The sequence below is a fragment of the Cyanistes caeruleus genome, chromosome 1, assembly GCF_971803275.1.
Source record: "Cyanistes caeruleus chromosome 1, bCyaCae1.hap1.1, whole genome shotgun sequence".
Taxonomy (NCBI): Eukaryota; Metazoa; Chordata; class Aves; order Passeriformes; family Paridae; genus Cyanistes; species Cyanistes caeruleus.
The window spans coordinates 80,051,156-80,123,244 of record NC_141701.1 but is presented as its reverse complement, the minus strand read 5'-3'; the positions used below and the strand labels follow the sequence as shown (position 1 = coordinate 80,123,244).

The 72,089-nt window shown below is 34.7% G+C and overlaps 2 long non-coding RNA genes across 2 annotated transcripts; one reads left to right on the top strand and one right to left on the bottom strand.

The window, feature by feature from the left end:
• The first annotated feature begins 138 nt into the window (after window positions 1-138).
• On the top strand, window positions 139-5,257 carry LOC147655649 (uncharacterized). The gene is made up of 3 exons (XR_015289618.1): window positions 139-256; window positions 2,702-2,832; window positions 4,084-5,257. It is a non-coding gene; the product is annotated as an uncharacterized LOC147655649 (long non-coding RNA).
• Window positions 5,258-18,323: 13,066 nt separating this feature from the next.
• LOC147655648 (uncharacterized) lies at window positions 18,324-31,727 on the bottom strand. The gene is made up of 4 exons (XR_015289614.1): window positions 31,559-31,727; window positions 19,834-23,741; window positions 18,757-18,917; window positions 18,324-18,550 (listed from the first exon to the last, which is right to left on the bottom strand). It is a non-coding gene; the product is annotated as an uncharacterized LOC147655648 (long non-coding RNA).
• Between the last annotated feature and the right edge of the window lie 40,362 nt (window positions 31,728-72,089).

Below are 72,089 nucleotides of genomic sequence, written 5' to 3'. Positions count from 1 at the left end.
TAGGAAGAAGCTTTCAAGTAATTCTAAATATGAAGAAAAGTTTAAGGATGTAGTTGATACTTCATTAGGCTTTAATTGTGCACACATTATTACAATTAATGACAATTCCTCAAGATGAAAGAAGGTGAGAGGCAGTGAGAGTCTGCTTGTGAACAGGGGTTTCAGATGGGAAGTAGAAGATCTATGGTGAATTTCTAAGTGCACATACTCTCCTGGGTCTACCAAAATTCTGTGCCTCGAGAATATTAAGGGAAGAGTAAGTATACGGTTCCTGGTTCCAGGATAATATAATGATAGAGGCAGCGATGTTTGTGAGATTTTATGGAGTGTATTCCACCTTGTAAGAGAATGAAGGCATTAGTTTTAGACTTATGGAATAAAAGTGAAGGGATATATTTTACATGATGATGAAATGAACACATACCTCCTTTTCAGGAGGTATCAAGTGGCAAGTATCCTGACTATGTAAGATTATTTTAATTCGTGCCTTACGTTCCCCCCTTCTTTCCTTCCTCTGTATTACTTTCATAATGCGAAATTATCCTTCAGTCTTTTAAAAAATAATTATGAAAAAACCATCTCTGTAGAAGTTGTAGGAACCAGTCCTCACACTGAAGTGTAGTTCAGAAAATCACGACAAACTGGATAAATGCTGGTTAGGAATATTGTTCTTGTGGTATATGCAATGGAACTTTAGAACATTTTGTAATGGATTTTATGGAATCACCTTTCTTGGAGGATTGGAAAGGTGGGATATCTTTCTTTCAGGAATGGTTGAAGTGTTTTCAATTTTGTCTTTGGACAGATTATTTTTCAAGGTTATCTGATAAGTCTAGAGTTTTGCTTATTTGTTTGTTTAAGATCTACTGCAGAGGGAAAAAATTAATTGAATTGTATGGAGATAGGGAAGTGCTAGCACAGGAATTGCTTTTACACTGTTTTTGTCACTGTGTTTCCAGATACAGTTTTATTGCATGTAGATAAACTTTCAATTACCATTAACCAAAAGGGAAAATTTCTGCAGACTTTTTAAAATAATCTAGAATATCATGAAAGAAAACTATATAGAGAGACAGTGGTAAGCAAAGACAGTTGTGTAATGCTTTCTAATAGTATGAATAAACTTAAAAAATTTCAAAGTAGAGGAAAAAATAGTCCACTTATGCCTGTAGTTATTAAACTCATTAAAAATAAAAAAAAAAAATAAAGAACTGCAAAGTGTTAATCTAACCACAGAGTGGAGAAAAAAAAAAAAAAAAAGTGCTGCTTTGGAGGCTTTGTAACCTCTTTAAGGGTCATAAAGATATGAAATTCAGTAAGTCACATGTACCCAGTAGTGATGTACTGAAGATCCCATAAGGAAAAGAATTAAAAATGAAAACTCTGGTTTGTGTCTTTAAAAGGAGTTAAAAAGATTTTTAAGTGTGATTATTTCCTAGTATTTACATATGATGTTCAATTATTAGCTGTAGAGTCCTCAAAACATAACTAAAATTATCCCTTGAATTTAAGTATTTGTAGATACAAACAGATGTGTTAAATATCTGGATAGGATTTCACTCTCATTTGCAATTACCTTGCTGTAATAAGATTAATGATTTATAAATTCTTATCAAGTAAGCAAAAAAATCAAAATCCCATTGAGACTTTGATAATATCTGTATCAATGAAATGGAATTAAACTATTTTTTTAGTAAAAAAAATATTTTCTGAGTTTGACTTGATCTATCAAAATGGCAAGATAAACTGAATATGGAAATATATTTGATTTTTTAAAAAGTAGTATTAAGCACTATGGATTTAGGTTGCCAGTTTTCTGTTTTAGGAATACCTAAAAATCACTATAGATGAAGTAGTTGTTGGTCAGTTAACTGTTTCCTTTAGACACAAATACATTTATATTGTGTCATTTTTTATATATTATATATTTAAAATTATATATATATTTTTATATATTAAATTGATACACTATTGAGGTTGCTGAGAGTATTTTTTATTAATATTTTTTAAAAAAACACAAATATTTTGAAATATTGCTGAATTTAATTTACTAATTTTTTTTTCTAATAGTTTTCTTTATTTTTTTTCCTTCTATAACACCATTCTGTGCTGAGAAATTGCAGATTTTTCCAGTTTCAATAATTTATTTGGAACTGGTCAGTATTCATCACAAATCCTTTATCTGTGCTCTGTGTTAAGGGTGTTGATGACCACAGCTGGTTCAGAGTGAACTCTGCATCCTCATTTATCATAAAATGCATCAGCAAAAAGGAAACAACTTCCAAAAGAGGCAAAAGTTTATTTTCTTCTATTCGAGGTGATTACTTTCCTCACAGCCTACCAAAGGTCTTCATGGGCTGATATAAACCAGTGTATACCAGGCACTGTGGCTGTCCTGCCTTGTGAGTAAAGATATCTTTGACCTCAAGAAACATCTGTTACAGGGAACTATTGTGGTTAAACCCCAGCCAGCATCTAAGTACCGCACAGCTGTTTGCTTACTGCCCCCTCCCAGTGAAACAGGGAGGAGAAAAAAAGAAGTTTGCATTTTTAATCAAAAGTGAAAGGGAGAAGGACTGTTCTTCATTTACCATTATTTTTAATTTATTCTTTAACAGTTTAATAGTTTAAGCCTGCAGTCTAATTCATGTGTGCCATTACAACAGTTTGATTTTATCTTAGTTCATTTTGGCTTTGATAGGTGAAATGCTGGCTCATTTATTCCTGTAGGAACAGCTGTCCTCTGGAACACTGCAAGTGATGTATGAATTCATGAGAAGGGTGTCATGATTGTCCCTGATGGCCTAAGAGTGGAATTTAGATCTGTTCCAGGTATTCCCAAAAGATCTATGAAATTTATCAAAAACTTCAGGAACAGTATAAAGAAAAAAAGTATTATGTATTCTTTTATCTGGGATATGGAAGTTACTTCTCTGAGTGATGGCAGCTGAACTACAGCACTACAGCAGAAAAACATAACTCTTTTTTAACACCTATATAAGGTCATGTGAACATCATCTCATTAACTGGTTTTTTTTTAGTTTTTTTTTAGTTAGTTTGTGGTTTGATGGGGCTTTGTTTGTCTTTCTTTAGGTCATATTTTGAAATAGAAGGAATAGACAAATTGTTTTCTTACTTTGTCAGTGGTGACATGAGGCCAGGTTGGGTGGGGCTCTCAGCAGCCTGACCTAGTGAGAGATGTCCCTGCCCATGGCAGAGGGGTTGGCACTAAATTTATGGTTCCTTCCAACCAAATCCATTCTATGATTAATATTAATCTTTAGATCAGATAGCATGAGACCAAAAAGAGAAGCTTTTAGATCTAGATGGAGTTACAATACTTCTTACACTACTGTTGTTGATTTTATGAAAGCTGTGAAGACTGTACAGATATTTTTTAAAGTGTACAAGAAGATAAAATTAATTGCAATCTGCTTCCCCATTTTTGGACTTATGTCAGCAGTAGTGTTGTAAATAAAAAATAATCTTGAAATTAAAGCATTTAAGTATGTGCTAGACTTCAGACTCCTGGCTAAAATAATGATTAAATCATGATATAACTGAGTATGTGCTTAAGGAAGTTCCCTGTGCAATGATAAGATGCAACCACAGTGATAGCTATTCAGAGGGAAATACAGACAAGTACAGTAGGTTTGGGTTTGGTTGGGGTTTTTTTCCATTAAAAGTGATGTCTATAAGTTCTCTATTTCAAGTTGTTTATTAACATTGATACATTTAATGAAAATATATCAAAACTACAACTGGATTTTCATAGTCATGTGGTTGAAATTCATAAATCTATATAGGCAAAGTTATGTTCCAAAATGTCTACTTTTTAACGTCTTTTAGCACCTTTGTGAGTCTGACTTCAGATAGGTAATGATCTATAATGAAAATATGCAGTCTTAGCATATTTGATGAAAGTGTTTGTTCATTTGAAAGTCCTGTTTTATGTGTTTTGTGCCTGAAACTGGATATAACCCATTTTCTATTTTATGTCTTTTTTATAAAAATAATTAGCATTACAAAGGAAGAAACCATTCAGTCATCAAGATGTTCCTCATGAATGTTTTAATTTCACAGGGATAACACTTCCCTTTGGAAAAGAATTCTTCAATAATACTTCAATTAAGTTGAAGACTGCAACTAGGAAAAGTTCCATTTTTATACAAGAAGACCGAACTGCAATTTAGACTTTTTCATTATTGATCATGCTGTGTTATCTTGAGAGTTTGTTCTGTGTAGCTTGAAAGTGTACCAGCATTAATTTTTTTTTCCATTTGTTTCCATGGCTGATACAATGTCATTGTGGTTCAAAAAGCTCTGCTCCATCTTCCTTTAATACATCTTTAAAAAATGCTTGACTATTTGAAATAGATGTGATATTATATACTTTTCTTATCTGCCAAAACTTTGTGCACTAGTGAAAATGTACTTTAATGACAGTACAGAACAGATTGAGTTTGATTTTTAATATTTGGGCAGGAAAAAAGAAGAATAATATTTTCCCTCCTTTGAGTCAATGAACTGGGCACTGAAAAAACTGCAGAATACCCTTAACACCCACTGAAGGAACTGTGAGATAAGACTGCTTAATCCCACAGGAAAAACTAATAGTCACCAACTAGATTGTTCTCACCCCTTTCTTAAGATTTCTTCCCATATAAATTAGTGCTCATTGAACACAAATCATCTTCTGGCATTTCTGAGCCCACATCTTCAAAAATTTTTAAAATAAATTCTCCTTTACTTCCCTAGAATAATGTAGAATAAAACAACTACATTCTGATTTAAAAAAAAAAAATAAAAATCTAGTATTTTTAAATTCAGAAAAGCATTATTCCTTGCATTTATAGGACTTTCAACATTCAGGTAGGCTTTGAATGGATTGTTTAAAATACTTTGTTCTACTGTATTTCTTTTTATTACTGTTTTATCCAATCAAGTATTATCAATATAGTTCATGGGCTTTCTCGTGTAGTGAGCTGCAATAATACTTATAAGGAGCTGTATAGGTGTCAGACACTTTCTCATTGCTGATTGCATGACATTTTCCTATGTTTGTTCTGTTTGCAGGGACAGGAATACTGACAGGTAACTGCAGTTATTCCCAGCTTTATAAAGAAGTATGGGTTGGTTTGGGGTTGTTTTTTTTTTTGTTTTGTTTTTGGCTTTGTTTTCTTTTGTAAGTGAAGAGCGTGAGTTACTCTAATCTTCACTGGGATTTGATAAATTAAAATAATTTGGAACACCGTAATTTGTTTTCCTTTACTGCTTCAATCAATTTCCTTTTTATATTGCAGATGTACATATTTGTTTCTAAGATGATGATAGTGTGCTGTGTAAGGAGAGAAAACAGGTTCAGAGGAGCGCTCATGAGGGAAAAAAAAACATGAAAGAGGGAATGGATATTGGGTTTGCATGGGCAGGTTTTGGTAGTGGGGAGGACTACAGGGATCACTTCTCTCAGAAGCTGCCAGAAACATCCCCCGTGTCCAGTACAGTCAATGCCAGCCAGCTCCAGGACAGATCTGTAAGTGACCCAGACAAGACAATCAGAAATGGTGGTAATGCTCTGTGATAACATATTTAAGGAAAAAAAAATAAATATTGTGCAGATGTAATTGTATCCAGAGAAAAGGGGGGTGAGAATGTGAGGAACGTCCATGTAGACATGAAGGTGAGTGCAGACAGGAGAGGAGGTGTCCTGATGCTGGAGCTGAGATTCTCCTGCAGCCTGTGGTGCAGACCATGGTGAGGCAGCTGTGCCCCTCAGCCCATGGAGGAACATGGGGGTGCAGAGACCCATCTACTGTCCATGAAGACCCACACAGGAGCAGATGGATGCTTGAGAGGAGGCTGTGAATACATGGGGAACCCAGGCTGGAGCAAGCTCCTGGAAGGGACCTGCAAATCCATGGAGCAGATTTCCTGGTAGGAATTGTGTCCCCATGGGAGACCCACACTGGAGCAGCCTGGAGAAGTTCATGGAGAACTGTCTCGTGTGGGAGGGACATCACACTGGAGCAGGAGAAGGACTGTCCATGAGCAGTGGTGTTCTTAAGATATTACCTCTCAGTATCCTGCTCTGATTTTGTTTGTAATAAATTTGATTAATGTCTGTAATTTGTGTCTGTTTTGCCTGTGATGGTATTTGGTGAGTGGTCATTATTTCTCCTGGTCATTGTTTCAACTCATGAACACTTTGTTGCATTTTCTCTCTCCTGTCCAGCTGAGGAGGGCAGTGAGAAAGAGGCTTTGGTGGCATCCAGCCAGGGTCAAAACACTGCAATTTTTTGGTGTCAAAACCTGGGAAATCATGAGGATTTTGAGATAAGGATAGTTATCATGGGGGATAACGAGCAAAAAAAGTACTGAACAATGTTAGAGTGGAATGATTATGTGGCATTTTGGTTTTATTTTTGGTGAAGGGACAACAGGTAGATTTTGTGAAAATTATACACTTCCATTTGGTGGTGTGACAATGTTATTTTGGTTTTTATGGAGGGAGTTTTTATGTTGTTTTGGTTGGTTGATTTTGTTGATGCGAGTGAAGGTTGTGTGATGACTGTGGATTTTAATATTAATTCTTAAATATGGGATTTACAGAGGGGAGGGGTGGAAGCCCTCTCTCCTACTCCTCACCTCCCAGCAGTGCAGGCTGTTATGGGAAAATGAGCTCCATCTCAGCCAGACCCAATACAGAGGATATTCTGTGATGGACAAGAAGTATCATAGTTTCAAAGCCTAGCACAATTGGATTAAAGTGAATACATTTGAAAGATACCATTGTTCCTGGCAGAAAGAAACAGTGAGCAGTAACAGTACTTTTTTCAAAAAAAATCAATGAAAAACCTAACCATTAATTATTTTACCATGTATTTACAAATCAATTAATAGTTAAATTGACCAAAAAATATTTTATGAGAAAAAGAACCTAATTCAGTTTAAGAGAAGTGAACACAAAATCAGACATCAAATGATATTAAAAAGGATAATGACTCCACATCGTAGACGGTTCTTCTGTAGAGCTATTTTAAGTTAGTACATAGCATACCCTTTGGATGCTTTGTGGGAGCTATTTCTCTCATTTTATTTTTAAAACTGCACTAATTATCTGAGAAAATCTAATGTAGCAAAGCCTGACTTAATAAACATAATTATTATCTTTCCTCACTTTGCATCATTTCAGGAGTCTTGAGAGTAACAAACACATCAGAAAATCGATTTGTTCTCCTATAGTCTGTCTCAAAACATATTAATACATGTATAGATACTGTTCCTTTACATCAGAGGAAAATATTACCTTTGTAATTTTCCTTGTCATTGAGAATATTGTTTTACAGAAAGAACACAAAGGGAAACAAATCCTCCTGATTCCAAAGACTGAAATCCAGACACTGAAAAATGAAACATTTGGTTTAGTAGCCTTATTTTAAGAGTTGGTCAGGCTATTAAAAAATCAATTAATCTTAAGCCCTTCAAATACTAGATACTGAAAAAAATCTAGGGAAAAATCCTAAAATACCTGCACACATTCACACATTCCTCCCACTCAAGTCAACACTGGTCTTCAAACATAGTCTGCTTACTAAGAAATGTCTATGACATTGCAAAATCCTTCTTCAAAAAGTTGTCATGAACCATACTGATAATTCCAGATCTATATGTAAACACAGAGAAAAAAATAGATGTATTATCCCCTAAGAATCCCCCTAAGTTATTGATATTATACAACTAATGCCTAAAGAAAAAATAACTATTATTAATTTCTTTCTTTTTGCAAGGATAGTACAAATATTACTTACTTGATCCAGAGGGCAACATGCAATTACTAAGCACTGAAGGTATACAAATAAAACAGATTATTTTTGGAATCAATTATTTAACTAGAGGATTTATATAATTTTACACTACTTTTATTCTTTCTATCTAATCTAGCTATTTTCAGCTTACTCAAACATATAGTCTAGTATAGGCAGAAATAAGAGACATTCATATAGAAAGAATTGCACCATATAGAAAGGATTACATAACAAATATTTTTGTCTAACATCAGTTGAAATATTTGGAATTTAGGAAGATCACTGAAGACTTTTTTTCTCTTCATCTGGATTTAAGAAATTATGTATTTACAATATGAAGTTTAAAAAAAGAATTGAAACTGATATTTTGAAAATTATTTCAGTTTTACATAGATATTATTTTTAACCTCATAAATGGTTGGGGTTTTTTTGCCTGTATTTTGATATTCACCCTGATATAGTGAACAAAGTGTAGACCTGAGCTGATACAAATTTTACATGGATTTTCTTAGTTTTGCCCTTTTCCTCATAATGAAACTACATAAAAAGGTGGAAAAAAAAGCAAAGAATCTAATGCAGACTTGTTAAAGCATTCTTCTGCATAGGCAAAAGAAAGAAAAAAGCAAAATACATTAAAAATAAAACATGAAGATTTACATTTATGATATTAATTTTGCTTTGTTGTTTTTTTTTCTTTTTTTTTATAATATTATTAGGCATTAAAACTACAATGAACAATTTGATGTTATTGTAGAGGGCAGCTCATTTTTACTCAAATATCGAGTCTAGTTCTGAAGATCTCTTATTACTGGTTAGAATTTATTTAACTAATCATTCTAAGTACTATGTATTGAAAGGAACAGAAGGTCTGCAGACATGAGTATAATGCAAACTCAGAATCTTATGTTGCACCTATTTTGTTTTGATTTTTTCTTTCTAATTACAGAGCTCAGGTCCACTCTATTTTCTGTAGCCTTTCTTCTGTTGTCATATCTTTCTTTCTTCTTGTCATATTTCCCCTGGAACTTCATGTAGTCTTTCCCATCCAGCAGAAATTATTCCAGACACATCATATGGAACTATACTCTTTCAAATCACCATCTCTTCTTTTCCTTGTAAGTTCTGGGCAAAGAACCTACATCCTTTAGCATCTGGACTTGTCTCTTCATTTGTGACTATGGACCCTTTCAGTGTCAGTAGTGTCTTGATTTACCATCACTCACAAACCACATCTCCTACTGGTGGTCTCTCTAAAAGTTAGCACCACTTCTTGTTCTGTTTCCAATGGCAATTTTGCAGTCATAGTGCTCCCAGGTTAGACACTTCCATTGTCTTAGTGAGAGTCCATATTAGAAAAACTTTCCATAAGCATTTCTCTTGAATTATGAGATTGAAATCATGAGATACTAAAGCATTCTGGAAGAACCTACTATTCTGTACAGTTTGGGGTGTATTGCTCCATCCTCCAAACTGGCCAAAGGGATGTTCCATATCATATAATGCCTGCTCAGAGTTAAAAGCTAAGAGAAAGAAGGACTGGGAGGAACATTTGTTATAACTTTTATGTTCTGAAGCAATTTTAAGGTGTATTGAAATCTTACTTCCCAGGAAGTGGCTGGACATTGTTGGTGGGATGTAGAGATTAATCTTTTGTTTTCCTTTGCACACAGCCTTTGCTTCTGCTTTATTAAAGTACCTTAATTTTGAATGCTGTTCTTTTCCATCTTATTTTGAGGAAGGGGTGAAGGGGTGAAGCAACAGCTTGCTGGGCACCTGACTTTCAGCCATGGTCAACCCACCACATTATCACACTTGGTTTTCCTCTGGTCGATTGACTATTCCCATAACAATTTGCCACTAATATTGCTGTAAAATTTCGAAATTTTGTTGGGCTTTGGTTCTTGATACTGGCTCCAAATGAAGTAACTTAAGCCTATGGTAGAATTTTGCTAAAAAAAGGAAGTGTGGTAAACATGCATTTCCTCCTTCTGAATAACAGCATGGTAAAACTAAGTTTTTTGACATTACGTGAGCTTCTCGGTTATTAGTGTCTGAATCAATATTTGTTTTCTCTTCAGCACCAGTAGGTTATTAATTACACTCGTCAATTGGTGTGGGAATCAGGGAAATAACATTATCCCCATGAGCCCTTGTCACTCACTGTGAATGGAAGGTCATGTCAAGGCACACTGTAAGACAGCGCAGAATTTCCCGCTGTGAGCCAAGATTATTCCACCAGAGCTCAAAGTATCTTACTGGGTGTGGGAATTTTGTTTGCTTCCTTGTTCTTCATAGCTGAAAAACCCTGAAACTTCTCTCAAAGGTATGTGGAACTTATGTTTTGTCAATAAATAACTTGTGTTCATTCAGAAGAGTGTAAGATACATTGTAGGGCTGATTCATCTGGGATACTGTTCAAAAGAACACACATTGTAAAGCTATTCACACAAATATTATTTGGGTTAAAAATACCAGCTTACCTGAGGGAATACACCTTCAGAATGAAAGGTAGACTTAGATTAGTGGTGGGTTGATCCTGGATAGATTACAGGTGCCCACCAAAGCCACTTTCTCACTTCCCTCCGCAACTGGAGCACAATTACATCTGCACTGTAATTCTTTTTTCATTCTTAAATATGTTACCACTGAGGCACTACCACATTTTCTGATTGGCTCATCCTGGGCCAGCAGGGGGTCTGTCCTGGAGCTGGTCGGCATTGGCTCTGCCGAACATGGGGAAAGCTTCTGGCAACTTCTCACAGACACTCACCCCTAGAGCTCTCCCCACTGCCAAAACCTGTCCATGCAAACCCAATGCCATAAGATAATGTAAAGCTATCTCAGCGCTGGCCAATTAGTTGTTTCCTGAACCATATTTTTTAGGTTATCGTCTAAATTACCTTTCATCTATCATTTAATCTCACCTTAGTGAGGGGAATCTTATGCCCAAATACAATTTATCATCATTTACAAGATTTTCAGACAGTTTTCTATATATGCATGAATATATATATATAGCCATATATACATCTACATATACATTAAAAATGTTAATTTCACCCAGTGAAAAAGCCCCTATAGACATCTTCAGATCTTCATTGCAATTCCTCAAAACCCCAATTAAAATTCTGTTTTCTCATGCTATCTTCAAAGCATCTGACAATCGTTAAACTTACAGAGTTTTAAAACTACTGCCTAGTATCATCTCTGGGCTTTATTTTACCACTCATAGTCTGCAACCATCTGTCTCAGACCATCTGTTGTCTCGTCTTCTACTTAGTTTGAAAATTCTTTGGATGGGGATTGTCTTCTTGGTTCACATTTGGCAAGGAGCTCCTGTACTCTAATAGACTTTTAAAAGTATTTTGGTAATATAAATAAGAGTAAGAATCAACTTAGCTGTCAGTCAAGAAAGTATATTGCCATATAGTTCAACCAAATATAAGGAAAGAAAACATTTACAACATCTGAAAGATTTCATTCTTGTGGCAACTTTTAATGTCTTTCATTCAACACAGTTCTGTAACAGTAATTTTCAAATGTCTGTGTATAAGCAGTAAGCGATATTACAACTGACTGAGCTGAAGTTGTAATTTAGATGGCAACTTAAATCCCTTAGTTTCCTAAGATTTTATGGGCTTGTTTTCTTCTTTAAGTTTGGAGCTTCTGATTTTTCTGGAAGATCTCTTTGTATGAGTATTGATAATGTAGTTCGTGGGAATATGTTGCATTACACTCAGAGCTGTTACAGGGAAAAAAGTCTGGACTGAATTTTGGCTTATATTCACCTTGCTCAACTTATGCTGGTTGTTTAAGGGTTCCTTAATTTTGGTCAGAAAATAAACCTACTAGCCATTAGGAAAGTAGAGTAGTGCACCCATACACAATTAAAGTCTGGTCAGATGTATATCCATTACCATTTCCTCCAGAAACAAATTGTCAGATATCACTTTAATTCCAAGACAGCTATGAAAAATCACCTTAATTATAGAATTCTTGGCATAGCATTTATGTTGTCAGTCAACATGATTAATTCTTATTGCTGAGTTATCAGTCTAAAAATGTATTAAATTTGTTTTTAAAATGCATTTTCATTAACTATTTTCCTGTTATGCAACTATAATATAAGATGTGCCTTTCAAAAAACTTCTTTAAAATCACCAAACATTTTTGATTACAGATTCGTGAGCGTGACTCTCATTGAGAACCTCTCCATTGCAAAACACTGAATCTAAGGAAACTGCTGCAGATTTAGTCTTTGGTTTGGCCTCACAATCTGTAAAGCTAAATAAAAATTATAAGAAAATATATGTATTATGTATGTATGTATTATCTTACTGACATACATTAAAATGTTCTAGTTTATTAGAAAATGTAAAATTTTCTTTGTTAAGTTACCCTTGAGCATATAATACCACTATTCTAGAAGTTTTACAGAGATCTGCATATGAAAGCAGCAGCAGTCAAGATCTATAATAATTGATGAATTATGATATTGCAATGATCTTTGGCATACAATCCAAAAATGCTTATGTATATTTTAGTTTTCTCTCTTGCCAGAAATATTCATATATAAAACCAGGAAAAAAAAAAAAAAAATCCCTTTAGACCATTACTGTTGGAGAAAAAAAAAGAAATAATAAAGGTATAATACTAATTTGATATATACTTCTATAAATATATATTTTCAGTGGTTTATGTGTTCAAATAATACCTCCAAGATAAAATTTGTAGTGGTTAAATAACAAAAGTAGTCCAGACCATTCTTTCTGAAAATTTCCATCCCCTCCAAGAGTTGTGCTAAATGTGCAACCTGTGATAATGTGTTGATTATAAAGTACTTTCTTTGTAATGGGCTAAACATTTGACTCATATGTCTGTGTCCTGCTCTGTCAGAAACTGGTGTATGGATGAAGAAGGCTGTGAATACCAGTAAATAGAATTTACCTGCCCACTATTTCAGGTAAAACAATGATTGTTTGTTTACCTCACCACTAATTCTCTGTGGTAATGGAGGGAAGGTCAAAGACAAAAGGAATAAATTTTATTTGGCAATATGATGAAATTCTAGCAATACTTGAGTGTAGAAGTATTCCAACATTATGAATTAGTGCTACTGTATTAGCTTTGTGATCTTTTAATTAACAGCTGTGCATCTTATTTTTGCTTTGTCTTTTCCTTGGTTTGATAAATGCCACATCAAAACACTTAAGTAAACTGTAAAAAATATTTATAGACTTCTGAATGCCAACAATATTACTATAATTATCATATAAGTGATGAACAGCATTAAAAATCTATTCTTATTATGATTTTTTTATTTAAGTAGTGAAGTTGAAAATCACCATCAAGTAACTACATACCAGAGCCACAGGAAGCAGAGAATCCAATTCACTGTGTAGGACAGTCAATTTATCTTCTTTACTCTGTAATCCTGCTTGTCATATAAAACTGTGAGGGCAATGCTATAGCTCAGTAACATAAGGCTTATTAAAAATAAAATACATTTCAACCTCACTTCTAAAGTGGTAAAATACAAATTAATTAGGATGCTGACAAATAAATTATGCTGCTTATGCTGTATGTCTTCAACAAGTTTATATAGTCTGAGTTTTAGGTGCCTAGCTGAAGTAAACATGGACTTTATTTGCATAGAAACAGTCCAACCAGCACAAGACAGGCAAAGTAAAGAAGCCCCCTGTTTCTTTCCTAAATCCATTTTTTAAGATAATTTCCTTTGTCATATTAATATATATTATGGAATAAAAACTTTCTTAAATAACATCTCACATTTATTCTTCTACTTATATATTCCCAAAGTATTTAAAGGTATAAACAAGCATATACACAGGACTTTAATTTTTCTTCCTTTAGATAATAAAATGTTGTCACTTGTAATTGAGAGATATATGTCAGTCTTCAGCCTATCATCTAAATACTCTTTTGTTGAATTTATTTTCAATTCTTTTTGGTGATTAACTACATTATTTCATTTTACCTATGATTTAAGAGTATATATCTTTTATCTTAATGAATGAGAATTGAAAATAAGAAATAAATTAAAAAATCTTTCTAGGATCGCTGCCATATGTTCTGGAAAATAAGAGTGATTACACTGCAAAATCTAATAAAAATGGTCTTTTGTTTTAAACAAAATTTCGAAGAGTTAATTGTTTATCAGTGTTACTGAGTGACACATAAAGAACAGAAACCTTTTCTGTAAGAACATACAGAGGAATGATGAAAGGAGGAGATAAAGACCTGGTAGCTTAAAACATTAATTTCCACACCCAAAGTTTCTGAGAGGTTTGAAGATTCTCTTCTTCTCCATTTCAGAAGAACCAGGGGACACAGAGGCATGATAATTACTTATTTTGAACTTGCCACTTCTATAAGAGTGAAAAGACACCTAAAAATTGATTTTCACATTATAGGTAAATATTTTCTGTCTTAATTTATCTAATACATGCTTAGTTTATGACATTTTTTTGGAATGAAGAGTCTGTAAAGTTGTAGATAGTATTTAGCTTATCTCTTTTTTCCCCCCCAAAAAAATGTTTGGAGTTTTATTTGGGTATTCATTCCTTCACAGATCATATGAGCTGGTACCCTGTTGTAAGTCATGGCAAAGAAGAAACATCCCAGAAGAGATTTTACAAGTATAGTCTACTGGTTTGGTGTTAATGAGTGACTGCAGAACCCTAGAGCTTAATAGAGGCACGATGTTTCTCAAGACATTCCTCACATTGCATCCACTGTGAATTCAGTGGTTTATCTTGGTACGATGTCAGGGCCCCATGTGTTCAGGTGACTGGAAAATTTAATGAGTAGGGTTACAATCTGAGGCACACCAATGTGTCTATGATATATTTGTAATTCAGGTTTTCCATGAAATTGTGAAATTGTTCCTGATGCTCATATGAAAGTATAACGTGACTTTTAAATAAGAAGGATCTAATTATTTCTTCTGGGCATAGTTTCTACACAATTTTTCATTCATTTCCTTGGCTGCTAAGAGCCCAGTTGTGGATCAAAGAACATTTTTTGGGAAATCAGACATGTTATCTCTTTTTCCAGTCATTTGTAATTAAGAGGTAAAATTGATAACTTTATTTCTAAGTCTCACAGTGTCCCCAGCTAACAACGTGGTTTCAGAACTAAATGTTGTAGTTGGTAGATCTTAATTTTTCCAGAGCACTTGATTTTCCTTTAAGATACCATCATATGATGACAATCTCTTTTTGCATCAAACTATTTTTCTCCAGTCTGAAAATCATAAAATAATTTATGTTCTAATCTCTGTTTTTTCTGTTTGGGTCAACTGCTAATTTATTCTACTAGCTACAGCACTTCTATTTAATCTCGAAGATTCCATGACTGTTTAGAATGCAGGGTGAGCTAAGCTTCATTTGAAAAAGAAATGTAACTATTTTCTCAAAGTACAAAACCTGAATTTGCAAGTAAAATATTATATTGCACGGAGAACTGAAATGGAAGTTCATGCTAAAATATGAACACTGGTTATGATGTGCCGTGGCTACCCTAACATAAAGAAGATTTTCAAAAATAGAATGTTTAAAGTTATCAAATAAGGGTCTTAGGTGATCTAGAAATGCACTGAGGAAGACACAGAAGTTCTGGGTGGGCAACAATGTAGAAGATTTGGCCTTAAATTTATATAAGGAAAATACAACCCCTATTTATTATTAAAAATGGAGATCCAAAAAAAACAGACCCGAGAAAGGGTTGTGTTGAAGGAGGGTTTTTTCCATTCTGTTAGATACATGTTTCTGAGTGTGAATTCTTTCTCTTGCAGTTTAAGTACTCACCATAATGTTTCATTTCAGTTAGAGATCACTTTCTTCATGAATTATATTTTGCTTTTCTAAGGAACAAAGTCTATTTGTTTAAGCCAGCATATAAGTAATATTTAATTTTATTCTGATAAAGAAATAAAAAATCTATAACAATTTAAAAATATTGAAAAATTAATTGCCCTAATTTGGATATTAGGAAAATACTCTGTCAAGTGTCTTTCAAGGAGAAATTAATTCTCTATGATTTTTTTTTTTTTCCTAGGTAGCAAACAATTTTACAAGTTACAGTTCAAATGCAATCAATTTTCTGTTTTGAATTACTTCCAGTTAAAAAAAAAAAAAAGAGCTACAAAAAACCCTGGATATTTTTAAAATTTTGAAGAGGAATTAGTTGCTATAATATCATGAAGTGCCTAGGAGTCTTTTACAGGTAGAACAAAGCTCCATCTCACACTGCTGTCTAAGAAACTATATAAATTTTATTCTATATTTAATTTAAACTTCTTCATTAGTTATTAGGCTTGGCAGTACACTCAGTGAAGTCATAGGTGAAGTCATTACCTTAAAAAGGCCTTTCTTTCGTTAATATCTTTTGGCTATACTTTTTGAGCTCCTGCCAAGGTACTGACATGGATCCTGACTGAACAGGAGTTTAAGTCTTTGCTTAAGTCTAAGCACATAATTTTATCTAGTTAAAATTCTAGATGGATGTGGCAGACTTCCAGCCCTCAGTCTTAATACAGTTGGAACTCACAATTGGATCAGAAGGAATTATGCTTTCAGTAAAAAAACATCAGTCCTGAGGGATGGAGGTTTGATGTTATCTTACAAAGGAAAGGAAAGCTTTGTCCACACCATAAAAATACTTTTACACCTGCAGAAAAGCCTTTATTTGCTATGATAAAGTCCAGTAATGCATTCTGAAATCCCATCCATATTGAACGTAGTAATCATTTGATGACTAGAGTAAAAAAAGAATATCAATCCTTTTGTAATAAGAATTTGTTGCAGAAGAATTCTGACATGGGGCTGTTACATACTACAGAATAAATAACCCTCAAAGTTTCATGAGGGTATGATAAATGTATGGCTATCATTCTCTCACATAAATACTTTCAAAAATGAAAGAGAAATTTCTCAGAAGTTTCTTTGTTTCCTACTGATTTCCTTACATAGTTTTAACTGTTCTTTTATAGAATATAGATGTTATTTTTCATGCTGAATTCTGCTGAATTTATGGTTGACTGAGAAATAATGCATATTCTTATCTTTCATAATCACCAATTAAAGTGGAAATAATATTTTTAGGTGACATTATTTAGGTTACCCCTACATGCTGGATCATCTGTCCTTAACACACCATCTGAAATAAGATTCTGTCATGAAAAAGTGCTGAATAGCAAAGCAGATTTCAAGACTTTTCTCAGTTCTCTTCTGCTCTGATACCAGGCATCCATGTAAGCCTGGATAATACATCTGCATATTGTTCCCTTAATGTAAAAGGTAATAGGCAACATAATTAAAAAGGGTTGGCATATGACATTTTTCTACAAAATACTACAGAGGGAGAATTGTCTTTTTCATGTTTAAACACTCCAAAATATTGTATATGTAAAACTGTAAATAAGAATTGAGATGATGATGTATAGATTTGTCCTAAATTCCTCTGAGTATGCCACAACTGGGTACATGTGTATTATTTCTATTATAAGAATTATTAAAAGAGGCTTTTAATCAATACACAGTAAAGCAGCAGTGCCATCCAGCATGTACCTTTAATGAAATTTTGCTTAGTGCTAGGCAGAAAATAAAATTCTTTATAATAAATATCTTGCAACTTTCTCTGTCTTTTTAATGACACTCACCTAATAAAGATAATATCAAGTATTGGTAGTTATTTGGTAAAAGAAAGTATTTACAGGAGAAAATAAAAGCCTGATATAAATGTCAGTGAACTAATGGGACCTGTTTAGAAGTCTGGATCAGCATTACAGTTCTAAGAAAATATTGTCTAATCTGGAATACTAGCATTTTGGATCTTTAATGTTGGACAACCAGCATCTCCTAAATTTAATGTATTTTTTAAAGGTTTTACTAAGATTCAGTGTGATTTTAGGATGAATAATTTTGAGCCTGCATGGCCATAAATAAAGTAATGTTTTTAATGTTTGATTGAGGAGATTTTTTTCTTGTCAGCAGAAAAAGTACCATGATGCAAAGTAAATAAAATGACTGATACGTTCAAACTAGTCTTCATACAAATAATACCATTTTATTTCAAGTCAGAGTATTTATGCTATTTCTGTATCCTTTTTTTCTTTTATATGAGATTTTCTAACACTGACAAAGCTGTTTAATTTATAAATTGTGATTTGAATCTGGCATTTAGAGGTGGGCTTTCTTAAATGGTTGCAATTTTAACGTTTTACATTTCAGGTTCATATTTTTCTTTTAAACGTTCTTATTTGAATTATTTAAAAAGTGTTATTGACGCCTAGCACCAAATCTAAGTCTACCTAACCAAGTATAGACATAAAGACATATAATCTTAACTAGAAGATAAAATAAGAACACTTACCATCTAAAATAAAAAATAAATAAATTAATAAATAAAAAAAAGGGAGCTGAAATGAAATAATGGCCAAAGATTTAAAGTCACTGTCTGGAACTGGAAAGAAGCAGAGAATCCCATACAGTGTTGCCAATCTATAAATAAGCAATTAAATTTATTGGCTATAGCAGAAGAACTTACATGTTCACTCATGTGAATACAGGCTACACAGTCTGGCCTTGAATGAGTACTTCTGAATAAAGAGTCCAGGAACATAAAGCAGTATTGATGTGCAAGCTAAAAGGAGGCACACCTTGAATGAAATTCAGGGACTCTTTTTTTTCCCCAACAGTGCCTGTTTCATACCAGTTATGCATCTAGGAAAAAAAATGCAAATGTTTTTCGTGATGAAGATCATTATGGAGAGAAAACTTTTCTTTTATAAAGTATTATTTTTAACAGTTATTTTGAAATCTACCTCCTTCTTGTCCCATGCAATCTTTAACCTTGTCAGTTTTAATAGGTTTTAACTTTTATTCAGCTGTCATATTCTTGCTCTCATTTTTCTTACTAAAAAACTTACCATCTGTCTGAACCAGCAATATTTTCATTGTTAAGGCATCTTCTCCCACAACATATGTCTTCAATTTCTAATGTGAATCAGAATACTTGAAGAATGTTGTCACTGATCATGCCATCAATCTGATTGAGTCAGCCTTGACATTTTGCCAATTAAACTGTGCACTTTAAAGAGAAGTATAAATAGCAGTTGCTTTATTGAAAGTTTCAGTATGGCTTCCTAGGATAATGAAACATAGTTTCCTATATTTCTTGGGGAGATTCATGGAATAACATGAATTTCAGTTTTCTGGTCCACTTAATAAATTACATTTGTAGTAATTTGCTAACTAGAAGGATTTTTAAATATTAGAATTTTTAATCTTTTTTTAGCATCTAAATTGTCAAGTGAATTAACGTAATAAAACATGAATTTGCATCATTCTGGAAGCACAGTATAAAAAAATGTTCAGGCCATGGAATCTATGACATATTAGAGTGTTGTCTCTTTCTTGCTCTCCTATGCCTGATTCAAAAATATTTGTAGTCTTTTATATTATCTATTCACAGATGCATTAATTTCACATTTTTCTCAGTAGCAGAATTTTCAAAATATATTTTTCCATTATAAAACAAAAACTTCTAAGGATGTGAAAGGAAGTGCAAGAGAATAGAAAATCCAAATGTTGATGGAAAAAGTCTTTAATGTAGTTTCCCTTTGAAAGTATATGATCAGGAAAACTGGTTTCATCTGGTAGAAATTAGGAGCACTTGGAGATTTCAGTATTACTTCCTATAAACAAAATATTCTGCACTGGCTTTTTTTCATAGACCTTTGAACAGTTGAGTCCTGCAAGATACTGAATGTCTTGTCTTCTTCCTGTTCAAAGGTTTCCAATAAGGCTAGCCAAACTTTTTCCAGCATAGCTATTCTGCAGAATAAAATTATGCTTTGACCACACAGATTTCTTCCTAAGTCTTCTTTGCAGAATGTTCATTTGGGAATTTTGTTCTTAAAATCTAGATGATTTGACTTTGCTAAATCCCAAAGGTGAAAGAAAAGGTAAAAGATATTTGCTGAATAACTTCTTGTTTAACTTGCCATGTGTCGTGTTTCGGCTTCGTGACCTCGGACCTGGCCCAGCCGGGCATGGTGTGGCAAATAAACAGGATGGGCATGGTTGACCAAGAATGGTGACCCAAAACCTGCTTTAATGGCAAAAAAACAAACAGCATAAGGCAAACACACAGCACAGGGTCAATGACAAAAGGCGAAAAAGAGTGGATATAACAGTATATATACAGAAGATCTGAGGGTGGATCTGAAGGCAGGGTTCCAATCACAGACTGAGATTACAAATAATAAAAATAATGCAACAAATGACAACCAGTCAAGGGACAGAACTAAGAACATTCTGGAAGCATAACCTTATATGAACAGGCTTGTTAATGTCCTGCCTACAGGCTCGATTCATTATCAGCCCCAGTCAGTTCTATCTCCACAATCATGTATAGATATGTCTTATGCAACTATACACATATGATGTATATGCGACATTACATAAAAATGCAACATATGTAGATATCCCATTGTCTGCATCTGCATATAAAGCAATGCCAGATTCAATGGAGTCACCTCAGTATGCAGAAAGAAATATTAAAAGACCTTACCCGCACTAAAACCTCGAATTTCTGCATGTGAAATGTTAATTGGTGACAAAGACTAATGCAATTTTCTCAGTTCAGAGTGGGAAAGAACTATTGCTCTAGGCAGCTGGTAACTTCTCTGCAAGGTCTTCCACCAGCCAAACAGAAAAACTGGGACAACTGACTTGACAGAGTTTTGTTTTTTTTTCTTCTTTAAAACATAACTCTATTCTCCTTCTAGTTTTTAAGCTGCTTTGTACAGTTTTGTTACCTATCCTCCGTATTTAAAGATGGAATATGTGGAGCCTCTGTTTGAAGAACAGAACTATTTACCTTCAAAAAGAGCAAATATCTTTGACCATATAGAAAAGTTCCTATGTACCCTACCTGGGAATACCTATCCCTTGCAAAATGTGTGCATATATATATTTGCAGGAGTGAAACCTTGAGTAAGGCCATGGGAAAACAATGCAATCTTATATTGTTTGCATAAAAAAATGCAGTTGTATTACTGAGTCATAGCTCTTTTCATGAGATAGAGCAATAGGCCTGACTTAGCTATCACACAAAGCCTCAGTTTGTCCCTGAGCTTTAATTGTATTACATGACTAAAAGGCCTGTACAAAGCCCTGGTCATAGATGTGCCATGCTATTTACCAATAACAGAAGGATGACTGCAATCCTTCTGCAATGTACCAAAGTGATTTTCAATAAATGTAAAAAGGTAAAACTAAATAGAAAAAGCAAAGAAAATACAGATATGCAGAAAAAAAGAAGATATCACTTTCATCACACTAAATGTAGGGCAGAAAATGACAGAGAGTATAATTTATTTCTGTCTGACAGGGAGAGTTTGGCCTTTGATTTCTGTATCTGAGACACAGAGTATTGGTATTTCAGGAGAAAACAAAAGCTGGCGTCCAGGATGAGTGTAATGAGTATTTGTTAAAGCCTTTCATTTTCAAAATATGAATCTCACCTATTTTAAGATTGGACTGATTTTAGAACTGTCAAGCGAGGACACATGAATTCACAGAACATTTTTAAAACTGAACAGCAGTTTATATGAGGAAACATTTATTTCTTGTGCCAATATTTACCTAAATTGAGATTATCACAAATCTTTACTATGTTCCTCCTTGCCATTTAAGACAGATACTAAAAAAGAAAAAAAGTACAGCAGATAAGATACTTTATCTCATGGTGAGAATAGCAAACAAGATGAGACTTATGTAGAAGGAAATTTGCATTCCAGTCAGTGTTCCTGTGTATAATCAAGTACTGTGTGCTGTTAAATGAGTCTGTTGTCTTGCTATAATGAGTATCTACATCCATCCTAACAGTTAATGAGGAATAAATGACTTATTATCAATGAATGGCAGTATCTAAATAGCCTTGCAACAAAAACAGAATATTAATATGTGTAGCTAAAATAGATCTTAAATGATAATGAACTTACTCAGACTATTAATTATTTTAAAAGCCTCTAGTAAGGTTTAATGCTTCTGCATGGAATTGGAACTCCAATGGTTCAAGTGCCTTATATGTTTGCAGACAGTTAACAAATGACCCTTTAAAACTATCTTATAGAGCTGAATGGAAAAGGGTTTTTATGAAATACCAGGGCCACCATAAAAAATCAGACCAAATATCTCTCTAGTTCAGCATTTTATTCCCACCAGAATTAGGCCTACTCACTTCAGTGGAAACAGCAAGAACACTCCCTATAGCTGATGGTGCATTAACTGACTCACTTCCTAATCATCAGCTGAGGGTGAGCCTGTGCCCAGGGGCCCTTTTGCTATCTTTTATTCTTCTTTAAAAAAAAAAAAAGATTTTCCAGTACAGCAGAAAGATCTCCTTGCCACATGAATGTCAAATTCATTTCTCTAATTTCTAAAATCTTGGTCTCAGTGATACCATTTTCAGACCATGAAACTGCAATTACAGCAGAAATTTGGCTTAAGTTTTCCTGGCAGTGAGTAGATAAAGTGACCTTTTATCTAAATAGAGCAACAAATTCTAGATGAAGAATTAATTGTGCACTTTCTTTTAATTCTTCTTAACTTTAGCCAAGTTCTCAGCTATTATTTCCATCTAGGATGTTATTCCCAGAGCTTGATTTAATTCAGAAAAATTAAGTATCTCGGGTAGCCTTAAGTTAAATAGTAGAATACTAAACAAGTTTTGATCACACCACCAGATGCCACAAAGTTCATGTAAAACTGCTTGAATTTCATAATATCCAGGACACAGATCTAGGCATTTCTATTTTCAGGTTCTTCCACTAATCTTATGAATATGATATGGGTTAAAGAGAAAAAAAAAATTGTGGCAAGAATCATTACTACAGTTATTTTTAAAGGAATTTCCCTTTTCTCTTAGATATTTCACAAGCAATATGCATTTAAACTGTGTTTTTTGAAAGAAAAGAAACTCCACCCTAATTCTCTAAGTGAAACTATTTAGAACACAATACCAAAAAAAAGTTTAACCTCGCTGTAAATTCTTATGAGTACATAGGTCTAATGGAAAATATTATATAACAAATATTACTCTTTGCAATCTGATCTAAACACACAATAATATATATTTATGCAGGTAATTAATGAGTGCTACACTGGACTTGAAAGAATCTATAACTGAATATCAGATAATGAGTGTTTCCTATCTAGCTAGTTGACATGAGAGACTTTCATGGACATCTCAATTGCTTGAGACAATTTCCAGAATAAATTTTTGCTATACTTCCTTTCCTGATTCAGAGAAATTCTCAAAAAGAAGTGAGCATGGTAAAAGTATGCCTAGAAAATAATTATAAATATATTATTTCCCTCTATTTATTCTTTCATGCTTTTATTTCAACAGAAATTCAATCTTCTTAGTACTGTGTTGTTGTTAGATGGGTCACAAAGATTGACCTGAAGTCTAAAACAGGGTCATGTGAATCTGTGGATATTAACTAGAGTTTTAACTCAACTCTGTGTTCAGTTTGGTGTCTGCTATGGCACAAAAGTATCTCCGTTTCTGATTTTCTCTAATTCCTTTGAAGTTATACACAGCAGCATTCCTGTACCTAAAGAGGGCCTGCAAGGAAAGCTGGAGAGGCACATTTTACAATTGTGAGTAGTGACAGGAAAAGGGTTTATGGCTTTAAACTGAAAGAGGATAGATTTAGAGTAGTTATTAGAAAAATATTCTTCACTGTGAGGTGCTGAGGCACTGGAACAGGTTGTCCAGAGAAGTTATGGATGCCCCATTCCTGGAAGTGTTCAAGGCCAGGTTGGATGGTGCTTTGAGCAATCTGATTTAGTAGATTTAGTAGGTGTTCCTGTCATGGCTGGAATTAGATGATCTTTATGGCTGTTAAAACAAAAACAAAAAAACTTTTGTGATTCTATGATTCTGAAGTTCTGTTACCTATTTTGGTATCTAGTTTCCCCCTTAACTGAGCTAAAACAAACTGGTATTCCTACTTCAAAGTACTTCATTACCTAAATACAAATAACAAACCAGTAAGGTGTATTAAGAAACATCTAGACATCTGATGTCAAGATATTTGAGTAGTTTTTGTTACAACCAAAATCCCTTTATCAGTTTAAAAGAAATACCAGATGTAAAGCCTGTAGTTTATTAGTGTAATTGAAATATTAATTAATTGAAGACTTATTAATACAAATAAGAAAGATTAAATAAAAATTGATGGCCCCAGGATACACAGACATCATCATATTTTCTAGGAAACTTCACCAATTTATGCTTCATTCTTCCTTGCTCACCTGTTTTTAAAGTTAGAAATTAAACCTGAATTACAGACACAACTGACAAATAATTCGAGTTTATGCAATAACTCAGTCAAATACTAAAAAAAAAATTCTGATTCAAAAGATACAGCCAGTTCAGTAAGAAAGCCATTTCCTTGGATATGTCACTGTTGTGCTGGTACTCATTCAAGGTTTTCTTTTAAATACCAAGGATTAAAGCATTTATTGTAATAGAAAATGAGAATCCATTTTCACAAGGAGATCATGCAACCTCAAGGTCTAAAAGATTTTCTGAGAGGAAGGCTTAAGCTACTAAGGAAGTATTCTGCAACCAAGAAAATTTCACCTTAAATAAAAAAACTCTATATAAATGAGAGCACTTAATCAAAGTAAAAGCATTATTCTCTTCAACAAAGTATTTGAATTGATCTCTGGAGAGCGTGTGGGAACAAAGAGAACAGGTGAACTGAAATAGCTGAAATCCCAAATCTTATCCTAAATAAAAGTTTTATAAGATACCATCAAAAATATGCAGTAAAACATTTAAAATCAGAAATGCAAAAGTTTGTTCCATTGCATGCACCCGACACTGAATGCTTTCTGAAAATGATGTGCTCCTTTTTCAAAAATAACATGACAAAAGTGCTTCAAATGTACCAAAAAGGCTTCTCTTTTGGCCTGTGCAAACAAAAATAGAAGAATTTTCGAGATTCAAAGAACAGTGGAAGTGTTACTGATTATGACTTATACTAAGAAACAAATAAAGGGTAAATATATATGTATATATCTAAATTTTAGGTATATATACTAAGAAATATATTATAATTTTTATCTACTAAGAAACAAACAAAAAGACAGGGTTGATACTAGAATAGTGAAAGTAGCCCCTAATATAAGAAGCATTGGTTATGCTGTAGTGAATCAGATTCCTATTTTAGGATATATTGGTTTAATGTTAGAAATAAACAAACCAAAAATGTTTGCTATCAAAGTTTTCCAAAAGTCCCACATCATAAATTGTCTTTATACCTGCTGTTTATGAGACTGTAAAGGTGTCTTATCACGCTAGCCAGAAAATATCATGGTCAAAAAACCAACAGTGTTGTGACTGCAACCTGAAAGCAATTTTCAAGGGGAGTGTTAGAGTATTACACTAAAAAGTGGTTTATGAGTAAAGATGTGTTTTTATGTTCATTTAAGTCAGAAAAATAATATGCAGTTGGTTTTGGTACATAAAGTGTTCAAGATTCTGTGTCCATTTTTTAGTTGTAGGTAAAATATTATGCTAGATTTTCCTGGATAAAGTCACCTTGATACTGATGAAATATTAGGTAGAAAATGCTTGGTACAATAATAGCTTTGCTCATTCATGTCTTTGCTATGTAAGATTAATAAACTTATTCTTTTTATGACTTATAATAGCACTAAGGAATGTAACTATTTTTCTTAAGACATAGATCTCTTTTTTTTTTAATGGTGAAATCAGTTTTCAAGTTTCATTTTAGTATCTGGTTGTCACTATCCATCAGCAATTATTTTATACTTTATTATAAAAAGGTTTTCCCTGGTATACTCTATTTCATAGCTTTTTCAAAGAAATCACATGAAAAGTGTGAAAGCATTCAATGAGCCATACATGCCCACATAAAGTTAAATATACTTCTTATCTCCGTTGCATATTTATTTTATGCAGTATGTCACTTGATTCACAGTAAGTTGGAAACTTAAGTGTTGCTTTTCACATCAAGTCACCCATTAAAATGATTATCTGGTAGCTAGAGCTATTCTTCTGTGATTGAGGCTGTCCCCAAACCCTTTAATTTTGTTTGTTTCTACTGTGGCAAGCAGTCTTCAGGTGTACTGTGTAAATACAGACCAGTGGGTTTGGTATCAATACAGTTATTCACACTTTCTGTAGCAAACCAGAACCCATAATTAATTAATTTCTGTTTCATTGATAGAGCACATTCATTTCTTAAGTTGTTGCAGGGCTGTGTACTACCATTGTGAATATCAACTGACACCTTAATTGTACAAAACTCCAAAGTCATGAAGATAGTTTATGAGCAGGGTTCTTGGTGATCTGGTATATTTTTGTTCACAGAAATGCAGTGAGTTCTGTATTTCATGGGCAGGTGGATAGCAAACTGTTGGTCAAATCCTCTCTACCACCACTGAGGATAAAAATAGCTTGCAACACATGGCTTAAGCTTTACTGGATGTAAAATAATTACTATGTAATTTTGAGTCTCTTGTAGTAGCCGTAGAGAGGAAACTGACTTTCCTTGAAGAGAAGGAAGTATGAGGGACACATTACCAGTGAGAACGGAGAAAACATTAAAAAACCTTTAACTTTAAAAAAAAATCTTTAAAAGGCTTCACATTTTACAAGAGGACAATGGGAGCTATAATAAGGGTAAATTTTTAAGATGACTTCATTGGAGTAGAATATTAAACTAATGATTGCCAGTGAAGAAAACTTTGGGGAAATTCAAATGCTTTCAAACTATGGATTTACATGCATACACATGTAAATATATTTACACGTTCCCATGTTAAAATATTTGGACTCTGACCAATGACAAAAACCCATCTGGAATAAAATAAATAGTCTGCTTCTGAAATCTTTAAGAACAAAAAAATATTAGCAGTGTGCATGGAATCAGAATTCTTGCAAAATCTTTGCCTGTTTTCCTTGTGACTAGGGCACAAAAAGTGAGAGCAAAAATGCTCATTTCAGAAATCCTTTAATTCTGGCAATCTGGAAAACTATGAAAATCTGATGTGTAACTAGGCATTTCAGAATCTGTTGTTTCTTATGATTTTTCAAGAGAAACCCAACTTTCCACAAAATTAAACAAAAGATATTTCCAAGTAGCCACATCCTTATAAAAGTATGTAAATATTCATAAAAGTATGAATATTTACCTCTTACAACTGAGACACTGATTTGCAAGTTCAGTAACCAAAAATTAAAAATTCAGCATTTGGCATCAAACAGCTGATCAAGCTCAGACAAAAGATTGGTTTTGCTTCATTTTTTGATATGTGTAAATGTAGTCTTGAACACTTTCTTTGAAGTGAATAAAGAAGTAGTTCATTTGGAGTTAAATATTTTGATTTTCAAATTTTCTTTTCAGCAACACTTGACACAATGTCAGAGGATCTGTTGTATTTTTTCACAAATAACTATTCCAAACACTTCCAACAGCACTATAATTTTTTATTTAAACTAAGGCAGGTAATCACAACTTGGTCACAGAAGTCCATGTCTATAAAACCATAGCATATAAGTCAGGAAAGCATGTCCAAGTGGATTTTTTTCATCAATTTCTGAACTGGAAAAAAATGTGTTAAATGTATCTCTAATAAGACCTTGAGTCAGCCAGAGCTTCTAGGTAAGTCTAACATTACTTAAAGCAAATATAACAGAAGCCACATGAAAAGCTTACACACTCTAAAGATAAGCTTTAATAAAAGACAGAAACATAACTGAAGCTTTTTTTCAGCTGAACAGACTTGCTAAGGTGGGTGATAAAAATGTATGTGAAAAGCAACCTCCCAGACCTTTCTGTCATTAAAGGACTGTCTCTCCTCCAGTCTGGCTCTTGGTTTAGAACTTAAGGGCCTATGACAAATATCTTTCTCACTAACACCCTTGAGTCCTGCCTGTGTGTCTGCTTGCTTATCACCAGAGGGATCATAGGAATTTTTGTCACTTGTTTGGGTTTCTTACTTTCTCAGTGTCTCCCATGCTGCTTATCCAGCAGGAGATACTCAAAACAGATACTACGAATCATATTTGGGCACTATATATACAAATAGATATTGCAATGGATTTTTTTTTAGAACTGATTACTTTAAAAATTAAATCTAATGTTGTCTATACTACAAAAGCAAAAAAAGAAAAACCAAACGGTTAAAATAACCATAGATGTCCAACTTGATCAGCCTCACAGATCTTCCAAGACAGTTGTTAAGTTATATCTGAGTATATAGTAAAGCTTGATTTGATAACTGCCTATTTACAGTGTTACTCTTTACCCATGAGACTATTAGATCTATCTCCTACATAAAATGACTTGGTATCACCTGGTTCACTGTATTGGCAAACATTTCCACGTGTTCTGCTTAATTACTAGATAGTAATATGGTAAATACTGACACCTACCTAATTTCACCTGTTGTTGGAGCCATTATAAATGCACAAAATATCCTTTAGTCATCTTCAAGCGCTACCTCTACAATTCTGTTAATATTTTCATTAAAAAACAAAACACAAAAAAACCCCACAATTCCTAAATAAGTCAAAATTAACATCAAGTTTGTGTTAAGAGTTTTTTATATGTGCATCAAAGTTAAATAACCTAATGTGCAAGACAGATGTAAACATTACTATTAGAAGACCTGTAATAGTGGCTGCTTGTATTATTTGCCAAGAAATTATAGTTCTTTCTTATAAAAAAATACAAGAGAAATTACTTAAATGATTGTAGTCTATGCTATACATATTTAAAAACTGGCCAGTTATGGACATATATAACCATTTTGGACTGAAAATCATGTCTTAATAAAGAATTAGAGTGAAGCTAGGGAAATGTATCTAATTAATCTGAAGGATAATTTAGAGGACGTTCCTCTTATGACCACATGATGCAGAGTGAATGTTCCTTTTTCTGCTTTCACAGAAATATTTAATTCTCAAAACTTCAAGGAAGATTCAAAAATATTTTGCAACCTAATTTTTGTCTATATAACTCAAAAACTATTAGAAATTAAGTTTAGGAGAAAAATATGTAATGAAGATGCACAATATTTTTTGTGTCTCAGTCAAACCTCCTAAATATACAGGATGTCAGTATTGCTTATCTGCCTTGTTTAACTTTTAAAATGGAGCATAAATTGTAAAGAAGTACCAGATATTACATTTGCACATAGAAGCTCAGTCAATGTACATCTGGTCATCAAGTCACATGACTACTTTCTATGCTCTGCTGGATCAGATTTACATATGACAAAAGATATTTGTCCTCTCACATGTGGTAGCCAATCTCCTCTTATAATAAAAATAAGATTTGAAGGAAAAAGACATTTTTTGGTTTCCTCCAAACTGTTTAGAGAAATAGTATTTGGTAGATATGTCATTACTAATAATTCATATTGTTTTTTAGATATGGTAAAACATTATTAACAGTTGTATCTTATGATTTTCTATTTTATCTCTTAGATATAGTCGAATGACCCTGGGCATGTTTCTATAACCAAAACAGATGAAAAGGATAAGTGATAATGGTGGGGTATACCTATAAAGGAAAAAAACAAAACAAAACAAAACCAAAAAAAACACCACCAACAAAAAAAAAGCATCAGGTAAATTTAAAGACATTAAAAACTCTTCTTTTTATTCAGTCAGGGCTAAAGGAAAAGTATTTGCAGTGTAAATCTGAACCTACCTTCTGGGTTATTGGGAAATTCATGTACATGTTGTGAGCAGGTTGGTACAGTAGCATTTATTTTGGCCTGTTGTCTTTATATATTCCACTGAATCTGTTCCTGTGAATGCCATCTCCTTATTTTATATTTCAGCATGGATAATTTTGAGGTACTTTATCTGAAAGATGCTTGTGGAAATCAATTGGCTTGACTTTGTCATGTAAGAGTAGCAGAATGCTTACCTTTCACCTGACTTGGGTTTTTCCCAATTGAAGCATTATCAAAGAGAGTTTTCTAAGTTCTCATGTTCCCATGAATATGATGCAAAGACAAAAAAAAAAGGGGAATCACAAATTGTAAGCAAAATTTATGTTTCTTCCATTCTTCCATTGCGTTTCTTTTATAGCAGCTGTTTTTTACTTTATTTCTACCCACTATTTTCCAGATGGTGTTTATGAAGTGTATATTTAATGTACACCTGTTACAAAAGAATTAATAACTAACATTAGAGAGACCTTTTAAGATGGATGGAATGTTAATCAAACTTGTATACAGTGCACGAGTTCCTTATTATTTTTCAAATTTAAGAGTTGTATATCAAACAATATTTTAAGCTTACTAGCTTTGTTTCTCAGTATTCTGTTGTGTTTCTGAGGCTTTGAATATTTTTTTGGAGGAAAAGAAATTGCTTTGTTTTGCAAAAGAACCTGGAGCTAATAGTTTTCAGCTATGCATTTTACTTTGGTACCTTCCAGCTAATCATTAATGCTTAAGCAGTGACCTGGTATTCATTGCTAAAAAGTCACAAAGAATGTTAATGAAATCTAAGGAATATCTAGGTTATTCACAGAGATCATAGCTTTTGGAATAAATACACATTTGCCTACAGTAACTCATATTTAAGAATGAAAAACAGTGAAGGAGTCTGCCTGCATGATTTCTGACAGGCAATGCCATCAGAAGCCTGTGAAAAAACATTTATTTCTGTGCTACCCACTGATGTAAATATTATAAGGGAGGAAAAAGGCCACTTTTAAGCAGTATCTAGGTGTGAAAAACTTATTAGGGAAAGGTGCAGATGTGCAAAGGAGAGACAGTCAAATTTGTAAATTGATGTCAGAAATAAAGGACTGAATATCCTTTAGATATTTAAATATGTCACCGACACCACAGCATTGAAAAATATCCTTAGGCCAGTGTTGGCTCCCTGCTGCATGACATCTGCCCCTACTACTAATGGCAGTACACAGAAATGGAACTTTCTAGCTCTCACAATAGTCAAAATAAATTGCTTCAGATCTGGAACCCAGTATTTCACAAAAAATTACTTAGACACTATTGTTCCTTTTGCAAGTGCTATACAACAGAATTAAGAACAGATTGTTACTAAACCAATAACTTTATATGTGTGACACATGTTGTATATTTTCATCTATTACATGACACAATTGAGAGAGCAGGTATTTTGCCTGTTTCAGTTACATGTCCAGGCTGTGACTCACAGGGAGAAATGCTTGCCTTGGATAATAATGAATGTTTCCATTGAGAAATAACTTCCAGAACAGCAGTATAGTGTACACATTACTTCAGATACCACAGAATAATCACTGCATATAGCTTTTCTCCTTGGTGAGAAGGTATCCACTGATTCCTGATCTTGGTACCAAAGCAATTCTCTGCAGCCTATTTTAGTGTTAACATTATTGGCTGCTGCAAATTGAGGTCAGGAAAGAATATACATACTTGCATAACTTTTTACACCTCTGACTCAGTGACACATGAAGATAGAAACAGACAGGAAGGAAAAATTTGCAAGTGACTACAAACCATTTTGGAAGAATGGGAGCATCCATGGCTTGCCATGTTCATGCCAGCTTTTTTCTTGCTGGAAAGTTGAAACTAGTCCTGAGATAGGCTGGGTAGTGTTTAATTGCCTAAGCACAAGACAGTACTATATCCATTTACTTAACTCTAGACACTTACCTGAACTCTCCAAGAGATGAGTCTCACTGCTCCAGGAGCCATCACCTCTTGTTGGGAAAAGAACCATATCCAGGTCATGACTTGGGACAGCTCAGCATGCAGGTGCTGCTATTTATTTCCATTATGATGCATTCAGTTACCTGACTATAGTAAAGTTACTTGCTTCAGCAAGGTGGAATTAATCAGGGCACATCTTTAAACATCTGAAAATAATTGAAAAGCCAATCTTCCTAACATGGTCTACAGTCACCTTCCGTAAGTCATTGGTACATACCTATACCTGCAATAAAATTAATGGGCTTTGAATGCCACAGATGGTCATTGCTATCAAACTCTACATTTTAAAAATGACTGGAAGTATAAAACAAAGGCAAGGTTTAGCCACTCTAATATAATCATCTTTAGGAAGCCTTCTGCAGCATACAGAGTGGTTTTTGATAAATGGCAATGTAATGTCCTATATTTTCCCTTGTTCTTCTTCTGTCCAGACTCTTTTCTTCAGGGTGACTTGGTTGTTCCTTGAAGATATTTCCAGATAACACCACCACATTTGTATTTACCTTTGAAAAAAGAAGAGGAGTGTTATAGAAGGAAGGGGATGATGAACTTTCAATTAATTTGATTTTCATTCCAAAAGTTCATACTTCTGACTGTAAGTGAATAGTGTGGTTTAAGATGAAGCTGCATTTCTGTCACTTTGTGTTATGTTGTTCTGGTCTGAGGTAACATGATGTGATCAAAATAAGCATGAATTAATCAGACATATACATTTGCCTTTTTTAATCTGACAGAGCTACTTTAATGTTATATTAAGAGAAAAGCTACAGAGGCACGAAAATTTTAAGCTACTTGATAGATTTTCTTAAAATTCTGAATCATGATTTTAAAGTGTTATAAACTGAGTTTGAAATATTATTTTATCAAGTCAAGGCTGTTTCTTGTTCATGCCTGTGCATATTTTCTCAGGAAAAGTAATGGGAAAATGGATTAATTGCATTCAATGTCACATAAATTTTGAAATCAGAAGGGTATTAACAGCAACATTTTCTTCTCTTAATATTCTGCACTTGAAAGAAATAAAAGCAGGAGTCATTGACTGAAAGAAAGGCATTTGATTCTTCTGCAATTAATACTTTAAAATAGTAACTAAATATTCATTCTTCCAAGAAATGTTCACTTTAAATCACATAGTAAAGCAAGGATATATAATGGTAGGTTTTAATACTGTAAAAATTATGTGATTTCTGGGAGAGCCCAAGAATTATGTTTGTCCTCTCAAATGCAGATTTATCAACACTAATCACATTTGTGCCTTCTTTTACATTCATTCATCAGTAAGAAGATATCCACTGGAAATATTCTTGTCTTATGCTTTACACGAAGAAGAAAGTACAAAACTCTCTGACAGAGTGAAAGGGAGACAAATCATGGTCCGGGGCCATTGCTTTCACTCAACAGAGTATGTTGTGCTTTAACTAACAGAGCATGAGCACGTATTGCTTTCCCATGCACTGCACTTCTCAAGATCAAGGAGTCTTGCCTATTGCGATTCAAATTAACATATTTGTTTGAAGGTTAAGATGTGATACTGATCTTGTGCCTTTTCTTTTCTTGAAACACTCTGTGAAATATATATGTATGTATATGCATATACAACCACAAATAAACATGCATATATGTATATGTGTGTTTCTTCTCCGTGCTTTTAAATAAGTGTAAGAACAGCAGCACATTTCAATATGTGCTGACTGAAAACAAATTGAAGGATGGAATTGGCACATTATTTAAATAAAACACAACACTCCCTTCTTAGTGAGCAAGACATCTAAGTACAACACGGATCTTGAAACAGCCAATTTCCTTGAACAGAAAATGGGGACCCAATGACAGTACAGAGAGGCTGCTGCTTTTATAAGTGAACCAGAATAAATGTGGTTGGCTTAGTTATAGGCTACATCTGTGGAATAAACATCTTGCCATTCATATATCTGTGGTTTCAGTACTTCTGTGGGAGTGAATAACTCCAAAACTCCAAGTACTGAACCTAAGTATTTTTTCTTTTCTCTCTGGAGTATTCATCCATAATTCTGCCAACTTGAACTGCACGGAGAAAGAAGTAATTACAAATTACACTACAATTTAGCTTATATATGGGAAATATAGATCTGAAAGTAAACTTTCTAATCAAACCATTACATTCTGAGCCAGCAACAAATTAGTTTGATTAGTTATTGTGCAAACTGTTGGCCTAAGAAGCCATCTGTAAATAAAGACAATTGGAAAAATATTGGAGATTATAAACAGCCATAATGTTAACTTGCTTTTGCAATTTTCTCACCATGTAGTGCCAATATGACATTGTAGAATCTGCACAGTAACAGCGTATTATGAATATGTAAATATGCCAAATATGCTGTAAGCTCCAGTCTGGCATGTTGATAAAACACAAAGTTACTGCATGCTCTGAAACTGAGCATTAGCTCTCCACATTTGCTAACATTAATCTAAACTACTCCATGTACTGCAGCTTGAAAGATGTTCAATTAAAACTCATTCTGCCTGGTATAAATTACTATTATTATGTTGTGAAAGAAAACCTGGAAATATCTGCTAACTTGTTATATGTGCACTGCCCTTACTCTCACCTCACCTCCCAGACATCCATTTCAGAAAATTGCCTTTAGTTATTTAAAATTCTGTCATGAGCTGGTTTAAGAAAAACAATGAAAAGCTGAATACATGCATAATTTTTTGAGAATTTCATACTTTAGGCAACTGGATAAAAACTGGTGGCAATAGCTGTATTTTGAACATTTATTTTTATTTCCAGGGTATTTACTTACACAGTAAGTAAACTTACAGGCGTGCACACACACACATACCCTATTAGACTGATGTTCATTGCTAAAGTCCATAGATTTGTCTCAAACTACTTTAAGAATAATCAAATATGAAGTCACTTTCAGCTCTCAAGTCTCAGAAAAATAATTCATTCATCTATTTCTTTGACAAGAAAAAAAAAGGGTGCAACGTTGCAGTTATTCTCTCTCAAGTTTTAACACTCAATAAGGTGAACTGTGGAGATGAGCTATCCAAACAAAATTCTGTTATTCTCAGACAAAAAAGTATCTAATAGATATCTGTAAATATCTAAATGATAGTCTCATCACAGACTGGTTATTTGATTGCTAAAAATATCACAATAATCATGTGGAAAGTTTAACTTTTATATTAGCAGAGTTAAGGTATGTTTGAAAGCACTAATTCATAAAAGCTCTTCTAAATACTTATAAAACCAGACAAGTGTCACTATATTTTATTTCCATAAAAATTATTCTAAGCCCCTTGAATTTCCAAATTAGAAAGGTCCTTAAACACATGTCTAACAGATATATAGGTAATTTTACTAGCATCCACTTGTACCTAATAGCAAGCATATGCCAGCCAACATTTTCTAAATTATGGCTGACTCCTGGGAGTTTTGCATAGCTGAAGACCAAACAGTGGAATGAACACAATTAAAAACTTGGCAGAATTTTCAATGCCTTCACTCTCCAAATTCCCAATGATAGCTATAAAATCAAGCAGATATTGCAAAACCATGCAAGGACAGCAGTCTTGTATGCTAGATAAGATCTTTCATATATTCGAGTAGTATCTGACAGGGTCTCTGAGGTTGTCAGGGACATCCAGCATCTTTGTTCCCTGAGTGTACTGGTAGGTTTTCTAGTACATCTTGAGAAATATCTGATAGTGAAAGAATGAGAAAAGGTTCTCTAGGCCATAGAAACCTGTGCAGCTGGCTAAAATATTGTAGTCATGGAGTTATTAGGTCCTCAAGAGTGTCACTGCCAGAGAGTTCTAGCTCAGATCTCATTGTGATTTTGCCCTGAATCTGGTGATCACTTCCTTGTCAGAAGAGGCACCCTAGGGTCATGGTTCCTGCACTCAGCTTGCTGGCTGGAGGAGTCCCATTGAATCATACTTTATCTAGTCCTCCCAAAACCTAAAATGCCAACTACTGCATGCTACACATCCATTCCTTTTGTGCAACAATACTCTCTCATTCAGGCATAGCCTAAAATTGTCTAATTATTTTAGGGTATTTAGAGTTTTAAGCAGGCATCCTGATTAGTTAAGATTTAGTTAAGATTAGTTAAGATTAGAAAAGTTTTTTTCTTTTTTTTTTATTAATTTGTATGTGCCCTTTTCATTTTTAAAGGGTTAAGCAATTAACTATAGTCATTCTGTAATCATTTTTCAATTTGGCACAAATTTTTTTACAGTTTGGTAGACTGTAGTCTAATTCAAATGTGAACCACATAAACCATGAAATTACCGACCTGAAAATTATGCATATTATGATTTTAATGCGGAAGTTTGTAGATATAGACTATGATTGAATGAACTCATGGAGTTTATTTCCCTAAGTTACTTTTACTTGATGTGTTTAGTGCCATTCGTGCTGATTGCAAAAGTTATTCTGTCCAGAAGAACTGACTGATAAAAGTTCTTAAAAATCACATCTCTAAAGACAATAAACCTCCCACTTACCCTGTAGTCATCTGGTTTTCCCCATAAGAGATTGTACTTCTCTCAATTTACATTTTAATTACTTTTAAGTCATTTAGCAATTTGCAAATATCATACTAGATGACTAAGAGAGTAAAGTAGAAAACATTATATCACATTTTGCAAAATGCCAAGCTAGCAGACAGAAGATCTAACCTTACAAATGTGGGCCTTGCTGTCAATTGGCATTGCTCAAATCACAAGATGTTTGGAACATTAAAGAAAATCTTCACTGCAATAATTTTCTTTTCTTCGAGAAATGTACTCATACATCATCTAAGAGTCAGACAGAGGAGATAGGCTGTGAAACATATTAATGACTAGTTCTTTTTCCAGTATGATTCAATCACAAAAGAGGAAAAGAAAACCACATAACCAAAATTGATGCAAATACAAAAAAGAAAAAGAAAAAAAAAGTCATTAGGCCATTCATCACCAGGTGAATTCTCCCCCTTTTTAATACAGAATTGTGTCTATTAATCTTTACCAATTAAGAGTGTCAGACATGTCAGACAAAGGTCCTTTACAACTCAGAATATTCTGCGATTTTGTATGACAGATCCCTTCTAATTTAATTTCTGTGTGTAGCATTTTGAAATATTACTGAGTTGCTTATGAATCATTTTTATCATGGTCTGTACTTTTAAGGCTTTGGCAAATTTCATCCTTTTATATAAACTTCTTTCTGAAATGAAGGACAAAACATCTGCATTCTCTCACACACACAAAAAAAATCACTAGCATCACAAAGGACTGCGTTATGATCATCTTTTACTAGCAAAGGAGAAAAGAATTGGAAATCAATGGACCAAAAGAAATCCATAGAGAAGGAAGCCTAAGTGATGAATAAAATAATGACAAGAGGCAAAATCCTTAATCTATTTTCGTTCCTTCAAAGACCGATGCAAAGAAAAAATAAAATATTTGGGGTAACTGAAGTGGAAAGGAAAACTGTACCACTCTGACTACCACTCTCACCATCTTCTGCAATATCAGCATCTCATCTGGCCACACTGAAACATGAACATGAAGTGAGCAGACCCAATCATAGATGGGAATACAGCTTGTATTGTCAGCATCAGTAGTGGATTCTACCTGGATGTAATACTTATGCTTTGCTGCATTCTTCTTGGGTTTCTTTTTTATTCTTAGTTATTAAAACCTAATTTGATAAGTAGTTCTCAAAGCCTGCACAAAGCTCTACCATGCATATATCCATTAACTGAGTGAGAATTTTTTCAGTAACTGTTACACTAACTGTTCAACCCACCCCTCCTCCTTATCCTTAGTTATCTCACCACAGTGCTTTATATAACAAAGATAGCAATTGTAACATCTTGACTATGGCAGAATTAAACAGACTGCTCAACAGGAAAACTATGTCTTATCTGGGGCACTGTAGGCTTTAGGCATCATTAGTTATTATCATGTGCACAGTGGAAGAAGGAGAAGTACTCTCCATTGTTATTAAGCACCAGCATCAGTAAAACAATAAAACTCTCTAAGTTTAGTAGATGGTGGCTGACAGGAAATCTCCTACCTTCTTGAAAAAGGAGAACAAATACATGAGGGTTTTGTCGTTGTATATTTGCTCACATAATATATAAATTTTATAAATTTTATACTATTCAATGCCTGATTGGATCCTTTGGTTCAAGATATTAGAGCATGCAATACAGAAGAGGAAGAAATGCTAAAGAGAAGAACTAACTAAAATCTAATATGCAAAAAGCAGAGCAAAAAAAGAAATTCATGAAAACTTTTTACACCTATCTGTGAGCTTTCTGTAGTGAATTGTCATAGAGAGAGACTATGGTTTAAATGAAATCACAAGGTGATTAATTGATTTATTAATGATATTATTAAACAGCAGTGAGTGAATTGCACATCAGGATCAATAATGCAAGAGATAAACCATCATGTTAGCAACTTAGAAAGTTCAAGAAACATCTAGCAGACTAATCCCTGTCCTCACACACAGAGAGAGAGTTATGGGAACAGGTCCCCAGGTGACCAGATGCGTTACCAGTTGAACCCCTCATCCACAAGTGCAGGTACCCTGACTGTCTATTTCTGTGGGAGATGTACATGCTTAGGCCTCATGTGCAAGCCTGCCACTTCCTACAATGCACTAACCCTGATACTGGTGAGAAAGCACCTTCCAAGTGTTTGAATCTCTCTCCACCATGAAGTCATTTGTTGTCATGTCTGTCTTACTGAGATACAGTTCTTTAGTTCATTTCTTGCACCAGAGATAAAAAATAGAGATGAAAAACATTTTTTTAGTCTCTTATAAAAAGTCTTGGAAATATCTCTCCATTTTTAAACCTATTTCTAAGCAAGTAGGTTAGGATGAATAATTGTGGTAGGTTCTTCTTGGCTGGCAACCAAAACCTACCCTGAGTCATGCTCTCTTCCCTCTTCTGTCAAATGGGGAGAAACAAGAAGGAGGAGGAGAAGGTTTGTGGATTGTAAGAAAGATCAGGTAAAGCAAAAACTGTTCAGGCAAGCCAGGCAGAAAGCATCCAGTATAGATGTCCAGGCACTTCCTGGGAAGCAGGGCCTCAACAAACATAATCAAACGTTGCTTGGGAAGACAAATGCCATAACCACAAATGTCCCTCCTTACTCCTCCTTTCCTTGATTTTTTATTGTTCATCATACGGTATGGAATAGGCCTTTGGTCAGTTTGGGCCAGCTGTCCTGTCTCCTCACATCTATCCTGTCCCCTCACAAACACTTGCTTATCCCCCTCCTATTATCCAGTGGCAGGGAGAGCAGGGAGGAGGTCATATACTGTATAGCAATAGCCAAAGTTTAAACTGGTGTGTGAAAAACACTGTTTTAGCCACAAATGCAAATCAAGCACCACATGGACTGTTATGAAGAAAGTTACTCCCATTCCCCCCAGTACAGCCACTGAGCATGGAATTTTTTTCTGATATATTGATAAATATAATTTTCACAGTAAATTGCAAGTATTTTTAGTACCGAAACTGCGAAAAAGAATCACACTCAGTTATACTCTACTGGAGATTATTTACTTCCATTCATTTGTTGGAAATTATATGTACCAAAAAAACACAAGGCTCAAAAATAACCCTACCATCCAGCCATCAAACCCACCAAAATGACCAGGTTTAGCATTGATCTATAGTATGATTGCACTGCATAAAACCAGTGATGATCATGTGGGAATTATCAAACCAGGCCTGATGGGAGGAATTCTACTAAAAGCAGAGAAAGCCTTGTGTCCGTGAAAATGAAGTGAAAACCAATGTACTTCAGGGATGCTTAGAAAGCAGGAAAACTTTCAAACTGCTTACCATCTAATCAAAATTAGTATCAGAGGAACAGTATCAGATTAGTATCAGTGGAACAACAGCATTACATAAAGTAATCATGCCATGAGAAGAACGGTAGGGTAGGGTGGAGGAGATGGAGTATCTTTCACATTTTCCTGGATGTAAGCTTGTTGGGATCAATTTGTAGATTTGACCCTGGATAATGTTAGAAAAAAAGATGACCTGTCTTTTTAATTCTTTCTATCACTGATATTGGTCAAATTAAAAGAATGTAATAACTTATTATGTCATTTTGTATTGAGACACCAGCAGTAAAGCAAGAGAAGAAAGCTGAAGATTCAACAGATACTTCTAGAAGCAATGGCAGTGAAAAGAGCTCAAGAAAATAACTGTCTTACATAGTCACATAGGTGAGAAATTGAAAGAGGCTGGAAAGTGTAGTAAAATATTTTCTGTTCTGTAGTCTCTAAAAGCAGAGGCAAAAAAAAAATGGTGACTTCTGCAAATCAGCAGCATCACTGCCTCCTTCTGTATTTGTTTTCAGTGGTTTTCAGGTGGTACAGGTGCTAAAATATCTATTCTTTTTTACACCAATTAAAAGTAGACCAAAAAAGGAACCCCATATTATAAAAATACAGTTCCACAGAATAATAATGCCATAATAAAAAGGTAAATAACATCATAACATAATAAGGTAAAATAACATTTTTGGATGCAAACATTAATCTGAGAACAAAACTAAGAAATAGAGAACAGAAGGAAGTCATATCCAGATAACTAAATTCCATTACTATAAGGCATAAAATTCTTTTAGTAGGAGCAGAATACATAATCAGAAAACTAATGAGGCTTTTGTGTATCTGCCAGAAAGAGGACTAAGTATGTTGCACTCAACTGGACAAAGTTTAATAAAAATGGAATGTGAGCCAAGGAATCAGGAGTCAATATCAGATGATCAGAAAAAAGAGAATGAGACAGGGAACAATAAAAACACAATTGACAGTAAACAAGTATGTTGATAAACACGTGTGGCAAAGGACAAAGAAGGACAATGTGTCTCAGTTATGGCATTATAAATTACAATCTTCTGTGAAACCACTTCTGTGATTGTAGGAGTATAATCAAAATCAGACTCCAACCTAGGACAAGCATGCTCAGATTTGAAAATGTAAAAACATTTCATCAAATCATAAAATTTACTTGGATTCCCTCATCACAGAAGCAAGTGGCTATGAAGAAATAAATTGTAAATTTCCAAAAATTTATAAAATTAGATTAATTACATTATTTTTCTTTAAGTAATATATGGGTCAAGGCACAGTGAAGACAAATGAAGAACTACTGTTCTAAATCTGCACAGATGAATAATCTTCTTTCTGTAAATAAAGGTCAAAGCCAAAGGTTAATTTCTGTATTGTCTGTAACCTGTTTTCTTTAGGTGAATGATCATGGATCCTACAAAGTCTTTCTCCTGATTAAATCCAGGTTTAACAGGCTCACTTTCCAGTCCAAAGGACAACGAAAATTAATAAATAATTCCTAAAAGGTAATTTACTGTTGGTTGTTGTCATAAAACAGCCTACTACTAAACTATTGCAACCACATAATTCATGTCTTTTTTTCATTTTTTAAATTCCTGATTTTTTACTTAAAAATGTATCTAAAAATAGACACCACCTTTTATTTTGGTGATATAAAGGGGGTTTCCCACTTTAAAGTCTCTAGTCAAAAGCAAAATTAAAGATTTCTGTCCAGCATAACACTAGGGACAGACAAAATAACTGCTAGAAGAACTTGTCTTCCTTACAGCTAAAAGTGTTTGTTCTCCCAAAACAAAATTTTAAAGGCCTTGTAGAAAAACCTCTTATTATCAAGGTAGATAAAAAACTGTATTGCAAAAGCTTATGTTCTCAAATGATTTTAAACCATCTGAGAGTCCAGAAGCAAGATCAAGCAAACAGAAAACCATTCTGGTATGAATTTATTTTATATGTCTATTCATGTTTTGTAGAATCTAGAACATGTTCTGAAATCTGATTTTTCTTCATTTGCATGTTAACTGCAGTTTCTTGACAATTAAAATCATGGGTCTAGATGATGTCCAGATGGCAGGATTTTTTATAATACAGTGCAGTTCTTCCTTGCTACACCAGCATGATTAAAGCAAAATTTAAATGACAATATAAATGAAAATTAATAGAATGTTTATATCTGACACTTTGTACATTTTTAATGTTTACCTATGAAATGCATTGATACTGTCCATTATAATGCTTATATTTTTCACTCTTCTAGAATTTATTTTATTTTTTCTTTCTCCTTAAAAGACCAGCAACATTTTTTACACTTGCACAGGTGTATCAGAGAAACTAATAGCTTTCCTGAAGAAAGGGAATGAAAGAAAAAAAAAAAGTATCTACCAAAAAAATACCAAATAAAAAACCCCAAAATTTCATCTTCTTTCTTCTTGATGAACCCCAAAGACCACCTTTCTTCACTGTTATCAGTACCCTTTTATGTCCATGTTTATATTTCTTTCTGCTTCTCCTTTCTCCATAGCAGACTAGTATTATATTAATGTACTAATACAGTACAAATTATACTGTGGTGGGATGCAAAAAACAAGCTGAGTGATGCGACTTTTATTTTGTTTCTTATGTCAGGCTTTTTGCCTCAAAATTCATTTGTCGCTTAAGATTTTGCCTATCTCATACTCAAAATAGCCAAATTTTGAGCTGAACATTGGTCCTACATGAGACCATTTAGCAGACACAAGTTAGATGTCATTGCTCAGAAAATCCCTGAACCAGCCCCAGGGATAATGCACACCTATTGTCTGTGGTTGCCTGATTTTTCATGTACCAATTCTGCCTTTACTTCGTCTTGTAATCTGGGCCTAAATATTTACGTTCTCTACCTACACTAACCACTTTACGTTATTTGCTATGGGGAAGGCATATCCCATCTTGATTTTTATATGATAAATACTTTGGGAGTACATGACTCCAGCTCTTTTATAAGGATCTAGCAAGTGGAGTGTTTCAAGGTGAGGAAGTAGTTGTTTCCATTCAAAGTGTGATGGAAGGAATTCTAAAACAACAGTACTGAGCGAAGTGAACTTACATTGGGTGTCCTTGGCAGGAATACAGGCAAGATTTTAAATTTAATGATACCAAAATAAAAATAAGCAGAAGGAATATTTCTTTGTGAATCATGAAGGGCAGAGAACTCACTGCAAAACTAAGACACCTTGGTTTCTGATTTCCATTCCCTTGGCATTATTCAGAATTCTGTAAGGAAGTAATGGACTGAAAATAGAAGGAACGGATAGAAAACTTTCCCTTTACATTTAATTTTGTTGAGTGGCAGAAAAGAGCAGTCTCTCCATCATGATGCCTGCTGGAAATAAAATGTTTTCACACTCTGCCTCCAGGTCTCTCCAGGTGATAATATAGTATTTTCCAATGAAAGCCTTTCTGAAGGAATGATTTTTCTTTACTGTCTAACTTCAAGTTTGTAAAAGTGTGTTCAAAATTTTGGAGATACTAAATCTTAAGCTTGCTAGGAAATCTATTCATAACTAAGGTGTCCAGAAAAGAAAATAGTGGACAATTGTGAAACCATAACCAAGCTTCTGTGAAAAACAAACTACTCATAAGCTTGGCATCTATTTACAATGCACTGTATTTAATTAATCTAAATGTCTCTGTATAAATTTAATTACAATAAGATGATTACTTTGTTGGCACAATATGTTATAAGAACTCTAGAGACATTTTCTAGAGGAGAAAGTGACTTGCAAATGAGTACAATCCACTTGCAACACTTTCACATACAGAATTTAAAACCACACAAATGTCTGTACTTTCATTTGTACTGGTAATATTGCTGTGTTTTCAGAGAAAAGTGCATCCTTTAATCAAGAGGAGTTGTGCACATAAACGATGACATATAGAACTCAATGTTTTTTAAAGCTTCCCAATATTATAACTAATAGTTGTAACAAATTTTATTAGCATATGTGTTTTCATTCTCAGTGAGTCCTAATTATTAGTAAAAATAAGAGGAGAGGTAAGGAGGTGGTAATTTTCATATAATTTATGATTCCAAAAATAAATTTAATGAATAATCAAGTTAAATATGCAGTAAAGAACAGATACTGATGCCAATACATGCCTAATCTTTCTTTTGCATTTTTTTCCTTCAATATTTCATTTATTTTTGTCCCATGACTTCTTATGCTAACATTTGACTTTAAAAGGTAACACTCAACTGACACTAAATTAAAGCTGAATGCTGTCAACAAACTGTCTTTGTCAAGTAGCTGTCTGAATAACTATGTAAAAATCTCAACTACCTCTTTGATGAGTACTGCATGTAAATAATTCAACATAGCCCTAATCCTTGAAACTATAAAGAGACACGAGAAAGAGAAAACATAGTCTGGTTCAAAAAGAAGCTAAGGGCAATACTATTGCATTCCTAAAGGGATAATATGATGTTGATGAACTTTAAACATACTAGCAAGTGATGAAAGCATTAATATAATTTAGAGAGATCTTACAGGACAGTGTTATTTTATTTGAACTGAATAAATATGTTTCTGCTATTCTGGTACTATGTAGGTATGTCAAGGACATTGAGGAATCATCAAGTATTGTAAATGAAAAAATTTCAATTCAGAAATGCATTCTGAAATCCATCAACACAGGAAAAGTGTGGAAAGATTACTCTTTTGTCCAACATATACAAAATCATATTAAGAAGATGCCCAGGAATTGCCTAATTGAATAAAGACTAAATACACAGGAGGAAGAGAAATCAAATGTTAGTTCTATTTATTTTCATGTAATTCATAGAGGTCATTCAGATCACTCCCATAGGACACACCAAATTATATGAACTCCTAGAATTCACCTGAAGGAGGAGAGGGAAGTAACTTCTGCTAGTGTCTCTAGTGATAATCATTTAATTCTTTAGAAAAAATACTATTGTATTATCCAAGAAAAAGTTCCTATTGAATTATATTTTTTTAAAAAAACCATAGAAACCATTGATAAAATAAAATAGAAGGGAGAAGGGCCCTTTTCATGTCTTAAAAAATAATGATTTCTGAAAACAAACACTTTTGTTGTTGTGCAATTCTATCCCTGGTCCTTATTTATCAGCTTTAACATGCAAAATACCTTAATTTATTGTCTTTCTCCTGATCTTCATCATGTTGGCAGTGGTCCCCTGTCATCTCACAACCGGGAAAGCTATACTTTACATGATCTTAATATCATTCTACCTTGACATTACTGACTGCCAAATAAATTTTCACAGTATGGAATTCAATAGCCCTGCAGTGCCATTTGAAGACATTTTGCAAGTTTAATGTAACTGGAACAGAGCTGAAAAATACAAGTGTTCAATAAAACTACCTCAATGTCCCTTCTTTGTCTAGGGTTAATAGTACTTATTTAAGAGCATAAGAAAAGAGCCACCCTTTTCCTTTTAAATATGCAATCACAGAATCATAGAAATAATCAGGTGGGAAAGAACCCCAGGGGTCATCTTGATGCCTTAAGTTTTGGCTTTCATATTTTTCATATTCTGTGCTGCCTAGGTGTGTAGTTTTGAGCTTCATATTAAATCTTAGTGAGCTCTCTTCACAGAGTAGGCAGACAAAACAATTCCTTTTCTAGCTTGATACTAAGGACAAGTGTTACAAGTTTCAGCCCCAAAAGCATAAACAACAGTGGACTGCAGAGAGAAAACAAAAAGGATGTGACTTCATATCTTGAAGCTGTGATTGGACAATTAACTGTGATATGCAGATGGACCAAGACGTATAAAAATGTGAGATCTCATGACCAGTCATCCATTTGGTGACCATTTTTAGGTCCATCTTGGGTGTAGCCCTGGCCAGGCTCTTGTACTGCCCAAGCTTTAAGGCCTTTCAATAAATACCCACTTTATTCTTAACTCTATCTAGCCTCTGTTCTAGGTCAGCCTTCTCAAGGCATCAATCCGGTACAAGCTTTCTTCTCAAGAAGGGCCATCCCAGACTGTGTGGAACAAGATTGCATCCAGATGGTTCCTGAGTATCTCCAGTGAGGGATGCTGCACAACCTCTCTGGGTAATCTGCTCCAGTGCTCGGTCACCTCCAGAGTAAGGAAATTCGTCCTCATATTCTGGTGGAACTTCCTGTGGATCAGTTTCTGTCCATTGCCTCGTGTCCTATTGCTTGTCATCACTGAGAAGAGCCTGGCTCCATGCTTTTGGCACTGTTCCTTCAGATACTTTTAGATATTAATGAAGTCCCCTGTCATCTCTTCTACAGGCTGAACAGGTCCAACTTCAAAAGGATTGCTGCATATCAACATTCAGCTAACCTGCAATCTTTCCCAAATGGAACAATAATAAACAAACATGATGAGCAAACCTGGATTTACCTGTAAATATCTCTTCATAAGATTAATTTTTGTTATGAAGTAAGATGAAGTAAAAAATAAACCCAAAGAGTAAATCCACTTTACCCGTTTAAAAAGTACAACATCTAGCATATCTCACAGACTCATAGAGTAGTCAAGGTTGGAAGAGACCTTCAAGATCATCAAGTTCAACTGTCAACCCGGCACTGATACTGTAACCCCTAAATCACTATAACATATCACCCAGCACCAGATCAAGACACCTCTTAAACACCTCCAGGGATGGCGAGACGGTTACTCCACCACTTCGCTGGGCACCCTATTCCTATGCCTGTTCACTCTAATTGCTATTTATTTTTTTTTACTAATCTTTCATCTGAATCTCCCCTGTCTCAGCTTAAGGCCATTTCCTCTAGTCTTCTCCATGCAGACATGATAGAAGATACCAACACCCGCCTCATTACAACCTTCTTCCAGGTACTTGTAGAGAATGATGAGATTCCCCCTGAGCCTCCTCTTGAGACTAAAAAAACCCATCTCTCAGCTGCTTCTCTAAGACAAGTTTTCCAGACCTTTCTAGACCTTGCCGCCCTTTGTTGAACACACTCCAACATCTCAGTGTCCTTTGTAAAGTGAAGGAGCCAGAATCAAACACAATACATGAGATACAGCCTCGCCAATGCCAGGTACAGGGGGATGATCACTTCCCTAGTCCTGCTGACTACACTGTTCTTGATACGGGCCAAGATGTCACTGACCTTTTTGGCCACCTGGCCACGGTGCTGGCTTACATTGAGCTGTCAGCCAGCATCCCCAAGTCCCTTTCTACTGAGCAAATCTCACTCCTCTCCTAGCCTGTAGCATTTCATGGAGTTGCTGTGACCCCAATGCAGGACCCAGCACTTTGTCTTATCAAACCTCCTGCATTTGTCAGTTGTCCTTACCTCTTTTATTGAGTTTGACCAGGTCTCTCTGCAGAGCCATCCTACCCTCCAGCAGACCAACACTCCAACCCAACTTAGTGTCTGAAAATCAACTAAGAGAGCACTTGATCCCCATGTCCAGATCATCAATAACGACAAAAAAGCATAACCAGCCCCAAAACAGCCCTGGGAAGCACTGTTAGTGGCCAGTGGTCAACTAGATTTAGCTCCATTCTCCACAACTCTCTGTGCCCAGCCATCCAGCCAGTAGACTACATCCACAACCTTCCCCTCATCTACCAAGCAGGTCACCTTGTCATGGAAGGAGGTCAGGCTGGTCAAGCAGGACCTGTCTTTCCTAAATCCATGTTGGCTGGGCTTGATACCCTGGTGTCTTGTGTGTGCCATGTCACACATGGCACTCTGGATAATCTCTTCTATAACCTTGCCTGGGACCAAGGTTAGGATGACAGGCTGTAGTTCCTTGGATGATGCTTCTTGTAGATGGACATTACTTGTGCCAATTTCCAGTCAGCTGGAACTTCTCCAGTTAACCAGGGGTGCCGGTAGATGATCTTTTTATCTTTTTCTTTTAATCAAATGTCTTTTTATTTACACTGAAGATAGCTCTTTATAGGAAGAGATTTCTAAGTATGTTATTTCAAATATCACTAATAACTTATTTCAGAGTCTAAGCCCCAGTATGCTTATTTCTGTGACCCTGTTAAGAGAGAAAAATGGTAAATACAGGTATAAAATAAATACCTAAATACAAAAGTTGTCGTGATTTTACTCAGATGTGTCGCTGAAAATTTTTTATTTGCTTTTTTGAAATGAAACAAGCTGATACTGTCTTGTAATGACCCTGCATTTTGACTTTTAATTAATATTTATTATTTTATATGATAAACGACTTATTAAAAAGAAAAAAATAACTACTCTTCAGTTCAATTTCATTTTCTGAAAATTCTGAAATTTTTTAGGTGTATTCCAAAACAAATTAAATGAAAATATCAAATGTCAAACTTGCTAAATGGCTCTTTCACTCTAACTTTATATGATAAATTAAAAGGAACACAACCAGCAAAGACAGAGCATCTACTAATAGAAGTGTAGTGTTCAGTACAATCAAAGAATGCTTTCATCAGGATGTCTCTGAATAGATGGTTTTAAATAGCATAGATATAAAATTTTAATTGCACCTGAAAGTCATGAACAACATATTTATTTTAGTGAAGAAAAATGTATGTTTAAATGCATAATTCACTCATTTAATTGCCTATATTTCTGTTTAGACATATATTTATTTAAAATATTTCCACTGTCCCAGTGAATATATCACTGAACCTATGCTTATTGCCTTCCAGTATGATACACAGTTTTTGGTATAGTCTCCTGAGGGGACAAGAAAGATGACTTTGATGTCAGCTTCAGTGATTCCTCAGTATCAAAGGCAAGGAAAATTAATGATAACAGTGAAAGAAACTGCAAAAAACAGTCTAAAGACCTGAATTTCACATTCTCTAAGCGTATGCCTTACAGGATTGCCTCTGAATATCACTGCTAGTTAAAAAGTAGCTTGATAGTTTACTTCTTTTATGTAGCAAGAAGTATACCCTTTTATGCTGACTCTGTTGCTAATGGGTAGCCTTTGAGCAACTGAGAAGATATTCACAGTTTGTGATTTACAATTTAGCATGATGATATGCTTAGAAGAAGAGTGCTAGGAATTAAAGATTTAGGAAAAAAAAAAAAAATACCTAGTAAGTTATCATCTTTTTGGAGCTGCAAACTGTTTCAGCTTTTGCCCCAAAGTATTTATGCAACTGGATAGAGTGAATGGGTTTCAAAGTGAAAAAAAAAAATTATGGAATTCCTTTCTGGTATATGCATAAATTGTTTTTACAGGAGACATTATGGAAAAAAAAACCAAAACCCAAAAAACCAAAAAATAACAAATAGACCAAAACCACAAAAAAAAAATAAAAAAAGAAACCTAACAAAAAACCCCCACACTAAATTATGTGAATTATTTGGTAAAAAAAACCAACAACAACAACAAAAAAAACCAAAAAAACAAAAAACAAACTAAAACCCCAAAACAAACCAAAATAAAACCAAACAAAATCCCCAAAAAACCACAAACAAACAAACAAAAAATGTCCCCCCAAACACCCCTAATTTTTTCATAGAAAATGATTTGTGAGGACAATTTCAAACATATCAAAAGTTCTGGAAAATTTCAATCAATATCTGATTGCTGGGGGAAAAATAACAATTGTGTTAGATGTTGTTAAAATTATAGTAATTAATACAAGAACAGATAAGTGCTGTGTGTTTCTGTATCTTTTGGAGTTCTCTAATATGAAGGAGAGATTTTGTCTTGTGGGAAATAGCCTAGCATGTGATAGACTGTTTGGAAGAAAGTTGCCACACCTGAAAGATGAGATATCATCCAGAAGAACTTGGAAAACCCCAATAAACCAAGAAAACCAACTAAGTCCTGGGCTGCACCAAAAGCAGTGTAGCCAGCACAGGTTCTGTGCTGGAATTAGGAAAGTGATTCTTGCCCCTCTGATCTGCTCTGCTCTGGTGAGAGCCACCTTCAGTGCTGCATCCAGCACAGGAAGGACATGGACCTTTTGGAACAAGTCCAGAGAAGGCCACCAAGATGGTCAGAGTGATGGAGCTACTACAAAACAAAGGCTGAGTTTGTTCATCCTGGAAAGGAGGAAGTGTTGGGGTGACCAAATTACTGCCTTCCAGTGCCTGAAGGGAGCTTATAAGAAAGATGGAGAGGGACTTTTTAAGAGAGCAGGTAATAACAGGACAAGGGGAACTGGCTTCAAAAGTCGAAGAGAGTAGGTTGATTAGATGTTAGGAAGAAATTCTTTACAGTGAGATTGGTGATGCACTAGAACAGGTTGCCCAGAGAAGCTGTGAACACCCCATCCCTGAAGGTGTTCAAGGCAGGATGGAGCTCTGAGTAACTTGGTCTAGTGAAAAGTGTCCCTGGCCAAGGCAAGGGGATTAGAATTAGATGATCTTTATGGTACCTTCCAACCCAGGTCATTCTATGGTTCTGCATGATGCTGTCATTCTGTGAAGTTAGACTGTAGTTTAGAATACATAGCACATATAATCACAACTCCAGCCAAAGGGACAGTTTAAAACAGCATGGACATTTGAAAATTAATCATAGTGCTTTGCTGCTTGGCTAGATTCCTGACTTTCACAGTCAAACACAATCTGGGTACAGTTTTCAGCCCATAGTGACATCTTATACACCTGTGATGGAGCTCTTCTTGGTCTGTGTTTGCTTCCAGCAGAAACTATTAACAAGAGTTCATTTCAGCTGCTAGTTATCAACAGTTGGCAGTACTTTAATTGTTTGACATACAGACACATACAATAATGGCATTTCTAATTTAATGGCTTTTTGCCTGCTCTCTGTAAGAACTCTTCAAGTCTTACTGAACACATTAGTATTAAGGCAGCATGTTTGGCATTTATCTTGCTTGATGATGAACAACAGGGAAGAGCACTCTGTTTTTTTTTTGATAAAATCCTACAAAGCAAAATTTGAAAAGAAAATAATTCAGTTGAAGAGTTTTCAAAAAGAAGTAAATAAAATATGAAGAAAGACTTGGAAACTGCCTTTGGAAGTCTTTGAAGATAAGTACTATTATTGTCCTGAACAGCCTAAGGAAGAAGACAGAAGCTTTTATAATCTCATTCAATTATAAATTCATCAAGACAGTAATGTAGAATGGTGTCTGTAATCTCTTAATTCATTTAACTCAGAGTCCCACCCACTAAAAATATGTAAAAGTAATCAAATAAATAGATATGTTAACAGTACTGTGACAGCAAATCATAGATTATTAATACTAACTATAGAACTGTAGAAACAAGGCTGTTCTTGCATAGCAAAAATGTGTTGTCAGATAGTACACAGAATGTCAGGAACACAGAATAACTCATACTGGAAAAGCCCTTCAGAGGCCAAACAGTCCAATAACTCCCTTGCAAAGTCATAACAAAAATAATCTGATCAGAGGTCTCAGATCCAGATTTCTTGAGCACTTACAAGGACAAAAACCACATTGTTTCTCTCAGTACCGTTACAGTGTTTATCTAGCATCATGACAGAGGGAAACAATACTTTTATCCTGTCTGGATTTCCCGTGTTCAAGTTTCTTGCACTTGTTGTGTTCTGTCCATTCACTCTGCTGTTTCAAACTGACTCTGTGTATCCTCTGATCCAGGTATTTACAGACAACAGTAAGATTTCCTGTTCACCTTCTCTTCCTCTGTTGAGAAGAAAATTTGCCTCATCCATTCCACTTCCATCCTGTGCTCAGACCCCCAGACATTCCAGTGGGCTTCTGCTGTATTCGCTCCATTATATCTATCTTTTATTTTTTTATTTTTATTTTTGTGCTGGGAAGCCACAAAACCTCATATTTAACAGCATGAATACCAAATAGAGGAGAAGCATAATTTCTCTGGACTTTTCTGAACATAACTCCTTGCTAAAAATCTCAGGATGTGACTGGTCACCTATTTTACAAGGGCACATTTCTGATGGCAGGTGTTGGAAGAAGAGTCAATCTTCTCACGAAAATGAAAAATTTACGGGGCTAATTTTTTATGTATGTTGTATACAAAAATTTCACTTAAAGTTAACATCCCTTCTCATGAAAACCTGTGTAATATGACCTTAAGTAAGTAGCCATCAAACACCATTAACTGATCAATATCAAATTCCTCAGAAGGTGTGATGGTCATTCTTCCTGTTATTGATATCAAGCTGATCCTCCAAATACTAGAAGCATAAATGGGATCCAAGAATTCAATAGGGAATTACTACAGAATTATAAAAAGAGTACAGTTAGACGTAAAGGAATGATTTTTACAGCTTGTCCACAGTTGAGGAACACAGTCACGTTAAGCCAAGAACACTAACTAGTATTAACAAAATAATAGTACTTGTACCCAGGAGATAAAGAGTGCTCTAAACTTTAAAGTTGTGAATTGTCCTGTATAATTCAATGACAAGAGTTCTGTTCACCCAACTGGAGCTGAGTTCCCCCCCAAAGATGAATCCTATGGACACAGATAAACTATCCATTTTATAGTTTCCAAACTAACAGATTTAATGCACAAAAACGTCAATATTTTAATATTTTTTTCTCTTTGCACACCATCTCTTTTACAGTAACACAAAAGACATCAGCATTTTTAGGAGTTCTTTTGCCAGCCATAGTTATCCTCTTTTGAAAACAAGCGAATACTTTTCTTAAACTGATTCGTAGTCAGTACTGTTAGAAGCCTTTTGTGTTAAATAAGGAATATTGAAGAAAGATTAGGACTTTTCTCTGAAGCTAAGCTGACCCAGAGAGACTAGTCTTAATGTAGAAAATAATGATTTTTTGTAAGGGTAGCTGGGCTTCACCACGTGAATGTTTACTTTCTTAAAAAAACCCTGCTGCTCTCTGTATTTCAGGGGAATAACCATATGGAATTAACTTACTGAATAAAGAACTAGTTGGTAGGTTCTCTTTCCTAAATGATTTTTTATTCTAAATACAGGAAAATAACACAAACAGGAACAAAAGTTTTTCACTTCCAAATGTGTGGATCATCCATATCTTATCAGAGTGGTTTAACCATGTGTTCCTTCTACCTTAAAATAAAATTGTTTACTGCTGTATTATAGACGTTTCACCAAAAAAATAGTAAATGGAAACATTTTCCTGTAGTCTTAGGTCTTTCTGGTATTTTATCTCATTTATTTTATGTCCTGACTCAAGGTGTAAAGTCTTTATGAGGTTTTGAAAGCATCAGCAGTTCCAGCCCATATATTAAGACATGTCTTGCGGTAAGCTTGATAACAGAACAAAATTCAGGTTTATAATTACATACAAGGCCTTTCAACTTAAATGCAGATAAAGATTGAAAATGAACAACAAATACATAAATTGTAATCAGTATACATCAATCTGATAGATTGTAGAAGTAAAGACAGTTTGAGGTACAAGGAATGCAGAGCTATTGTAGTAAGTGAATAGAAGTCACTTGTTGAAAGAGATAGGATTGGATTGCTGCAGGACCCAAATAGGAAAAACTGCATTTGGCATGGTCAAAGTAAAAGATGTTAGAATGTGAGACAACATTTTTTGAGAAACATGTGAAGGGTTAGAAAGGGCTTTGTCTTTGTTACCTTATGAAAAAACACCTCTGAGCCTTTGGTCAAAACTAATGTCTCACACAGAGAGCAAGCTTGGTTTTCAGGCTTTCTTAATAGACTGTACTGATCTGTTAGAAAAGTGGTTGGGAAAATGTAGGTAACATGTAAACCATGGAGAAGTAACAGAAGTTTTCATTCATATTGAGTATGATTTCTTGGGTAGATGCTCTGGAGATGTCACAGAGGAAGATGGAGATGTCCTTCAGTGAGAGGATAGGTTAGGGACTGGCGAAATCACATATGATCCTTTAGTCTGACTTGTATCTTCTATTTTGCTGTTCACTGATGCTACTCACTTGAGGCTTGTCACTTGAGGCAAATTTTAATGATACAGAAAGTTCTTTCAAGGTCTGAAAATGTCCTTTGTCTTCCATTTCCCTACTGCAACAAGATGCTGTATTTTGAAAAGATGATACTCCATGTCCTTAACATTTTGTAGTTGCGAGTAATGTTGTTGGAAAATAAATTAGCTACAGTACAGGGCATGACTCCCAGTATAACTTTTGTGGGGTGCTTCAAGATTTTTCCCCATCCCTAATGTAATATTCATTTAAATCCACAGGTAAAAATGTGTTCTGTTATACTGAATTTAAGAAAAAAGCATTTAGGTAAGACTGTTTATAGCGGTGTGCTAAGATTTTAAAAAGTCATGTATATATGACAGAAGGGATAATAACAATGTCAATGCTGAGGACTTTTCATAACAACTTCTGGCAGCCATCTCTGTTATCAAAGGTAAAAGAATCCCGTTCAAGGACTAATAAGTAATTTATGACAGCAATTCAACTCTATTCTAAGAAAAAAGAAAGCCCTTGACATGAACTTCTCATTTGTATGTTATAAAAAAATAATTTAATATTTCATGTAAAATGTAAAGTTAAGTCAACTCAATATTAAATCTTCCGCAATATTTGCTATATAATTATAACAATATATATTTTTTTTCATTATTTCATGCCTTTATTTATGTATTTGGAATTTTACAATGAAATACAAAGTCTTCACCTGAATACTACAATATTTACTCATGTGAGAATGCTACAGGTAACATATTAACACAAAAAGAAGGTACTGTCTTTGATAGTAGGCTACATTCTTGTCCAATATTCTTTCTTTGTTCAGTTGGAGAATTTTTAAAATATTTTTTGGAGAAGATATACTGAAAAACACCTGGAAAAGAAGGTATTTTGCACAAATTTCTCAGCAAGAAATCTTAAGCACAACAAGATGACTATGAACAAAGAGGTAAAAGAGTATACATAAATTAATGTTTCAATTCTGTCTTATTAATAAGAGGTGAAAGGAGCATATTATGCTACTAGATGAAGTTTCAGATTTTTGCTGTACAATTTGATTTCTTAGAGATCCATATAAGAAAATTGAAATTATAAGTGACAGAATCTTTTTTTTTTACTGTTTCCTCTGCATACACAGATCAAAGAAAGCTGGATAGATATTTGTAGTATTTGGCATCTTAATAAAAACTCGGAATATTTGTATTATTTAATCAAATTCTGAGTTCCGCTAGTATTTTAACCACCAAAATTAGCAATTTATATCTCCAAGTAAATGAAAATTTTAACTGAAAATTAAATAGAAAAATATAGACATGTCACAAATAAATAGATGAATATATTAGAGAGCAATGTCAGTAAAATTGCTCCAGTTTATGTTTTGTCAGCATGCCCCTTTTCAGAGGCATATGACATAGCAAAAAAATTTAATGAGAGAGCTTTCAAACCAGTCAGATAAGGAACACCTGGATTTTGTTTTTCTGGCAATTAAAAGTATTGAACTGTAAAAAGTTTTCATTTATCAAAATAAAGTTATACAAAGAAATATTTCACGTACAACAGTAAAATTTTAATATTATTCTTTTTAAGAAACCAACTGAAGGCAAACAGGGATACATTTTGGAGTTTACTTTCAGTGTTTTTGTTTTGCTAATGTGAAACAATAACATGTTGAGGAAATGAGAATAAACAAGAATGCAAAAATCACTGTTAAGTTCTTCCTATTTTCTAGAAGCCGTAACATTTTGAAGTGCTTTACAGACAGAAAAAAGTTGAGATTCCTGTCCTGGAGAATTTTGAATAATTTTTTCATCTTTATATAAGAATCACTGATCAGGGGAAAGACTGGAAGAAAAAGTTTTATAAAAGTCAAATGTTGAGTTAGCATAGTGATGGCATGGGCACAACTATTCATTATTTTGTGTTTGTTTGTTTTTATTATAGCTTATATTCCAGAGTGAGCTTTAGGGCAATTGTCATTTTTATTAAGAAAATACCCTTGAGGAAGTTTATTTGAAATTGCTATCATCAAATATGAGCTTATGCTTTGAAGTTTTTATCACAGTTTTCAGTCTTGTAAAGTTCAGGTCTCCAAGGATGTCAAAAAGATTCTTACATGTAGTGTAGGCAGAAACTAGATTCTGTAAGTGTTTATGCAGATCTCTGCTGTCTTTCAAGTAGGCAACTAAAGTAATATGTCATTGGATTACTTTGCAAATTTAGTTTTGTGGGATGGAAAGTAACAGAAAACAAACTTTTACTTGAAAATTATTTGGTGAGTTTTTAGGATAAGAGATGATATTTTTTACCAATTATAAAATTAATTAATTTAAACTGCATGCATGAATAGAATCTTTGCTCCATTATAATCATCTCAAAGTATATTTATATATAATTTTCTGGCCTGTTACATTATTTCCTCATGTGAGGTCAATGCAATTTGCAATGATATCAACTGCAAAACTTCTTCCTGAGTTTGAATCTGGTGGGCTGGGATCACTAACATTGGCAGGGGACTTAGCCACAACTCCTTCAGTGGTGGACACTATTGTCACCCTTTGTTCCGTCAGCAAAAGGCACCATGTGACATACCTTCAACTTCTCTTTTAGCTTGCAGTATCAAATAAACTATATTACTCAGGTCAGTAGAAGAAGAAATGTTAGTCTTGCTAAGGGTATCACTTTTTTCAGTTTAAGTAAGAGGTGACTGAAGTTTAACTTCATTTAAATTCAGATCACATGCCATTCCTTCTCTTCTGAACAAATGGTGTTATCGTTAGTTGGAAAGGTATAATTAGAGGAGTGGGGAAATTTTTAACAGATTTCACCCAATTCCTCTTGACTGTTTAAACAATGCTTATTAATTCTTTGTCAGTCTGGAACTATATTAGAGAGCATAAATGCCTTAGAACAGCAGTCTGGCAAAATCTCCTTAAGATTTCTGACTCTATTGCTCCAATGCAGTTATTGCTAAAATTTCATAATTCAGATGCAGGATTATAACAACTGACTATAGAAGGAGGAAAAGAAAAAAAAATACCAAGGAACAAAACTTTGCGCAGTGAGAAATTATCCTTTGTGGTCAGCACCTTACCTATTCATTTAAGTATCAACTTTTATGTTTTTTGAAACAAGAAACATTCATAGTGGTCTGTGATGGCTTCTTTGATAAATAAAGAATAATGAACATTAAAGAACAATGCACTTAAGTAGATGGACATTAGGAAGCAAAACTTAAAAATTGCAGGAAATTATACATGTAAACTTGAAGAGGAATGAAAAGTTTTATTACAGCAAAAAATTCATTAATTAACAAACCAAACATAACAATAATAGAATGAGCAAAATAAAACTGTCAAGGGAAAAAAGTAATTTTTCTTTTTTTCACTAGGCACAAATGAATTTCTGGCTAGCAAGAAAATATAGTCTCACATGTGCTTTTAATTTACAGATTATTATATTTAGGGTTAAATCTACTTCTTCATTTTGGTAAAATTCATATTTTCTCTGTATGCATTTAACATGTGAGGAAGAAAATAGCAATAGTTTCTGCCTCCTCTTAGTATCAGTGAAGATTCTCTTCAAGGTTTCCTTTGAAATACATTCTTTTTGGAATATAATGCTGAAATACATTGCTTTTTTTTTTCTAAGAAGCCCAAGTCTCTGACTGAAGTACTAAATGTTTTACCTTGGGAGGAATATAGATTGTCTTGACATTAGACTATATTATTTTCTTCTACAGATGAATGAACTATTATAACATCTTCTACCTAGTAAATGACAAGTTGACATTTTCTTTTCGATAAGTACAAACGCATATTTTCTAATAACTATTTAGGTATAGAACTGTTGGTTTTCGAAATCTTATTGTTTCTTGTAGTTACCATCTTAGACATTTCACTTAGAAGGAATTAACTTCTGAGAATTACTCCCCCTAGAACTAGTAAGAATAAAACAAAGTAATCCAGGAAAGTTTTTTTGCTCAATCAAGTCCTGATGAAGAAGTAGGCAAGACAGTAAGTAGAAAGAAATTATTTGTTTACTTAGCATATTGAGACATAGAGATGTACCCCTGCACATTCTTTAGACGCTTTAAGAAGCTTAAAAGTTTTGAGTGTTTTTTTCCTTCCTGTTTAAATATTGTTTGTCTTTTTAATTTCCAAGGTTTCTTTTAAAGCTCCATCTACATAAAATCAGTTGTCAGCAAGAAACTCACTTAAACTTTTGAGTCTGTCCTTAAATTCCACACATGTTTCCAAATGTTGCAGTATGGCAGAAACATACTATTATCAGTCACTCTTCATAGCTTCTGCAGTATCTGGGCATAGCGAACTCAAACAAAGATGAAGATACAATATTAATTCTGACTGGGCTGACTCAGGGTGTAAAGGTCAAACCCTAGGTCTTTTCAAAAGTAGCTGTATTTCAGTAGCTTCTGTTACTGGGTTTCTGGAGCAGAACATCAAAAATCAATTACCACTAAAAAGTCACATACGTAGCATCATATTATTGAACTTCTTTATATTTTTTGACATACCCAGTTACAGGAACAAGCCAAATGTAACCAAGCTGCATCTGGACACTTGAGAGCATCCAAGAATACACTGATATTGATTGTCTATTCTGGTCTGTCCTCCCATGCTCCATGCTTTCTCTGTGTTCCTCTCATGCTTCCTTTCCCTCAGCCATTGCTGTTATCTTTTTCAGTCATGCTCTCATTGATCTCAAGTTCTTTTATCTATAGCTTCTCTGATGAAATCTGATGAATTCTCTCTGATGAAATTTACATCATACCAGCCATTTTGTTCTTCCTTGCTGTCCTGTTTCAGGCCAGACAGGGTTAATTTTTGTATTGTATTGTATCTAAGGCCCCTAAGGAAGGGGCATGGCTAGGATGCTGAGGTTATTCTATACCACTTCACATCATTTCCAGGCTGTGGAGGTAAAGGGATTATTTCCTAGGGAGACGGGGCTCCTTTGGGTTGAGGAAACCTGGTGGAGGGATCTGCCCAGTATTGCCTACAGTTGAGGGGTTCCTTGTACCTTCTGTTAATAATATTGTTGCTATTACTGTTAATTTCGTTATTTCATAGCTGTTTCCAGCAAATTTTTCTTATCTCAACTTGGAATCTTTGCCTTTTGTGCCTCCAATTCTCCTCTTCAGCCCACAGCAAGGGGAATGGACAGGGAAAATGAGAGAGTGAGGGAGTGACTCATAGTTTGTACAGTGTAAGTGGACTGAATTGAGGACTACCATTTCTAAACCATGACACTAGCCAAATCACAAAACAAAAGCCTTAATGCCTTTAAAGAAAAAGAAGAAGAGAAAAACAATGCCTATAAGTTACAGTTCTTGGATTGTCAGACAGGAAATATATCAAAACCTGAACATTTCAACAGAATTCAACAGAATTCAAAAGAATGACTAAGTTAGAAGAGACCTCCAAGTTCATCGGGTCCAACCCATGCCCTAATACCTCAACTAAACCATGGCACTGAGTCATCATCCAGTGTTTTTTTAAACACATCCAGGGATGGTGACTCCACCACCTCCCTGGGCAGACCATTCCAATACTTTATCACCTTTCTGTAAAAAACTTTTTCCTAATATACAACCAATATTTCTCTTGGCACAGCTTGAGACTGGGTCCTCTTGTTCTGTCAGTTCCTGGCTGGAGAAAGAGACCAACCCCACCTGATCACAGCCACCTTTCAGGGAGTTGTAGAGAGTGATAAGGTCACCCCTGAGTCTCCTTTTCTCCAGGCTAAACAACCCCAGCTCCCTCAGCTGTTCCTCACAGGGTTTGTGTTCCCAGCCCCTCACCAGCCTCGCTGCCTCCTCTGGACGTGCTCAAGTGTCTCAAAGTCCTTCCCAAACTGAGGGGCCCAGAACTGGACACAGCACTCCAGGTGTGGCCTCACCAGTGCCAAGTACAGTACAATGACCTCCCTGCTCCTGCTGGCCACACTATTCCTGATCCAGGCCAGGAGCCATTGGCCTTCTTGGCCACCAGGGCACACTGCTGGCTCATGTCCAGCTGCTGTCATCAGCACCCCCAGGTCCCTTTCTGCCCTGTCCAGCCACACCATCCCCAGCCTATGACATTGCAGGGGGTTATTGTGGCTAAAATGCAGGACTTGGACTTATTAAACTTCATCCCATTGGACTCTGCCCATCCATCCAAATGTTCCAGGTCTCTCTGCAGAGCCCTCCTACCTTCCAACAGATCAACACATGCTCCCAGCTTACTGTCATCTGCAAATTTACTAATGAAGGATTCAATTCCCTCATCCATGTCATCAATAAAAATATTGAACAGAGCCCCTCCACCTCCTCTCCCTTTCCTATCTCTTCTGAAGAGCTTGTAACTATCCAGTGCAACATCAGAATAATATGAGGCCAAAATCAACACTGGTAAACATGAAGAGGTTCTATGAATATGTCTTAGTTCTGGGATGTAAACATAGTCCTTGTTCCTTTATTCCTTTACCTATTTTTTAAGCCAGAAAATCCTAAAAAAGTATGGTCTGTGATGAATAAAATTCAGTTTCATTCAAAAAAAGTAGATTTCCAACCAAATATTGCTTATAGATCCCTGAAAACCCCCATTTAGTTTCATTTAGAAAGCTATTTCATGGTCTTAAATGAAAATCTAATTGTAATTGTGATACTACAACACTGTAAGTATCATGAAGTGAAAGTATTCACTTAAAAAGGAGATATTGAATACAAATACCTCTGGCATCACACCATATATATATATAACTGGTGTTTATATATATATATATATATATATATACACACATATATATATGCAATGTTTTTCTTTTGGAAAATTTTAACTAGAAACAATTGTTAGATTGGTGTGTTAATTTGTAAAAAGCAAAGTATTAAAATTCCTCTTTAATAATATAAAAATATCGTAGAAAAAAACATAAAAAGAAGAGAGTGAAACTATTTAATTTGATACATTATTCTACATTGAAATTTACTAAGAACAGAAAAATTTTAAAGATATAAAACCTGAAAGCTGAGGATGGAAGTTTTCTTAATGTTGTTTCTTTTAACATTTTTGTTTTCCCTCAGATTTTGGCCACGAGAATAATAGATGAGTATGTGAAAACTTCATTTTGCTATATTAGCAGATGAGGAAAGGTAAATGTCTGAAACTAGTAGACTCAGGAAGTTTTTTATATCCTAAGTAAATTGTTCAATTGTTCACATCTTATAATTCATGTGGAATTGTTACTAACATTCCACAGATTTTTGGTTTGTTGGTGTTTGGGGTGGGTTTGGTTTGGGTTTTTTGTTTGTTTGTTTTTTGTTTGATTTGTTTTTTTCCTTTGGCTTCTGTGTGTTTTATCTTCCCCTTTTGCTTTGGACTGGAGGATAGGAGAGCCTACATTTTTTTACACATACACAGACCCCATCTCTTCAGTGTTCAGCATGAAACACATTAAACCAAAGGCCATATTCCCTCCTTTATGAATATCTTTGGCGTTCAAACTACAGCAATCAAATACAAGATCATGGTATGTAAAAATCAAGCTCTGGATTTTATATATAAATCCTTCTGGAGTACAAGACTTTGGGAGAACTGGTGTTTGATTTTTTCTGTTTTATCTTTGATTGTTGATACAGTAATTCTGGCCACATGAGGTCTGCTTTTAATTGAGGCTTTGTATGAATTTCTGTGTCCTTTGATACCAGATTTCAAAGATACAATATAAGGTTTTGAGGTGACCAAAAAGGGTCATAAGAAACCTCTAGAGTATGATCAATGATTTGGACAGCAGTGTGAGAACATACCTAATTCTTTAGCTGAGAGTCTGGCAAAAAAAGGCACTGAGACTGCAGCAACATAAAATTGTAGCTGTGATTGAACGCGGTGACAAAATCCCCTTTGCTTATAACGAGAACAGGGATCAAGCCTGTGATAAAGTAGTTTCCCTTCATGTTGTGTTGTAGACTTTTATTTGGTGATCAAAGTGATTGGTTTCATCAGGTTTTGTGCTTGGGGTTTATTTTATTTTATTTTGTTTTGTAATTAATTTTCTCCTCACTTTTGGTACACACTTGGCATTCTACTATATTGCAGAATTTATTTCCTGTACTGATCATGGACCATTTCTTGCTTATAACTCAATCTTATCTCAATATTTTATTCCTACCAATCTTATTTCTGGCTCCTAGGCAGGATGCTGAAGATAAGCCAGGTTTTCAAATTTCTTGCCATAAGGGCTAAAATATAAATAAAAATAATTAATTATTTAAACTGAGACAGTGAAAATGTAATGGTTTGGGCATTGCATAATAAATTAAGGACAAAATGGGACTGAAGTCTCATAATCAAATGAAAACTGTGTATGTTACATTGGGGAACTATTTTATTTTTGATATAGAGGCTAGGAGAGTTCTGCTACTTTAGTAGAACACAGCAGCCATCTGTTTCTCCATACAAGCACACTGCTTGCCAGCTTGTAGATTGGACAAGGAAATGTCACCTCTGCCTGTGCACTGACACTTGTCCAGGACAATAACCAGTCTATTGTGTTTCAAGGTCCTGGATTGCTCAATAGCTTTTCTGTATTTACAATAAAAAGGTTTCAGTCAGCCTCTTTGAAAATAATGTGAGAGAAGCACAATTATAGGTATTCAAGTACTATTTGCCAAAGTGAATTGCACAGGATCTGTATAGTTTTCAGGAAGTGAAGAATAAATTTTATCCATCTTTCTGAATTCATGTCTCTCTGATGATGTACAAGGGGCTTTGAGCTGCAATGGCTGACAATGCAAACTTCAGACAGGTTTGTAAGTTCAGAGGTAAACATCTGAGTCCACTGCTTTGGCTAAGACTATAAAATGAGCCCTTTTTTTCCCCAGAAAAATCACACAAATGTGATTGTAGTTCAGTTGACCTTAGTGGTGGGTCACCTTCCCTACACTTAATGAGAGTGGCTGTGTAAGTGACAAATTGTGAAAACCAGGCTGTCAAATAACACTTTGTGGAACCTCTGTGTGTATGTACATACAGAATCATAGTATTATTTAGATTGGAAAAAAATGTTTTTTGATGTTTTTGTAACCTTAATGTTACCCCACCACTGACAGTTCCACCACTAAGCTATGACCCTATGTGTCATATCTTTACCAAATACCTCAGGGATGATGAATCCACCACTGCCCTGGACAGATATTTCAAGTGTTTGCAATCCTTTTGTTGAGATTTTTTTCCTAATATCCAGTCTAAACTTCTGCTGGTATGCCTTAAGGCCATTTTCTCTTGTCTTATTACTTTTTACTTGAGAGAAGTGACTGACCCCCAGATCACGACAGCCTCCTTTCAGGTAGTTGTAGGGAGCAATAAGGTTCCCCTCTCAGCCTGCTTTTCTCTAGGCTAAACAACCCCAGCTCTCTCAGCTGCTCCTCTTGAAACTTTTTATAAAAGTTGTGGTCAATGACTCTAGGCCCAGGCAGAGTCCAGTTACAAGTGATATCCCTGAGGGTGTCCATCTTCTTACTGGGGCTCTATATTATGGCCATCAATGACAGAGACAATAGGATTGAGTGCACCCTTGTGAGAGACTGAAAAGTTAGTGGTTAATGGTTAATAATGGTTAGTTAACTACTGGTTAGTGGTTCATTTGCAAAAACACCAGGTGCTGTACTGATAGTGGGAAAGGGAACAGCCCAGTTGCAGAAAAAGGGTGATCACCAGAGGATGACCATGACAAATCAACCTTTACTTAGCAACAAGCTGGGGTTTGAGCCAGATAAGGAAAGAGGCCAAATAAGAAACAGACACTGTGGAGGTCTGTGGATAGTAATTCAGTGTCATTTCACTCTAATCCACCCCAAAGCATCTGTTACCAAGAACCTAAATTGCCCTAGTCTTTAGGTTGTAACAGCCCTCAGCAGGTTTTCAGATGACACAAAGCTGAGAGGTGCAGCTTTACACAAGACAGGATGCCATTCAGAGGGACCTGGACAAGAACTAGGCCCACGAGATCATAATGAAGTTCCACAAGTCCAAATGAAAGGTACTGGGTAAGGGTAACTCAAAATATGAGTACAGACTGGGAGAAGAACTCATTGAGAAAAGCCCTGTGGAAAAGGCGTTCTCATGGATAACAAACTGAATGTAATCTAGAAATGTGCACTTGCAATCCAGAAAGCCAACCGTGTCCTGGGCTGTATCAAAAGAACTATGACCAGCAGGTTGAGGGGCTAATTCTGTCCCTCAGTTCCACTCTTCTGAGATCCCATTTGGAGTATTGTGTCTACATATGGAATTCTCTGTGCAGTAAAGACATGGACCTGTTGGAGTGGGTACAGAGGAAAGCCACAAAATTGACTGGATTTCTGGAGCACCTCTCCTATGAAATTCATCCTGTGAAGAAGGGTCCAGTGAGACGTCATTGCAGCCTTTCAGTACTTAAACAAGTCTTATAAAAAAGAGGGAGGATGACTTTTTACACAGGCAGATAGTGATAGGAAAAGACGGATGAATTTGTAACAGAAGGAGGGATTCAGATTAGATGTAAGGAAGAAACTCATTCCTCACAGGGTAGTGAGGCACTGGAACAAGGTGTGCAAGGAAGTTGTGGGTGCCCAATCCCTGGAAGTGTCCAGCACCAGGCTCTGAGCAACCTGGTCTACTGGAAGGTGTCCCTGCCTCTGGCAGGGGGTCTGGAACTAGATGATCTTTAAGGTTCCTCTCAAACCAAGTCATTCTATGAATGATGCTCTGATGATTGTTCTTTACATCCTACACTAGGTCTGCTCTCCTGTGGACATGCTCCAGCCACCTCAATGTTTTGTAGTGAGGGATCAAAAACTGAGCACAGTACTTGAGGTGCAGCCTCACCAGTGCTGAGCACAGGGGAGCAGTGTATACATACAATGCTGAAACTCCCTCTTCTGGCCTCCCAGAAGGATGTATGGAAGGTATGTGCATCTGTTTTTGGCTATTTTTTGAAGCTGAATATAAGATTTGAACAGAAATATGAGAAACAGGGACCAGAGGAAAACTTGAGCATCAACAATTATTTTGTATTTTTAGATATATGTTCACCCTGAAAGATCCTGCAGTAGTGATTTAGTATATCAGTCACTTTAAATAGTGGACAACTGATTACCCAGTTCAATGCAACTGCACTCTGTGCAGTAAGAAAATACTCTCATTTTGTTGGTTCATCTGTTTCTATCATGAAAGAACACACTCATTTCTTATCAAATTCATTGATATTGCATGATGCCATTGCCAGAGCCATGTCTTTCTGCAGATCTTGGATATACTTTGACTCATTCATTTTTATTTTTCTCTCCAGTAATTGATTTTGCATATAACACTGGGATAGATGCAGACCGTAGAACCAGAGTGCAGTGGAAAGATGACTGGATGAAAAAGCCAGAAAAAACTATTAATATATGTAAACCACTGCAGAATAACATCTTTCTGCTACTTTCACATTAATCATGGCAACACATGAGTCAGAGAACTACTTAAAATAACTTTTATAAAAAGAATTTATGCAGCTTATGTATCTACGTGATGGAACATTGGTTCTAGAACTGCATGTGGCCATACTACAAACATATTAATGATGCCTTAAGATAAATAAGGTGATCCATAGGCAATTATAGCATTCTGAGTAAAATAATCCACTCCCTAGAGGGGCCCAGTCCCCCTGTGTCCCAGAGAGGATCAGGGTGAGGTTGTGGTGTCTGGGTAGTTGAGGCAGCAGACTGGGGTTCACAAGGCATATGGCCAGGCACAGCTGCAACACAACTTAGGCAGATACCAAGGATTAAACCTCAGATCAAATTTAATCCAAGCAATGCATTTGAATTAAATTATAAAGTAAGACTTCAGCTCTACACAGTATATCTTTTATTCTCTTATAAATGAAGGACAGTGCAAAGTCTGTTAAGACAAACTCTTTTCATACTGGCCTACAACAACACAGACAGGAAAATCATCTACCTTGTCCTGAACTTCATGTTGGGATTTCTGTCACTCAGAACATGTTAATTCTTTCTTATAATTACATGAAGACCTGCTGAAGTGCACAATTATTGCTTATACGATGCCAATGCTTCATATTTTTTCATACAGAAGAGGCTGGAGTTCATGCTTTTTTTTTTTTTTTTTTTTCCCTTTTTCCCTCCCTTAATAAATCTATAATAATGTTTTTCCAGTAAGCTGAAAGCACAGTTTTCAATCATTTTTTGTGGCAGAGTGGTCAATGATCCAAAAATGAAAACATAGGCCTGTTGCCAGAAAAAAATGAGTTTATTTCAGCATCCCTCAAAATCCAGTCATGCAAGAACACAAAGAAATATTTAAAATTCAGTTCCCACTACTGAAAATGCTCAATCAGAAAAGTTCAGAGATAAGCCTCAGAAGACAAAGATCCAGTTTCCAGATCTGACCAAATCTGCAACATGTATTTTGTCAAGATGTGACAGAAAAAAACCTACATAATCACTTGGTCTTCCTCTTCTATCAATAGCTTGTCAGAGACACAAGACCATTTTTAGAGGTATTAGATTATTTTTAAAATTAGTTTGTTTTTTGAGGGAGGAGAAGGACTCTCATTCTGAGCTTGTACTAACAGTCATTCAGTGGAAAATAAGTGTCATTGCATGAATTGTATCAATGTAGATAGAAAGGCTCTACTTTACTGATAGAACTATTGTCTTCTTTAGGAAACTAGATTGTTTTCTTCTGCAAGGAAAGCTATTATTTCCAGTTCTAAAGAAAACAAACACACAAACAAACACCTTCTAACTCTCTTTGTGGGCTCTCATTTTACAGGTCAGAACTGCAAGGTTTCATTTCTTTCTTTCCAACAGAGAGGTCATGTAAAGTGAAGACTACAGGTATGTTTTATATCCGATATGGCCTAAGGTCATGTCAAGTCCCCACTTTATTCTTTTCCCAAAGCACTTCAGAGCACAAATTTGGGTGACATCTTAAATGCCTAGGTAAAAGATTTGTAACAGTGTGCAAGCTGACATGTTCTGCTCATAATGTATCTATATGATGGTTAATTTTCAAGCAATGTTATGTGATAAATGGACACACTTTGTACTACCATTTTACTCCTGCTTCCAAAAAATATATCCCCTAAAGGCTTTTGAGTCATAGCAGGAAAGGGCTGAATGAACAAATTTGTCAACATTGATCAAAGCTGACATTCATGTTACCCTACAGAGGTCGTCTATGTCAGTTTTCTTCACTGTGCAGTTTTCAAGGCTTCTCATATGTTTTCATCATTGGTGATAAGAATGTTTTGATGTGCATTTTAGATCTATCTTTTAGATAGATTCACTAATATCTGATTCACTAAGTATGGGAATTTCCAGATCTGAACCTTGCCAAATTAATTTTTCAGATAAATTTTCAGCAAAAGGCAATTGCCTACTCAAGTGCAATATGGATAACTCTACCCCTGATTATTTTGACAACGTTGCCTATATACTACTCCAATTTCAAATTTTTATGCTAATCAATTAGTAATCATGAAAATATTTTTGTTTTAGAAAACTTTGAGATAATTTTCAATTAAATAGAAGGAACTCTTTTTGAAGAGCTGTAACTAGACAACAAAGCTGTGAATAACATTTGGTAAATTCTTTGGTCTTGACAAATGAGGATCTATATGTCAAATGGCATGGCATAGAATTTTTAAAGTTCTTTCAGTCATATTTTATACAGTTTTATACATATTGCATGGAGCAAGCATTTCAAGAAAACACATTAAAAGAGAACCTACAATTAAAAAATGCCTGGACATAACCTTTATATTCATGTTATTAAATAAGAAAGACATCAACAAATATTTATGCTTTCTGCATGCAGACATTTCAGATCAGTGACTAAAGCCCATTAACCAAGAAAATGATATCGGCAACATGTAGCTTAGAACAACTGTGAAGAAGATACAATAAGTGTTGTGCAGGCAGGATTAATTTTTAAATTTTACACAGTTAAAATAACCATAATGTATGTTTTCATAGGGATAAATTTCAAAGCAATCTTTCATAAAAATAAATGACTCAAAAAGTGTGTAAGTTAAAAGGCCTTAAATATTAAAAACGAATTTCTAACCATGAAAGCTTACAAATTCCATCAGCTGAATCTCTTAGCATACACTTACTAGGCTAATTACAGCAATAAATAATTACATCATTGCTAATTATATCTTCCAATTTCTATTCTTCTTACTCTCCTTCACCCAAGATGGGAGGGGATTGTTCTTGCTGGAATAAAATCAGCAAATATACACAACAAACACAGTTCATGATCAATTCAAATATTGGAGGGTGTTTTGTTTTGTTTTATAAAGCAAGAACAATACAAATTTAATAATGACAAAGCAGTTGACAACTAATTGTATATTTTTTGTGATTCATCTTCTGTGAGCAGTTGGCCTGGTAATAACATGACTTCTCTCCTGTTTTTCATAAAGGTCTGAACATCCACATCTCCCACTGATTTTGTCTTGCATCTTTGCTTATCCAGCACACCAAAAAATAAAGTCTAGAGGTCATTTGATAAAACAGTTGGACAGTTGCTCCACAGCAACTAATTTGTCATGAAAAAACAGCTGAAGGAATGGTCCCACCAAATGTAAAATAAATGGAAAAAAATGTTCAAAGATTCTTAGGCAATTAAGCACTAAAACTAAACCAAACAAAAAGTCCTTCATCTTAGAAATTGTTGTTATCTTTCCATAAAAATTTGTGAACTGTAAGAACTGCTGGATTTGTGATACAGAAAATCTAGAGAACATCTACGCATTCTTTAGGTTAAACATTTATACTGGTACCATCTTTTGTTTTTGAAGACTCTGAAAAGAGTCTTAACATTCTGTTAAGAAAGAACTCCTACTTCTTTCTTAACATCTAGTATGAACTCAACCATGTTTGATTTCTGATCTGATCTAAAGATTGGAGATTCTAGACCCATAGTGCAACCACACACAAATTAGAGACTGGGTAAAAACCATTGCTTCCCATTTCTCATGATATTCTGAATTTAAGTGTGTTTCTGAGTGTGAACTTGTCTTACTGAAGCTTAATTTGCTTAAGTTACGGTTCTGTACATGTAACATAAAAAATTGATGTTCTGTGGGACTCAGTGTTGGTATTTAAGGAAATATGCAATGGATTTGCAGGGTAGTTGAACACTTCGTAGTGAAATGTCAATGAGGTGGAAAATATGGTTTTGGGACATGGTAACATAATTACAATGCTAATCAAGGACAATGTGAGACTCTCCAGTAAAGTTGACAAGCTTGAGAATTAATCCAGGATTAAGCATTTCAAGATTACTGGTGTCCCAGTGAGGAAAAGCCTAAGAATTTAGTAATCTTTATGGCAGCACTTCAGAAAGATGAAGTAAAATATTTATTTTGGAATAATTTTGGGCTGCATCACCATAATAATTTGTGTCTGGCCACATCTTCATAGATTCTCTCAAAAGTAGTCCAATTTTCACAGAACACTTTCTTCAGAAGCACCACCACATGTAAAGGAAAATCCACACTGTTTATGCACATGCAGATACTGATACATCTATTCTCAATCCTCTCTTACATGATTTTAAAAAACCTCCTCTAGTCAAATATATATATATATATAAAACTATCCATGCTAGTTTGAGTCTTGAGTCTGTAGACCAATAGTTAGACCCTGGAAACAGAGCAACTGCAGAAATTAACACTTTTGCCCTTATCAGCTATTTATTGCTGTCCATTAGATAGGTCATCAGATTTCAAAAACAAAATCACAAGGGATTTATATGTGTTATCACTCATGCATAACTGCCACAGAAAGGCTAATTACACCTTTTATTCACCATTATCATTCCACTTTTAAAATCCAGCTAAATGATAACAATTATAAATATAAAACATGCTTACAATTCAAATTTTCCTCTTCACATAAAAGCCAGTTCAGCATAATTATTTTTCTCCCCACTGAAAAGCATGAATTGATGGCAACATTCCCAGATGAGCATATCTTTTTATTGCCTCAAACTTTTTCTATGAAGCATCATTTTATCTTTTCATCTTATTGCTTGTTACATGGAAATTGAGGTTGACAAATGACACGAGTCTCAAAAAGTGGAAGGCTGTATTTCTAGCTTTTTCAGTTAACCCCACAATAGATAGCACCTGTATCACAGGGAGACTGAAAAGATATTTTATTATTTTCAGCTAGGAAGAGTGTACTTAATTCATACTTTTATGACAAATGTTACTGAGAAATTATATGATTGCATTCTACTGGAAAGGCATAAGTTGTTGCTTTTTTAGTAGTATAAAGGCCTAAACTGGCATGACATTTGAGCCTGATGCAAAGTCTGTGTCAGGTCTGACTGATGTATGTCTGCATGTCTTTTGCCAACTGAAAACAAATGTCAACTACTGTGATTGTTTAGTAGTCATAGAATAGGTTTTACCATAGGAAAAGAAAGGGGAGGAGTAACAGTGTAAAGTTTACATTTAATTTCCAAAATTCTGGTATAAATCAAAGTAAAAGATAGTGCAGGTTTACTTAGATTAATTAATTTATTTCCTATTAGATGTATTTTTTACCAATGTCAGAAAAATGAGTTGTATATTAGTATTTAAATAAAGATGGGATATGAGGTGAGGCAGTGTACATGAAAAGGCCTGTTGATAAATAAGAAGTGAAGTGTGGGTAGTTATTACACTTCAGAGTCTGTGGTCATAATAAACCAATGCCCCTACTTCCTTTAGGCTGCCAGCTGCCAGCTGAGAGGGTACTTTGGACCTTCAGGAAGAAGATAAATAACTTTAATATGTAAGTCATACTCTAAGATAGAGTTTCTCCCTGTCAGTGACATATTTTTTGTCAGAAAATTCTGTCAAAGCCTCTAGAATGATATATTATTATTTATGCATCCAACACCAGAATCCAAGTACTCATTCTGGTATTAGACACTATGGTGCATTTCAGGATACTTGAAATGTTCCACAGATGGACGTATTAGAATCTCAACATTCTAAAAAGAAGAAAGGGAAAAAATGTGCTTGACTGGTTGTGATGAAAACTATCCCTTGATCAATCAAGTGAATGAGCTGTATCAAAAAAAACCCAAACACAGCTATGTACTACAATATTAGTATATGAAGTAGAATTATGGATATCCAGGATGGGGAAAATTATGCAAGGGGTACACCTGAGTCACAACACCTCATTTACCTACCCGTTATTGGTTGTAAATCACAGAACAGATTTAAGGGACTTGAAGATAGATTATGTCATCCTTTTGAAGATATGAGAAATCAGAATGAAAATAATATAGTGTCCATTCCTATGCTGGTTTTGGAAATGGGGAGAACTTCTTTTTTGAAAAGCAGCTAAATATCACCAAATACATATACAGGTACTGTGTGCAAAACTGTAGGTGGGGGTCAATGTCTTGCTGTCACAGGAGAGATGAAAGGTTGGGCAGAGATAGGTCATAAGGACTTAAAGTATGAAAGCAAATCATTTATGCTTGGTGCAGCAGGGAACGGAAAGACGGTGGAGAGAAGTAAAAAGAGGATTAACAAGAGCTAATCCTAGATATGAAGGTTTGTATGGTTTATGTAGATTATCGCCTCTGCAGTGGAAATGGATTTGTTGCAGAGTGGCACCCAAATGTGTGTATTTCCCGTAAATTGTGAATTTAAACCCGTCAAGCTGTTTTTTGAGTTACAGGTCATCAAAAATACTCTGATAAAGAGCAGTTGCACAGGGAGAGTTACAAGAAGACTTCTGTTATATGCTAAAATTTTATTTCTCTCTTAATTTTGCATAGCAAAATACTTTTAAATTGCAATCAAGCAATGATGAAAAACTTGCACATGCTCTGAAGGCCAGTGACCAGGCTATGAAATACCACATGTTTGAAAATAATCCCTTTTTAAATATTCTTTAATGAATTTAGCATCTTTTGTAGTCACCTCATTAAAAAAAAAAAAAAAAATAAAGTTTCAAGCAAAGACACCTTGACACCTTGACATTAAATTTATGTTTCACTTCCAGTCAAACAAGAGTAAAAAATATAAAATGGTCAATGTGCATGTACATCTATCTGTCTGTCTATCTATATGTATAAACACAGTGAGTCCTACTTTAAATATTATAACAGCCACAAGAAAAAGATGTCTTCAGAGAGAAGCTGGGAGACTGCTGAGATGCTCATGTCTGTAGGGAATAAGTAAAAGTCTGTTTTCTTCTGAATAAAGGGATAGTACTTGCCAGCTGGGAGAGCTAGGATGGACAGAACCCTGATTCCCTTCCGACAGGGAGTAGCTGGTGAGTCTGACACATTGTCTTTTAAACTACTAAGGTCAGAAAAATTTAAAAACTTACTTGGAAACTTATGTTGTCCCTAACATAGATGTTTGTAGGAAGCTTTTGGTCCTGGAGAGTTTTTAGCAGAATATGGTTTAGAGTTATTACAGTGTATAAAAATGAACATGTCTCTTGTCTTTAAAGGTCAAGAAAATCAGAACAGTATTATTTCAGTGTTCATCCTCTGTGAATTCTGTTTCATACGCTCATACCCTTCCTTTTACAAAAGCAGACTAATTTTCTGAGTAGAATGGCAATTTACTAGGATGTCTGAACCTCCTAATAAACTTCAAAAAATAAATGACTGCCTGATAAGGGTTTCTTTCATTGTGTAGCAATATTTTTACTCAGTTTCAAGGGTAACTGTGTATAATCTAATCCTGCTT